This window comes from Quercus lobata, chromosome 8 (genome assembly GCF_001633185.2).
Source record: "Quercus lobata isolate SW786 chromosome 8, ValleyOak3.0 Primary Assembly, whole genome shotgun sequence".
Taxonomy (NCBI): Eukaryota; Viridiplantae; Streptophyta; class Magnoliopsida; order Fagales; family Fagaceae; genus Quercus; species Quercus lobata.
Window position 1 is genome coordinate 29,646,465 of NC_044911.1, and position 72,089 is coordinate 29,718,553.

The 72,089-nt window shown below is 33.6% G+C and overlaps 4 protein-coding genes across 11 annotated transcripts; 1 reads left to right on the top strand and 3 right to left on the bottom strand.

Moving 5' to 3' along the window:
- Positions 1-28,714: 28,714 nt before the first annotated feature.
- On the top strand, positions 28,715-33,802 carry LOC115956059 (TBC1 domain family member 2B). Of its 4 annotated transcripts, XM_031074520.1 has the most exons (8): positions 28,715-28,914; positions 29,180-29,992; positions 31,202-31,318; positions 31,772-31,950; positions 32,033-32,126; positions 32,244-32,321; positions 32,474-32,575; positions 33,407-33,802. In XM_031074520.1, the coding sequence occupies exons 2-8, from the start codon at positions 29,510-29,512 to the stop codon at positions 33,539-33,541; spliced, it is 1,188 nt and encodes a 395-aa protein (XP_030930380.1). In that variant the 5' UTR covers positions 28,715-28,914; positions 29,180-29,509; the 3' UTR covers positions 33,542-33,802. The 4 variants fall into 4 exon arrangements, with proteins under 4 accessions (XP_030930380.1, XP_030930379.1, XP_030930382.1 ...); XM_031074519.1 differs by lacking the exon at positions 28,715-28,914 and having other exon boundaries at positions 28,922-29,992; XM_031074522.1 differs by lacking the exons at positions 28,715-28,914; positions 33,407-33,802 and having other exon boundaries at positions 28,922-29,992; positions 32,427-32,502.
- LOC115956061 (tRNase Z TRZ2, chloroplastic) lies at positions 32,139-49,716 on the bottom strand. Of its 4 annotated transcripts, XR_004084251.1 has the most exons (9): positions 49,167-49,716; positions 48,412-48,574; positions 48,254-48,324; positions 47,581-47,676; positions 47,385-47,498; positions 46,504-46,572; positions 46,019-46,093; positions 44,979-45,122; positions 32,139-32,157 (listed from the first exon to the last, which is right to left on the bottom strand). XR_004084251.1 is itself a non-coding variant. In XM_031074523.1 (8 exons), exons 1-8 carry the CDS (start codon positions 49,584-49,586, stop codon positions 45,033-45,035), a joined length of 1,098 nt encoding a protein of 365 aa, XP_030930383.1. In that variant the 5' UTR covers positions 49,587-49,716; the 3' UTR covers positions 44,833-45,032. The 4 variants fall into 4 exon arrangements, 3 of the variants coding, with proteins under 3 accessions (XP_030930383.1, XP_030930385.1, XP_030930384.1); XM_031074523.1 differs by lacking the exon at positions 32,139-32,157 and having other exon boundaries at positions 44,833-45,122; XM_031074525.1 differs by lacking the exon at positions 32,139-32,157 and having other exon boundaries at positions 44,833-45,142.
- LOC115956058 (myosin heavy chain kinase B-like) lies at positions 38,928-43,380 on the bottom strand. 2 transcript variants are annotated; one of them, XM_031074518.1, is made up of 8 exons: positions 42,095-43,380; positions 41,568-42,004; positions 40,936-41,121; positions 40,709-40,810; positions 40,200-40,352; positions 39,795-39,974; positions 39,207-39,304; positions 38,928-39,104 (listed from the first exon to the last, which is right to left on the bottom strand). In XM_031074518.1, the coding sequence occupies exons 1-8, from the start codon at positions 42,810-42,812 to the stop codon at positions 38,957-38,959; spliced, it is 2,022 nt and encodes a 673-aa protein (XP_030930378.1). In that variant the 5' UTR covers positions 42,813-43,380; the 3' UTR covers positions 38,928-38,956. The 2 variants fall into 2 exon arrangements, with proteins under 2 accessions (XP_030930378.1, XP_030930377.1); XM_031074517.1 differs by having other exon boundaries at positions 41,568-43,380.
- An 8,479-nt stretch (positions 49,717-58,195) lies between the features above and the next one.
- Positions 58,196-64,651, bottom strand: LOC115956041 (putative BPI/LBP family protein At1g04970). The gene is made up of 6 exons (XM_031074498.1): positions 64,078-64,651; positions 62,446-62,585; positions 60,282-60,633; positions 59,816-60,064; positions 58,702-58,827; positions 58,196-58,616 (listed from the first exon to the last, which is right to left on the bottom strand). The coding sequence occupies exons 1-6, from the start codon at positions 64,519-64,521 to the stop codon at positions 58,392-58,394; spliced, it is 1,536 nt and encodes a 511-aa protein (XP_030930358.1). The 5' UTR covers positions 64,522-64,651; the 3' UTR covers positions 58,196-58,391.
- Positions 64,652-72,089: the final 7,438 nt, after the last annotated feature.

Sequence of the window (72,089 nt, forward strand, 5' to 3'; positions counted from 1 at the left end):
TATTTTTTTATAAATATGGATAATTTATATGATAATTTCTTAGCAATTTTTTAAGTAATATAGATGACTAAATAAAATTCAATATAAAAATTGAAAATAAATAAAACTAAATGGTTAAATTTATGTTTTTTTTTTTTTTTGGCAAGTCAATAGTTGGTGACTATGATCTGGTAGAGTATTTAGTTTTTCTTTGTGATATTATATATTTTTACTTGGAAAAATTATAATGATTTCATTTTAATCCAAACTTTAAATAATAAAATATAAGAATGAAAAGTTTTTAGACTAAATTGCGATAAAGTCAAACCAACCACGAAGGTACTTTAGCGGTAAGAAACTCTCCAACTCTTCGCTTTACTAGTCCAAGGTTGACGCCCTATTAATTGTGCGGCATTTTCCACGTCATTTGTGAGTAAGTTTCGAGTAGGTTGATAGAACAATGAACCCATTTGCAATCTCAATTCTTTTTTTTTTTTTTTGGTTTAAAAAAATTGTGATAAGTTGAAATATAAATTATAATTTTTTTTTCATCCTTTTCAAATACATGGATGAAATGTGAAAAGAATGAATGTCAACATTTATGTCATCATGATACTGTGATGATCGTATGAAGGGGACATTTCTCCCATATATTTTTCACTTTATCCCCTTTCACCAAAAATGTAATGTCAATGATAAAGCAGCATCCAAAAATCAAAACGTGTGCTTGACATCATGGTCAACAAAAATTTAACCACCACAGGGCAACATTAACATGCATCTCCCAATCTTTCAATTTTCAATTTTCAATTTTTTGACTCGTAGCCTCATTGACATTTCGTTTTTCGATATGCCATGTGCCCAAGGAACCAAGGTATATGGCTATGGTGTTGATAAATTTGATAGTTGATTTTCCAATGGTCTAACGAAAATGTAAATTGTAATTGATATAGCAAGAAAAATAACACGTATTGATATAGATAAGAGAGTCAGTCACTCAATCCGTCATTTGATCCTTCAAAGTTCAAATTAATTTTCCTTCATAAAATAAGGTTGAAAGGACTAAGAAAAAGAGATTATTAGCAGTTGCATAAAAAATAAAAACTCATCTTTATTTAGAAAAATGGAGGGTTTGAGCTAGACCAGTGATCAGAATTAAGAAGAATGATTATTATGTCATTTATCCAACAAAAAACATACACACACATGAAATCCTATAGCATCAAATTATTGATGCACATCATTGTGTCTTGTTATAATTTTCTGGTTTGTGATGTATGACATATTATAATATCACTTTTCTTTTTTCTTTTGCATGAGTACGGATTTGACTGCAGTCACATAAAAATTGTTAGCACAAATTATTACACAGTGTAATCACATGACATCGAGTAACTAACCACACTGTTTCATTCATCACTAAACAGCACAAAATGATGAGATTTTTAATCAAGGCTTCAATTCATCACAGGCCCCAGCTAATCATTGATTGTACAATTTTGCTGTTCCAACAATATGTCCTAAATTATTGGAATTTAATTCGATATGTTGGAGGACAGATTAGGACCCCCATACCATAAAAATAATAGAGAGGCATCAAATTTTGTCCAATATAAACACTAAATTCCAACTTCTAACGTCCAGAAAATTATATATAGCAGTTAATACTATATTATTATAATTAAAGTGATTAAGGTCTCCCATAAATTTAATTTGAGAAATGCTAATGAATGCCCTTAGGGCACTGGTTAAGAATCCAATTAAATAAAATTTTGACATCACTTTTATGGAAAATGAAAAAAGCTATCAAAACATTAATTGTTTTTTTTTTTCTTTTCCCATAAAAACTTTCTTCAACTAGATTCTTAACCAGTACTCTAAGGACACTCGTTAACATGACTATCTCGAAAACTTGGCCTCTACCAATGATGATAAATCCAAAGGCTTGTTTCTCAAAAACTTGGCCTCACATTGTTCCCAGAATAAAGGGTATAACTTATAAGGTAATAGTATTATTACTACCACTCTGTTAAGCAACCAAAAAAGAAAATGACCAAGAAACACGCATACAAAAAGTCATTTTGGTCAATTTATTGGGCCCTAAAATCATTGACTGTTGTTGTGGGGGAAGACAAAGAGAACACCCCCAACGTGTGAAACAAAAAGCCTTTGTGTTCTTTGGCCCACCCTTGACAAAGTTAAACCCCTCTTTAGAAAACAACAGTAACGGGAAATACTCGTCATCTTCTTGGGAATACCTTTCATCTTCCTAACTCTCTCTCTCTCTCTCTCTCTCTTACCCTTTTTATATTCTTCTTTTCTACTGAATCCTACACTCTCTTCTTCTATCTCTTTGAGTGTTTCTTTCTTCTCTTTGGTTTTGGAAGCAACCAGGAGCTGAAGACTGAAGTTATGAAGAAGAAGAAAAAACATGGTCTTGCTTACAAACAAACCTATTGTTGTTCATGTTACATCATCATTGGAGTTTCCTAAAAGATTTTTTGGAACCCATTTGTTGGTCTCTCTCGTTTACATCAGTATGGAATTTGCTTATGAGGAACTTGTTTCCGGTGAAGAATTCATCGGTCAGAAATTTGGCGGCGTACATGGGAAAGCCAGGCATTTTGTTCTTGTTCTTGTTCTTGTTCTAGTTCTTGTTCTTGTTTTCTTGCTATTTTTTTATGTTTTTTTTTTTTTTTTGCTTTTTAAATATGGAAAAGGGGATAGTCATGAGGAAATAGTTATAAAATTACATATGTAAACTGTTTAATGGAGATTGATATAAATGAAACAAGATTTGGCTGGTTTTTCCAGGTATATCTCTTTGTTTTTTCTTAATGGTTTTTAACTCTTTTAGCATCTTAAAATTCATGAGTTCTTGCTGCGAAATTAGGGGTTTACGTAGTCCCTCTTATCTGAGAGAGTGATTACCATGATTGAACACTGACATGGCATAAAAGGATCTACCTTATTTTCTGATAAACATGTCATGATTTTCATGTAAACTGAACCGGAGAAAAAGTTTTACATATATTGGAGTAATTACTAATTATACTTCTTCTTTTTTCCCTTAGATTTATATATATATAACGTTTGCATAACATAAGGATATGGTAATTTTTGTTTGAGAAGCATGTTGTTAGTGTTGGCAATCATGAATTAAAATGTATTTGCTAGAGGATAATATTGTGGTCAATAATTACCTAATTAATACCAAATTATGTTAAAAGCCTAAAACCATCTTCTTCTCTTCTTTAAAAAAAAAAAAAATTTGGTTGCTAGGTTATTCATCTAAACCCATTTCCAATGAAGTTATTAACTTATTTTGCCATTTTACTCCAAAATTGTCCTACATTATTGCACGGTTGGTAAAGTGGCATGTCAATTGAAAAACTTAAACTACATTTCATCAGCAGGTCGTTTTCATCATTTAGAACATTTTCCTACCGCCACAATTAAACATCTTAATATACTACTATAATTTTGGATGATTTATTAAGCATAAAATTCTATACCTTTCACCTTTTCAATTGATGGTGGGTAGGTACAAGCCCGTGAATTTGAAATAGGACCCATTGTACTACATTTTCGCTCGGTACATTTGGATTTGGTATTCTCAATATTCCACCAAGCCATAATAAGGTTCCTTCTAATTACATTTATTATTGAAACAAAGGGGGCTGCATCCAACACTTGATATTGACATCAAAATTATTATGCTATAATTGCAAAACCATTTTTGTGTGCCCATTGGACGCATCATTATGGCTGTACATTTAGAGTTGTCTCAAGTTTATTTGCACCTTTTTTTTTTTTTAATAACTATATTTGCACTTAAATATATACAGGCCATTTGCTCATGTTGCTATAATATTTCCGAATTGTTATTATTATTATTATTATTATTATTATTATAGCTACAGATTCAACCTATTATGAATATGAATGTGCTTGTAACAGCAACAACAAAAATCATATATACTACATAAGCAATGAAGACCATCTAAGCCCAACAAGATTCAAAATGTGGTAGGTGGATTTTTTGTTTCAAACAGTCTATTTTTCCATGAAATATGATATTATAATGTGAAGATCATTTGAGTCACGAAATTGAGGATGATGCAGGTGCACATTAGTCTTTTGGCTTTGCATTCAGCGTGTTATATACGCACCTTTTATGGGTTTAAGAAATTTATTTATATTCATATAGGTAGCTTAATTAAGGTTCGGGAAAACACGATTTGTTTTGTAAACCGTGTCAGGGAGAAAGGCCCTTTCAAAATTACACGGCTTGCATTGCGCCCAAGGGTGAGTTGTTGACTTTTAATAATGCTGCTTTATATTTATATTATTTATTTAGGAAAATGATAACGAATGGTATATTGGTTAATAATGTATTAAAAGAAAGTTTTTATAAAAAAAAGAAAAAAATAATTAATATTTTGATAATTTTTTCTATTTTCCATAAAAGTAATATCAAAATTTTTTTTAAATAAATTGTTAACTGATACCCTAAAAGCACTTGTTTTAACCCTTCTTTTTTAATATCTATTTTTTTTTTTTTAGTCATATTAACAAGTACCCTTAGTGCATTGGTTAACAATCAATTTTAGAAAAAATTTGATGCCACTTTTATGAAAAATGAAAAAAACCACCAAAATATTAATTGCTTTTTTTTCTTTTCTCATAAAAATTTTCTTTAAATAGATTATTAACTAATACCCTAATAACATTCATTAGTATTTTTTTTTTTTATTATCAAAGACGAAGTGGCTTACATAATCAAAAAAAGTAATGGTTCTTAACGAAAATGGACATTCACTTCAAGCAATTGGTTCCTGGCCTGTCCTATTTCTAAAAGATTTAATCAGCAAAGCTAGGCTATTAATTAGGCATCTTCTACCTACTCGTAGCTTTGCTTATCAAATTTTCTGTGGAATTTACGTCTTCAGTTGGAGAGAGCACCAATTTTTTGAGAAATCTTATTTAAAGATTTTGTGAGTATTTCTTTCTCTATTTAAATCATGAAACACACAAGCTGTTTTTACTTTTCTTTATATACAAGTTTTCTCTAAGACCCATAGAGAAGGTTGGGTACAAGTATACGTAATTTATTTTTCTTAATTAGTTTGGTTGAATGTTGATCAATTCATCTTTTGTAGGGAATGGGGTTGTTTGCTTTCACATTATATAGATAAGATACTTCAATGCGAATACGGTCGTGACTTGAGCATCCAAAAAAGACCTGGTACATGAATAAGTACAACTAGGACTTAAACTACCTCAGCTTTAGTAGATAAATAATCACATGCATGACAACATCCAAGAAATAAATGCTTGTTTGTTCCCACTTGCATGTGTGTACTATACTACTATTCACCTTGCTCGTCAAGGTTGTATTTTCAGAAATAATAAACAATTTTAGTTATGGGTCTTATAATAATCATTGATTATTATGTAACCATATATGCTTCTGTCTGCATATTGTTTAATAAACTCTTTTCACCTAGTCTCTATGATTATTGGGAATTTAAATCAGATACTTTGAATCTTCAACGACAAGAATGCCTTGGAGTTTTGTACTTGATCAACATTGCTTAGACAGGATATTGTTTATCTTTGACATGTTACAACTACTTATAACATCCCCTTCACATGGATCATGTCTCTCTCTCTTTTTCTCTCTCACTCACAGATTTATTGCTTCACAACCATAGCTAAGCTAATTACGTAGTATAAGTCAAGCTTGTTTTACTTTTTTAGGGCATGGGAATGGGATCAAGGTATGATTGAGTTCAGTACAGCTAGCTTCTTTGTAGTAGACTGACTCTGCAAAGCTTTTTAAATCTTTCCTTTTAATTATTGCTGTCTTGAATAATTTCACAAAAGTGAAAATTAGTTCTAGGATACCTCTGAATGTAATGAACAAAGAAGGGATAGCACAGTACGAGTATCCATTTAAAGTATAGGAGCAATGGTAAAAGTCAGGCCATGTGCAGCTGCAATTACAGAACTTGCAACTGAATAAATGCTTTTTAATTAGTTTAAACTAAACATGGTCCCAATAAATATTCTAACTCTTCCACCTATTCTCATTAAATGATCTCTTAACTCTAATTAAAGGTGACATAATTGTTATGAAACTTAGCACTCCTTCAACCACTAGTTTACATATATAAAATGAGATAGGTTCAAGTTACACCTGGTGTAACTTCATAATAGTTACACCTTTTTTGGTCTATTGATTTGTACTAGATCTAAGAGTGAAAAAGAAAGTCATGATCATGTCATTATTATTCCCTAGAAATTAGTAATTAAGTCATTAACTCTTTTTATTAAAAATAGAAAAATAAAATACAACATTAACTCTCTACTCTCCATCATCAGCTTCATCTTCTCTCCCTCTCTCACGCAGTCTTTGTGTAATAATTATTTATGATGAATTAACACAAAGACAATTGAAAGTTTCCCAACTACTGGGAATCATTCCTCATTCTCCAGCAACATCTTCTTGATTATCATACAATCTGAGTACACACCATCACATGTAGTTCAATAGAAAACATTTTATGTTGCTAATAGAAAACAAGTCCAATAGAGTGGAAAACGTATTCAATTTTTAGACTCTCTCTCTCTCTCTCTCTCTCTCTCTCTCCACACTATTTTTCTCACCATGGATTAATTGTTTATCGACTATTGACGAGTATTGATTGGCCATTGAGTTTTCTTTTTGTTCAAATTATTATTTTTACTTAAACCGATTTTTGTTACTTAATTTCTTGCACAAATTTTGAATAGAAACGAAATAAGCAAAAATTAGACTTATATTCTATAAATTAAACCAAGAAAACAAGTACTTCTTCTAATCAGAACAAACTTGGGTCAAAACGGATGATGATCGTACCCAACAGAAGAAATGCATGTCCCTTGTTTTTATTTGTGCTAAAGAGAAACGATCATTGTAGTTGTACTAGATACAGACCATGTGAGAGAGGGAGAGAAGAAGAAGATGATGATGGACGGAGAGTTGATGCTTTTTTTTTTTTCTATTTTTAATAAAAAGAGTTAATGACTTATTTACTAATTTCTAGGTAACAATAATGACATGACCATGACTTTTTTTTTCACTCTTAGATCTAATACAAATCAATGGTCCAAAAAAGATGTAACTCTTATGAAGTTTCACTAGGTGTAACTTGAACCCATCTCATATAAAATATCTTCAATTTTTTAAGTTGACAATCAATATAATTTTTATACATTTCAAATGGTTATAGTATGCAAGTTACACAATGGAGGTCTTCCTTCTTCAAATCTCACCTCTTCAATGGATTGGATCTTAACACTGCATTCCATATGCATTTGTCTCTTTTCTTTTCCTTTCTTTCTTTCTTTCTTTCTTTCTTTCTTTTTTCTGATGTCTTTTTTATTTGTTCAATACTTCTCATTTGTATAACCCAACCATATAGATATAGAACAAAGTTTGGCTATAAATTTGGTTAAAGCCTATGCTCCTATCATGTGTGTTACTAAAAACATATGCATTACACATGATAGAGACATGTCTTCTTCCCATTTTTATTATGAGTTTAAGTCTAAGGCTCCAAGCAAGTTTTAACCAAACTTTGTACATAGATTTTTAGATAGGCATATTTTGAGATTAAAAAAAAAAAAGGAACGCAAGCATCTAGTTGGAAAGTTGGCTAGGCTAGTGTTGGGAAATTGTCTCAAATTCCAATTGTTACTTAGAAAGTCAAATAGGTTTCTTAGTTGAAGAAAGAAATATTAATTTGGGTTTCTTTGTTATGGAAGGAAAGTGATACGAGATGTGGAAGTTTCAAAACACGTCTACTTCTAGAAATAAGAAACAAAATACATTTGCTTCAAAAAATTTACCTCAAATCCACGAGGGTTCCTTAAATCTACAAGGGTCCTTAAATCTACAAGGAGAAAGGGTTCTAGAATCCACCAGAGAAACAATAGACAAAAGTCTGAATTTTTATTAATATTAATAATACTGAAAAACGTTTACAAACTTAAGAGCCTATTTAAGGGTTTTGTAAAACTTGACAGACAAAAAAATATATTCTAAAATAATTCATAATTAATATAAGCATAACATAAACCAAATTTGACCTAAAATATATTAAAAGCGCCTAAAAATAAGGAAATAAATCACTTAAACCTAAAATAACGTTTTTTTACATAAAAATATCAAAATTTAATAATTACAAAAATTAAATTGTAGATTCTGTCCTACATCAAATCCCTCCACTTGAAACAAACTCGTCCTCGAGTTTATCTTTGAAATCTAAAATCTTCCACTCCAAATAAACAAATACTTTGAATGCTTAAGCCCCTTGATCTTCTTTCTATACTTGCAACTCATCAATAGAATAAGTAAATCAACTTGAATTTCTTTTTCCTTAGTTTTCATGTAATTGTAGAGATTTACTGAATAAGAACTAGCAATTGAATCAAATCTATCAACCCCAATAAAATCAATTAACTTTGGTGTATTGCTTACCACCAAAATAAAAGGATCTTGATATTGACAATCACCTGATTTAATTTTGTCGAACTCCTTAACAATTTCCTCTTCAATTTCTTCTTCAATTGTCTCTATCATCTCGACTTCAAGATATTTCTCTATAATAGGGTTTTATCAATCTCTTCCACAATCTTGCTTTCAAGTTCTTCTTCTATAATAAGGCTTTCATTAATTTCCTTAGAAATCTCTATATTTTCTTCTTTGACTTCTACATATTCTTCAAGAAAAATATTTTTTTCAACATGCAATTCTTCCCTTAATGGTGGAATATTTGGCTCTTCAAAATAATTCAAGTATGAATTTCTTGGCCAATGATAATAATATTGTTTTGTATACGACAAAAGTTCATCACAATTCAAATGATAAAATTTGATAGCAAACATCTTTTTCATCCTTAACTATGAACAAATTTTGTGTTGACCATGTTAGGTTTTATCAGATTGTACTCGTTCCCGCCAACGTAAGGCATACTTACTAAGTTTATAAAAAGTAATTCTAACTTTTCTCTCATAAGAAATATTCTCAAAGTCAAATAAATCCTTTAGACTAAGTAGTCAATCAAGAAAATCTTCTTTACAAAAATAACCATTAAAACTTGCAATTCTCTTATAAGGCCTATATGAAATTTGCTTACCAATAGGTTTCCAGTGAGTTATGTTTCCGCGGCAGTTGTCCCTATTGTTTCCATACTCCAACAATGCCATCGTTAGCCTCCAAATTAGGATAAGTCAAGACTCTGATACCAACTCATGCAAGATGTGGAAGCGTCAAGAAGCAAAACACATCTACTTCTAGAAAACAAGAAACAAAACATGTTTGATTCTGAAAATAGATTCAAAAATAACTCCTAATTAATACCTAAGCATAACAAGAACCAAATTTGACCTAAAAAACTTTAAAAGCACCTAAAAACAAGGAAATAAATCACCTTAACCTAAAATAATGTTTTTTACATAAAAATATCATAATTAAATAATTACAAAAATTAAATTGTAGATTCTGTCCTACATTAGAATGACTAATCCGTGGTGTGGAAAGAAAGTCTATTCCTTATTAAAGAATTAATGCATTCCTTATTCTAGAGGGAAATTTGAAAAGAGTCTTATAAATAGACAATTCTACAAAGAATTTGATAGGTTTGGCCCAAAGGTCCTCCCAATGGGAAAAGAGAAAGACAAAGAGAAAAAATCTAGAGAGGAAAGGGAAAAGTTTTGCCACCTTTGAGAAGATAGTCAAGGAAAGCCACATGGAAAAGAGAAAGAAAAAGAGAACAAAATTAGAGAAGAGAGAGCAAAGTCTTGCCGCCTTCGAGATAAATAATAATTAGTGTGTGAGAGAGTAAAGAAAAACAAAAAAAGGTTTTCTTTAACCGTGAGACACAGAGAGTGTATGTGAGAGCAAAGAAAACAATGAGATTTTTCTTTAGCCATGAGACACACGCAAAAGAATTTGTTATTGTATTTGGTGGATCTCAAGTTAGGCGTAAACTTAAGAATTATTATAACTAGTTTGGTAATAATGAAATTGATTCAGAGTTTGTCCCATACTTTTTTCTTCTAATGAGAAAGGGTTTTACATGTAAATTTTTTTTTTTTTGTATGTGATTGTTATTTGGAATTGGTCATATTAGTGATAATATTATTTTGGAACCCAACAACTAGGTCCCAACCCAAGTAGACCCTAAGAGTCCGTTTGGGAACAGCTTATTTAGTTGAAACTGAAAATTTTTTTACTGAAAGTACTGTAAATAAAGCTAAAAGGTGGCTGAAATAGCACAATGAGACCAATGAATAGACAATTCTATAAAGAATTTGATAGGTTTGGCCCAAAGGTCCTCCCAATGGGAAAAGAGAAAGACAAAGAGAAAAAATCTAGAGAGGAAAGAGAAAAGTTTTGCCACCTTCGAGAAGATAGTCAAGGAAAGCCACATGGAAAAGAGAAAGAAAAAGAGAACAAAATTAGAGAAGAGAGAGCAAAGTCTTGCCGCCTTCGAGATAAATAATAATTAGTGTGTGAGAGAGTAAAGAAAAACAAAAAAGGTTTTCTTTAATCGTGAGACAAAGAGAGTGTATGTGAGAGAAAAGAAAACAATGAGATTTTTCTTTAGCCATGAGACACACACAAAAGAATTTGTTATTGTATTTGGTGGATCTCAAGTTAGGCGTAAACTTAAGAATTATTATAACTGGTTTGGTAATAGTGAAATTGATTCAGAGTTTGTCCCATACTTTTTTCTTCTAATGAGAAAAGGTTTTACATGTAAATTTTTTTTTTTTTGTATGTGATTGTTATTTGGAATTGGTTATATTAGTGATAATATTATTTTGGAACCCAACAACTAGGTCCCAACCCAAGTAGACCCTAAGAGTCCGTTTGGGAACAGCTTATTTAGTTGAAACTGAAAATTTTTTTACTGAAAGTACTGTAAATAAAGCTAAAAGGTGGCTGAAATAGCACAATGAGACCAATAAATAGTACTAAAAAATAAAATGGGACCTATGAATAGTAGTAAAAATAAACCGAATAGTAAAAAAAAGCTGACTTTTTAAACCAATAACAAATGCAAGCTAAGAATAATACGATGCCACGAAAAGCATAGACAAAACCATCTAAAAGGTGAATAGTACTACTATGCTCCATTTGTTTTGATGGAAAACTTTATGTAAATATAGTTTTCCTTGTTTAGAGATTGTTTTCCATTAAATTTTTTTGAAAAACAACTCTATCTCACAGCAAGCTAAATAAGGGAAGTTAGAGGATTGTTTTTCAACTCATTTAAAGTTACTACCAAACATTGAAAAATGAGATAGTTTTATAAAAAATGTTTCTTTGAAACTGACTCATTTTTTAGAAAATATCATTGTTGAAACAAACAATGTGTAGACTTCTAGCATTATTGCAAACCGGCATAAATCTGCAAGTGGTCCCTCTAATTCGGCCCATTTTTTATTAAGGCAGATTGATTGGGTATTTTGATGGTCTATTTTACAATCAAATTCTATTTTAGCCCAATATGTAAACATTTTAAAAATCAGTCATAACTCATAAGACAGGCCCAAGTGATTTTTATTTTTCATGTCTTCGGCCCTACGCCATTTAATTGGAAACCCAGAGATACAGCACACATATGTCCTATATCTTATCCCCAATGCTACTGCGTCGCTGTACTGTACCTTACGAGTTACGTCTTGAGGTTAATTCGAAGACATCCAATAAAACTAGGACCAACTTGTTTTTTATTTATGTTTTAGATACATACATAGATAAAGAGATAGATAATGGGAAAGGGAATGTGTGGGTAAAAACCATAGGCTATCACTTTTAACCACAACTAAGACCAACAATTAATTGGTAAAATGGAAAAAGAAAAGAAGAATTATTATGTTCTATAAGGTCCTCTTTACTAAGAGCATTCATGTTTTTATTTTTCAAAATAATGTGAAAATAGTTTTCCAAAAAATTTTCAAAAAATGGATTCGAAAACTTTTTTCGAAAAACTCATTATGTAAAAATGTGTATTTGAAACTATTTTTCTAGGACAGTTTTTTTAAGAACTTACTTAAACACAAAATATGGTGTTTGGTAGGAGGATGAACTTTTTATGACACATTGTGGAGTCCACATTTTTCGAAATATTTACCCTAACAACATTGATACCTATTTTTAAAGTTATTAAAAAACTTGTTTTCACAATACATGTTTTTAACCTTGTATTTTGAAAAATATATTCTATGAACTCATACGGACCAAACACAATTTAAAAGTGAGAGCCACCATTTTCAAGTTTTGAAAACAGAAACCTGTATTTAAAATCTAATACCAAACATGCCCCAAGTATCTCAACCATGTTTTTTGTAAGGACACAATTTGAATTCTAGGCCCAAAAGTTAAAATGATCTAGGCCGAAAGAGTTCAATACAATGAATTTGTAAAAAGTGGTTTGGAAAACTAGGTTCTAATGAGTTAGGTAGCAATTATAGTAGATCCAAATGACAATAAAGTAAAAATAGACTGATTTTATTTAAAGAAAATCGTCCTCGGCACAGTCCGAGGAGATCCATTCTTGTATATATTTCTTGAAGTTGATTACAGGTACAGTTCTTATTGCTATAGTATTTCTTTCTCAATTCTCCGATCTCCTCTTCTTAGGATCTTCTCTTTGATTTATATCTTTTTCCTTCCTTCATCTCTACCTTTCATGTGTAGATTAGATTGCTAGTGTTGATCCTTGTCCCATTAGCACCTTCTTGAAATCTTTGAGGAGCTGCTGTAAGGCTGAAAATTACTGTTCAGGTATTACTTCCTCATTAACGCAGCCAGAGAGTTAGCTACAAAGCATTCAATGCGGTGGTAGCAGCTTTCTCTTAGATATTTCATAGTCCTCATTTGTCTCGTAACTTCTGGATGTGTATCCTTACTAGTAGAACCTCCTGGAATGTTGCCCTAGAAGGCAGATCACAACTTCGGACTTCAACTTCGATCAACCAAGGAGGCATCCCTCCTCGGATCACTTTCTTGGACTCTCATGACCATACCTCACCTCTTCATTCGTTAACACAAACTCCTTTGACAGTATTTCCCTGTCCTCAAACTACTTAATGTCCTCGGATTGGGCCCCCGACCCAATATATACATAGATAAGTACTTCTAGGCCCATTACCCCTACATTTTCAATATCGCAATAAAATTTTATCATAAATAATTGTCATAGGTGTGTTTAGACAGTGTTTAGTGTCGTTTTGTGGCCATTACATGTGTCGTATTTTGATAAGTTAATGATCAGACATAGGTTTTCTGGGATAGTCAAGTCTACTACTCATGCGATCATGCCAATGAATTGTTCATTGAAAGCTATCATTACATTTTCTTCTAGACAAAAAATAACATAATAAATGATGGAAATAACAAGAAATGAGACAAAATAGTTTCCTCATGTATAAATGATTTAAGCTAGAGGAAATATATTAGATAGACATGGCAAAATGAGCTGAAATTCGCTGTCCCGACCCAAACTCGCCCGAATCCAATTTTTTGGCCCGAATTAAATATGGGCCAACCTGTGGCCCACCCATTTTTTTGTGGACTAACCTGACTGGACCCACGACCATCCTATTTTTTAACTTTTTTTTCCATAAAAAAATATTCAAAAACTACATGGCAAGGTGTGATAGACTACTCCTAGGTACATAACTTTATTATAAAACGCACAATGAACTTGTGTGTTCTGCCCCCTATTTACTTAAAAAAAATAAAGAGTTAAATGAAAGGGAAAAAAATATACAAAAGGAATAGTAATATACTAATATCTATCTAATTATCTAACAACATGTCCAAGTTTTTTTTTTTTTTTTTAACCCAAGGTAAATTTGACAAATATTGGGATTGTTATAGTGTAATACTAGCTTGTGCTATTGTTCTTGATCCAAGGTATAAGTTAGATTTTGCGGACTTTACTTTCAAGAAGATAGAGCCAATTGAACACATTGCCAAAATGAAGGTGGAGCGAGCACATTTGTATAAGCTTTTTTCAGAATATGAATGTCCCAAGCCTATGGCTACTACAATTGCGTCGTATTGTGTTGGGAGTTCTAGCCATGGTGATATGGATGATCATGATGAATGGTGTAAGTATATTGAATTTTGTTTGGTATATGTTGTGGAATTTTTTTTTAATGAAATTATAATTGATGGTGATCAACAACAAGTAGTCTTCGTCCATAATGGTCATCCAAGACCAGTAACATCCAAAACAGCCTTCAAAAAGGAGAAATGAGAAATGAGAAATATGCACCCCAAACATAGAATACGGACGTACAAGAATATCACTAGTCGCCCATAGAGAATCTTATCGTCTAAAGAGAACCAGGTCTTCCAAACCACAACAAGGTATGGACGACCAATAAACACTTAGTAAATTTCTAAGTGTTTTCCACAATCTCAAATGGTTAGACCACTAACCCTCATCTTGAAACGTGGGGTGAGTTCCCCGAAATTCGCTCCACTCACCCCATTAAGTCCACACATCTCCCACGATGTTAGTAACATCTAACAAGTACACCCACTCCGAACTCTCTGTAAAAGGGATTAAGTCTCATCTAATCAAGGTGTGTACTACTATTCATATACTTACTACATTTGTGTTTTAGAGAGAAAACTGACTTAACCATTGGAGGGTCCTTGGCCGGTTCACCTCGATCACCTTCAATAACCTCTTTCTTCCTCTTCAGGTCATCTAACTATCATGGAAGCCCAAAACATTCAACGTACTGATTTTCGAGCATTATCAATTAGTGCCGTCTGTGGGAAAGATTCTAAGTGTTAGCCATTTTCCTTTTTAAGACAAAAGGCCGCATGGTTTGGACTAGGTCGATGGCCACAAGTCTAGAACACCCGGAGAGTGGAAATTCTTCCAGTCATCCAAACCGTGCACCAGCACTACCACTAGCGTTCGTCCAATAGTAGTTGCAGTCCATGGCAATTGTAATGGCGGACTTGACATAACAAAACCAGGAATTAACTAGAGAGGTTAATAGAAAGAAGCAACGTCGACACTGATGTGCAAAAGAGCTTGGGCAGAACTCAGAAAATGAAAAGGCGGAGAATAACGCTGAAGGAGGAGATTAGTCCAAAGGCACCGTCACTTGAAGGGTACCACACTTGGAGAAAGAGACGGACTAGATAGAGAAAGCCATGGAAGAGATGAGGAACTCCATGAGGAGGATGAATCATGTGGATGAACTCATCCACAAAACTGACTCTCTCTTTACTATGTCCATCATGAGTCATCCTTTACTCTCTAAGTTCAAAATGCCTACCTTGAACTCATATGATGGAATGCAAGATCCTTGTGATCACATTGCCATATTCAAGACGACAATGCACCTCTAAGATGTTGCAAATGAGATCATATGCAGAGTCTTCCCTACTACGCTAAAAGGCCTAGCCAGGGTATGGTTTGGCAAACTACCACCAAAGACTATAATTTCGTTCCAGGAGCTAAGCAAGTTGTTCGTCAACCAGCTTCGTCGGAGGCCAAAGGCATAAGCACTCCTCGTCCAACTTGCTAAACATAAAGCAAGGAGAGAATAAGAGTCTACAGATTTTCATCAGTTGTTTTAATAAGGAAGCCCTATTAGTAGACAAGATGGATGACAAAATCCTTTTGGCGGCCTTCTACAATGGAGTTACCTTTGATTTGTTCATTCATAAACTATATGACCAAGAGCCATAGACAATGGCCGAGCTGATACACTCAGCCCAAAGCTTCATGAATGCTAAAATCCATTTCCAGGAAGGGGATAGGGAGGTCTTGTGAGAGAGTGTACGCGGAATGGGTGCTAAACATGCCATTAGGAGAAGAGTCCCAGGTTGGGAGGTCTTCAAGGTCAGAGTGGAAGGGTTTGGGGGTGGTTTTTGTGGTATTAAAAATGTTCTGGGGGAAGACAAAGGATAAGTTGTCCAAAGCCCAATCTCCGTTGTGGTCCCAAGTTTCGTGTAACATGGTGGCAGCATCGTGACTATTGATAGGACCTTGGATGGCGCTGCGAATGGGGTCGTTGCCTGTCCAGTTGTCATGCCAGAAGTTTATTTTGGTGCCATTGCAAATGAGCCATCTTGTGCCCTCTTTCACATATGGGCTTAGTCTAGATTATGAAAATTTAGTAACATGGCCTCTGACTAAGAAAGTGGGCCCTTGGGCCTTGAGTGGTGCTAATTTTTGGTTGATCTCTCTAAGTAATCTTGATTTGGTTGTCCACGTCAGTGGATATTTTGGGTTGACTTCGTTGGGCTTAATTTAGTCAAACCCATATGTGTACGTTTTTGCTAAGCACGTGGGCTTCTTTGAATGGGCTAAATTCATGGGTTGTGTAGGCTTATTTGAATGGGCTTTGAACTGACATTGTGAGCTTTATCTGTAAGTATTTTTAAAGGCTTGTGGAAAAAAAAGCCCTTAACAAAAGAAACGTGAATGGATGTTCTTTTTGTTTGAATGTGTTTTTAAGTACAAGAGAAAAAAGATTTTGAGGAGATTTTGAGGAATAAAATACACATTTTAAAGCTTTTTTTTTTTTTTTTTTTTTGAGAAACTTGTTTCAGCTTATATCCTCAATTCCCTCATTTTTGGACAATACTAAATGAGAGGATGCTAGGTTAATCATTTTGCATTATTTACTTTCTTCTTTATGAACAATATTTAAGTGGGAACAACTTATTTAGCTGGCATTAAAATTTTTTTGTTGAAAGGAAGGTTTTACTGTATTGTTTCAGCTAGTTTTTGTTCAAAGTACTATAGATAAAGCTAAAAACTAGCTGAAACAATACAATAAAACCCATATATTATATAGTACCAAAAAATATAATAAAACACATAAATAGTAGCAAAATAAGTAAAATAGTAAAAAAGACTATTTTTTCAACTAATGTCAAACTAAACCATTATACCCCCAAATTTTTATTTGTTCACTGAAGTCCAAATAAGGTAACTTGGGATTAATTTGCAAACATGGGTCTCTAAGCTAGCAGGTACACATGTCTTCAAGTACATCACCATGGCATAAATTTTTGTAAAACCCATAATTTTTTAATTCGAAACCTGCAACTATGAAGTTTATTTTCCAAATTTTGGTCTTCATATGAAAATGTTAGCCTAGAAATGAAATCATGAGCATTTGAACGACTCTAATTAATATGCTTTAATGCAGAAAAGATAGATAGATTTTGTTACAGCTATGCCTGTGTAGTAGTTTATCATTCATTTCTCTTTCATTGTTTGACACAAATTAAATGAAAGTTTGGAATCTTCAATTTTCAAATGTCAATCCCTCTCATAGACCACATGGATTCAGCCAAAAAATTAAAAAGCCTCTCTTAGACCACACTGTCACGTACGTGGCTGTAGCTTGGAGCCCTCTGCTTGATGATTTCATATTTTTTATGTTTCTTTTATAACTTATGATTTCATATTTTATTATAATCTATTGCTCAACCACAAAGTCTTATTAATTAGGTGATGGAGTCGTGGGCTCACGTACCCCCAAAAAGGAAGATAGACTGTTTTGTTCTATTTCTATATCATCTAGGAAATATATGGCTGTCATGCACTTTGTCACATTCAGGTAGCACTCCTAAATTACCAATTGCCAAGTCATGATATTAAGGGGACAAAAAAGAAGAAGTCATGGGTAGTTTGTTATGATTGTTGTATGTTGAGGGTCATTTGTGAGAATCCAAGTAGAAAGAAGAAAAACCCAACAACAAGGGCAGCAATGAATTGGCAAACAGATGGCAAAACCATTAGGCCCAAGCGGTAAGAATAATGGATCACAAGCCCATGAAATAAATAAATGGGTCTTGAAGAGGCAAGTGGGCTTAAAGAAGCCCGGAAAGAGAGAAATAGCATACTCATGGGCAATATATGATGTAGAAAAGTGAGAAAGGGTCGTCGCAGGCCCAAAGTAATGCAAACAAAGAAAGTAAGGGGTTTATGGCAGGCCCATGAACCCCAAGGATGAGAATAAGGTAATTGGGTCAGGGAAGCCCAATGAAGTTAGTAAAAGCCCATGGGAATGCAGAGTTAGTAAAAGGACCAAGGAAACCCAAAGAAAGCAAGTGGGCCAAGGATGCCCAAGAGAAAGACAAAAGAGATACAGGAGCCTATAAGTAGGAAAACCAATGGTCATACCAAGTCATTGGGGGAAAGAGTAAACGGCTGGCCTAAAGAGGCCCAGCAGGATTGAGTCATTACAGCAGGAATAATAGAACAATATAGCAAGAAATGAGGGAAATCAAGAAGTGGGCCAAAGAAATACAAGGCCCATCATCAAATAAGGCCTAGCTCCTAAGAGGAGCGGGAAATCGAAAAGCAGCCCACATAAAAGGTCAAAGAAAAACGGACGGCAGGCTATGCAGGCAAGCCTCCAAACCACGACAGACGAATGGGTAACAGGCAGATTTTGGACACATATAGAAGGAAGGCATGCGTAAGGCCCAGGCACCACTAACCTGTACCCAACCAATATAGGGTATGGTGAGGTCAGGGATTAGAGATTCAGAGGGCACAGTTTGGTGGTGGGGAGAGGGGAAAAATCTATTTTTGAGGTTCTGGTTCAGGCTCTTTCGGGGAAGTGTCCTGTTATGATGACTTACTACCCAAAAGAAGTAAGCTAAGTTGGAACCACTAGGTGCATGCCACGAGGGATAGGAAGAGAGAAAGAATCTAGACCGTAGCAGGAAATGGTGCCACGACAAACAAACAAACAAAATATCCTTCTTTGTCTGGTGATGAGGGGGTGGCATACAGACAGATCAGTGGTGGTCGGCCAGTACACCCAGACCAGACAAAGGAGGTTAAGGGTTAAAACAGTAAAATTTGGTCACGGCAGGCACTATAAAAAGAGGATCTTGCCGTGAACAGAAAAACAGCGCAACAACGGGAACCATAACTAAGAAATAGGAATTTGAAAAAGAGACACCAAGAAATAGAAAAGAAACGAGTGGGAGGGAAAGAAAGAAAACAACTAGAAAGAAAGAAAAGTGAGAATTAGAACGGCAGGCATGCACCGGTAGATGAATTCCCTCTCTCCCTCGTGAAATCCTGCTCTTTGTTAAAACCAAAAAGGGTCTCTGTGCATAAACCATTCAAGTCCGTTTCTCTCAGGGCAGTTAATCTCCACAGCAGGACTCTTCCTGAGAGATTAATCGTGTTTAGAATGAACGTTCTTTCCTCTCTGGTTTTGTTCCTGTGGACCAAATTTTAGTTGATTTTTTAATCTTCCGATTGACCCATACATATTATTATTTGTCCCCCTTTTTTGTTATGTTCTTTTCCTTCTGTAAAAGTGATTATTATTATTGTAATTGTGTTTGAGGATTGTTTGGTTATTTCCTATTGAGTAGCTAGATATTTTATTTATTTTATTATTATTATGTCTGTTTGCTACAACTTGTCTGAAATAGCTCTGCCTGTCGCAAGCACGTTCCTGGCAAACCAGGCTTAGTTTGCGCACAAGCCGGACCAACTTGAGTTGCAGCTAGACCGGTCCCAACTCCCTTATCCAGAAAACTTGGGCCTAATGCAGCAGGAAGCAGCCCAACACCAATAGCACAGCCTACCACTTTACATTGTATAATAAAAATAATGTCAGTGATAGAATTATGTGAAAATAACATTTCTTTAATCACAAGTTATTCACAACTTATCATCTTAACAAATTCCACTAAAAGTAATGAAAGTTTTTTGTGTCTCTATAATTGCTTAATTTACAATGGTGTAATGACTGTTTGAATAATAATTGATCTCAGGGTTGCATAAAAAATTTTTGATATAAGGGGAAGTGTTAAAATAATGATTAAATATTTAAATTCATCATTTTATAACACCTAGAAACTTTTGAAATTAGTGTAAATAATTTACATTATGTGTTAAATAAATATTATGTAAATTTTTTAAATTGAAAATTTATAAACTATTTTAAAAAATTAAGTGCAAGAAACTTGAAACCCAACCCCCCTCCCAAATAAATAAATGGAAAAAATTGGTGAATTGTTCTAAAAACAATTTGGACATTTGTAAACATTTTGTTAAAATTTTGGGAAATCTTTTGCAATGTTCTTGGTATTTGCATAGCTTTATCATTAGAGAAATGTTTCATCCATAACATTTTCATAATAAATCTTAGGTGTTAAATTGTTATTGGTTCTAATTTGAACCCGCCACTACTGAAATTATTTTGTTATTAGTGGGCAAAAAAGTAATTTCAATAGTGAGTTTAAATTAGAATCAATAACAATTTACAGTTTAAGATTTATTATGAAAATATTATAGACATAGTAAAAAAGGATAAGTAAATTATTGTTGGCAACAAGAATGTCTTTTCCTGTTTGAATTATATACAAATTTCGTCCATGATTAAGCACGGCCAAATCAGTTTACTAAAGTGAAAATGTGGCAAGATAATGGAAAAAAAAAAATAGAAACTTTTTCATGATTTGAAGAAGAAAAAAAAATGCTATTTCAACAATTAAATTTAAAAGTATTGTTTCCAGTTTCCACGCCTTCTCTTTCATACGGTGGATCTTCTTTTCTTATGTGGAAACCCAGCACATGAGAAGCATACCAAAGTAAATAATAATAAATAAATAAATAAATAAAATTGCCTGATAAAAAAATAAATGGGGACTCATAGATGAGACAATCCACTTAAATTCTATTATGCATGACATAAGTAGGGGTGTAGCCAGAAATTTTTACTTGGGACCAAAATAAAACAATCATAATAATTTGTAATTCAAGAACACATTCAAAATATGACATTCATACATACATTAAATCCAATGTATAGTCTTAAATATATATATATATATATATATAAAGCTTAATTGAGAAATATAATGTGCTACACCTCATTTTTATGACTTTATCATATTAAGAAAATTGAATGACTAAAAAGTGGTAAAAGTGAGGGGTAAAACTGTAGTAAAGGACATGGTCTTAGGCTCTTAGCAAAATAAATAAATAAAGGATTTGCCTGTGACTGTGCTTTTAATGGAGAGTGGAAAAAACAGAATGAGTGAATTTTTATGGCTGAAAAGTTGGGATTTAAGGTGAGGGAAGGGGATTCTTATGGCTGATGATGTGTAGGAGGGGGGGCAAGCATTTTGTTTTTTTTTTTAATCTTGTGGGGGCCTGAGAACTAGTTTTACTTATAATTAGAGAGGACTTAAAAAAATTTGGTATTACTTAGCTCCACCATGGACGTGAGACAACCCAAGCACTAAATGAGACATACCAATACTAAAATTCATAATTTCAAACTCACAAGGCAATGAGCTGCAAGGATTTCTTACTATTAGGACACCTCATTGGGCGGTGAAAGTAAAATTTTCAAGTGGTGAAATTACTATGTAAGAGCATTAGCATTGGAAAATTTCAATTTTACTCTATTTTACCATTCCAAAAAGTTACTTTATCATTATACTATACCATTTTACAATACCTCCAGTATCTCAAAACTCTATTTTTATTAAAATATTATTTTTTAATATTTCTTTATTATTTCTTTCCAATCGTTTTTCAGTCACATTTTCCTGGCTTTCCAACAGTATTTTTTTCTCTCTCTTTCTCCCTCAACCTCTAGCACCGATTCAACACATAGAGCCCCCCACACACACACAGACCCATGATACACCGATCAACCTATCCAAATCCATCACCACACACACAGAGCCACACACACACACAAACACAAACAATCAACAGAGCCACACACACACACAAACCATCAAACCAGTTGGAGCCAACAACGACCACCACACCCACCACCCAAGCCACCGATCAGAAACCCACACCATCGATCAAAAAAATCATCACCGGAGCAAACTCATTCAAAAAAAAATCATCATCAGAGTAAACCCATTCAAAAAAAATCATCACTTCTGCAAACATCAACAACAATTCTTTGATCAAAACCCAAACACAAATACAAGCTGAATCCCTCTTTTTCTTGCAAAGAGAGAAAAGAAACACAAACACAAAAACTCTAATACATTGATCAAAACCCACCTTACAATCAGCACCAACACCGACGGAGCTTCGTTTTTGCAAAATCCTAATCCAAACCCAAAAACCCATGAGAATGGGTGAGGGTGAGGGTGAATCGGTGAATGGGTGAGGGCGAAGCTTCAGCGATGGAGATGGGTGAGGGTGAATGGGTGAGGGTGAATCGGGTGAGATGGGTGAGGGTGAATGGGTGAGGGTGAATCGAGTGAGATGGGTGAAGGTGAATGGGTGAGGGTGAATCGGGTGAGATGGGTGAGGGTGAATCGGTTGAGATGGGTAAGGGTGAATCGAGTGAGAAATTTCGGAGATGGAGATGGGTGAGAAATTTAGGAGATGGCGATGAAGCTTCAGAGATGAGAGAGCAGATGGAGAAACAGAGAAGGAAGAGAGATAAGAGACTGCGCAGAATGTGTTGATGAGAGAGAAGTTTCGGGGGAAAACATCATAAAATATTATTATTTTTTTTACAATACATGCTACAATGCAATTCTATGTTTAGAATTGCACTGTAGTAGTATTTCAAAAAAATTTGCAATACTGCTGTTTACAATTCTCTGATGCAAGAATTTCTGGGGCTGCAAATGTCAAATGACCCTTAGATTTGGCATTAGCATTCCCCAATGATAATGCTCTAAAAGTGTGTTAAGTTCCAGGCCAACCAATTGTGAACTGTGCGCGCTACTTCAACTTTATTGGTACACACAACTACAATTATATTCTTTTTAAAAGGAAAAAGTAATATTTATTAGAATACACGAACATGAAAATAATATATAGAATTTTTTAAACAAATTTATAATATATTATATTACTAGAGTATTGTTACGAAAAGACTTCATCTTTGTAGTAGTAGCGAGGGATTATATAGTATTACTACAAATACAATACTTGACACTGAAGTGAAGTGAGATTTTGCTTAAAAGCCACACGTACAGTTGTGCTCGAGGTATGGTCTTGGCTTTGTACTGAAGCATACAAGATGGTGAGAGAGCACGTGAACTGTAATGGTATCATTAAGTATTAACTATTAAAAGAGACGTGGATGATGATTGATGAGCCTCAACTAAGGACCCACCCCGTATGAGTATGACTATGAGGCTTCTTGTTTTATCTTTCCTCAACCCTTGCTCCTGAAGTCATCTCTCTGTATTATAAATTATAATTATTGGCTCTACAGCAAGTGGGAAACGAGGGCTTTGAATCTCTCTATATAAGCTAGGGAGACGTGTTTATTCTTGACGACTAGGTTTTTTTAAGTTAAAGAAAAATGATCCAAAGTCTGTAAATACTAAATATATATTCCTACCCAAATGGACTAGTTATTCCTGAATGGGTTTTTGGTTTTAAATGATGATCATGAAGGTGAAGATGGTTCCAGGCCATCAGACTCTCTCCTAATTGACTTTTGCTATCTATTTATGATAAATTAATGTATTGGTTAAAATTTATTATAAAAAAAAAAAAAAAAGCTAGAAAATATCTATTAGGATTGTAGGAGAAAATAGACATTTTCCGTAATTTACAAACTATACAGCAAAATGTCAATGTTTTGAAACTATTTAGTAAAATATTCCTATTTTTAAAACTCGATTTTAACAAAATTGAGTTACATGTGGAACTCAACATTAGCAATGTCGAGTTCTATACATATTTTGTCACTTAATTTTTTTTGAAAATTTAAGTAGAACTCGATATTGCTAATGTCGAGTTCCACTTAAAAATATACATAGAACTCGATTTTGAGAATATCGAGTTTTACACATAACTCGATTTTGTTAAAATTAAGTTCAAAAAAATGGACATTTTGCTAAATAATTATAAAACATGAGCATTTTGCTACATAGTTTATAAATTAAGGGCAAATACCCATTTTCCCCCTAGGATTGTAGTAGGGTGGTCTTACACTCTTACTCTTATATATACATATGTCAATTAAGGTATCAATTTAAAAAGTCTTCAGCTTATTTAAAGAACTAAACTCTAGAAGCTTTTAAGTTTTTGTTTCCTAGTAAAATAAAAAAGGGTCAACAACACCAAAAAATTTTGAAATTTTTTTCCAAGATAAGATACACTTATTATTATGCGTTGGTTGTATAACCAATCCATTAACCACTCCACTTTGAAAAGAATTGTCCATTATATATAGGGTAAACAAGGTGCATCTAGTATGAGGTGCCTAGCTATATCCCTATATCATAGCCAATATATGATTTATTTATAGGACATGCAAGTCATATATAGTTTCTTCTCCATTGATTTATTTTTATGGATCATGCTAACAAGTGTCCTTAGGGTATTGGTTAACAATTAATTTTAGGAAAATTTTAACATCACTTTTATGAAAAATGAAAAAAAACTGTCAAAACATTAATTGCTTTATTTTTTTTCCCCATAAAAACTTTTTTTAAATAAATTATTAGGGCATTCGTTAGCATTTCCCAATTTTTATTTAGGCAAAATTACAAATTATATATATATATATATATATATATATTTTGATTTGTTTATAGAAGGGTTATATTATAAACAAATACATTAGATGGTGTAATTTGTAAGTGAACTTTTTATTAATTAATGATATTAAGGAATGAGAAAAAAAAAAGATGGTGTTATTTACATATACAAAATAGGTGAATCCCACTTAATGGATTGATTGAAGTGAACCACATCCTAATTATGCAAAACAAAATAAGAGGCAATAATAATAGAGAGCTTGTCTGTTACTGTTGTTTAAACAATATTATACGTATTTTTATACATTTTTTCATTTTTTCATATTTCCAAAAAAAACAACAACATTACCAAAAAGGCTCTTAGTTTTAGATTAAGTATCTGTTTGGATCCACGTTTTGGGTTCACGTTTGCGTTTTCTGCTTTTTTTTTTTAGCGCGTATGAACAGTAACATCACATGGATTCACTATGCAGGAGACAAATTGCACTATTCATGCACTGTTCACGGGTCCCACGACACTATTCACACATTTAAAAATTATTTTGTTACAGTATTTTCAATTTTCAGTAAAAAAAGTTGTATCCAAACGGACCCTAAAAAACAAGTGGAGTGTTGATAAGCTCAATTTTTTTTTTGCTTGCTAAAGTGAGCGTTTGGCTTCAGCTGAAACCAACGTTCACGTTTTCATTTCACGTTTCCGTTCCTTTTTTTTTTTTTTTTTTCTTCAGCGTATGAACAGTGAATTTACTGTGTAGAGACAAAAATCACTGTTCATGCACTGTAAAAGTACTGTTCAAGTACTGTAGCAGTACTGTTCACGCATTAAAAATATTAAAAATAGGTCCCACAGTACTTTTCACACATTTAAAAATTATTTTATTACAGTATTTTCAATTTTCAATAAAATAAATTGTATCCAAATAGACCCTGAAATGCAAGCGGAGTGTTGATGAAAGGGCAGGAATGGAATGAAGTCCGTGTTAGTGTTAGTGTTTGAACAGAGTCCAGACTCAGAAATATAGGAGCGGTCGCATCGCATGTGATTATCTTCATCCCACCAGGTGGACCACACTATTCGCCAGCTCACCACAACTTCAGATAATAATTCTCATTCTGTCACTCTGATGAGTGTGGGGCGGCCAAAGAGAGCGTCCACATGCTACCTAAACTTACCAAAACATCCTACCCACATTGTCTGATTGTCAACCAAAACGTGTCACACTCACTTTTAATCTCAATTTTGCCCTTCTTCCTTTTTGTTTCACCAAATTCTCCTAAATATGTATATATATACATAATGTGAAGAATGTATTTCTAGTGTTGCAATTAGTGTTTTTAACTGGAGGTACATTGATCTTGAAGTTATTTTTCATTAGAAATAATCTCTTCTTTCCTAACATTTTCTATCCATAATTAACATATTATGAAATACTATAAGTTTAACAAATTAGGACATTCTATTACAAATTAATTAATAATTGATTTGCCAAGTTAAACAAATTGTGAACTTAGTTGGACTGTTTTATTTATGAGTAATTTTTTGTCATTTTAGACAAAAATATAAAAAATGACAACGTTAAAAGCATGCGCATTTTTTTTTTTCAAATACATCGATAATTAGACATGAGAGATTTGAATCATAAATGTCTTATTGGCCTGTCCATATAAACCGTGACTCGAAGTAACCTCATTGATTGACACATACCAAAACATTATCTACCCCACAACATTTGACTTTCTTCAACGCACTTACCAGCCATGTCCAACCCCTTTTTCTTCATCTTTTTTCAAGTTCTCTCTTCTCTCCTCCTCACTCTCTCTATCTCACTCCCATATTAAACTAAAATAACTTGATTAAAAATCTCACCTGGCAACAATAATTCAATTTGAGATTTGATTGTTCTTGGTCTTTGTTAAAGGTTACCATCCAAGTTATATATCGGCATGTTTTCTTTCCTTTTTCTTCTTCTTCTTTTTAAATGAAAAATTGAAGGATTTTCGTGGTAATAGTGTTTAATTCTCTAAAAAAAAAAAAAACATGGGAAAATTGAGCAATCAAGGGATTTGTGGAGGTTTTTTATGTTATTTTCTTTAAGCAATTCTAATTGTCAATCTGATTGAGATCCGACCATTCACCCGAAAGGAGAACGTGGACGGCTTCAATCATTTCAGCGATCAATTGCAGGTCTCAAGATCTGCTAGCTAACATGGTTGGGTCGAGTACGGGTTTACCCCAAAACTAAGTTTGACTGATTCGTGGACACCCTTAATGTCTCAATTTAAAATACTAAAAAATACCAATCTGTTAAACTATAAGACTCTAGAAAAAAAAAAAACATTTGCATTATTAGAATATGGTTGATATCAACAAAAAGTCAAATACTAAAGTTATCCTATGAAGTTATTAATCTAGATATTTGATATACAATTTGTAACAAATAAATAAAAGTATCATCACACACCATGTTGAAAATGTTGAATTAACACAATATATATTCAAATTTTTGAGTAAAAAGACAAATATACAGCACACCTATAGACAGCATGATCGACAAGAAGGACCTGCGGCCCAAGCTTGTAAAAGAAAGACAAAAAATTTTACTGCATTGCAGCAATTATATTAAAAGATAACACCAAAGGAATAAGCCAATAAAGACATACCACAACGTTAATAGCATAATAATGTAAAATTCTTTTAACTCTTTCAATGGATTATTAAAAACATACATATAAAATAAAGCACTTCCTTTTTTCTTTTCTTATTTTGCAAAAATATTAAACTGTTTCCATGGATCCATTGTATGAAAAAGGCCTCCAGGATCAAAGTTCTCAAGGTACGGCAGGATCAAATAGACTGATCATGTTACTATGTTAATAGATTAATAATATTATCTATATATATATAAATGTTACTATGTTAATAAAGCGGCTAAGTAGTTGAAAAAAAGGTTATACAAGAAGATCAAGGTAGATGAATAAGACTTAATTGAGGGTAGATAATTTGATTAATCTCCCAAATTCCCAATAATTATAATTTTACAAACTTCCTCTCTATTATTGAATTTTAAATAAAATAAAGATGTGATAGTTTCGAATAATAAAGGTTGGGATGTAGTTTGCATACAAACCTTGTGAAAAATCTATATAACCTTCCAAAATAACTTATCATAGAAACTCAAAGAATCTGCGTAAAAGAGATGAGGAAAAAAACCAATCTCATTCCCCCATTACAAACCCATCAAAAGTTATTCAAATGATTTCAAAACTAGAAGAGATATCCGTTTAGACACATTTGGAAATTTTTGTTTTTTTAGAAACAAGACATATTTGGATGTTTCATAAAGCTGAATTAGCCCATTATTAATATTTCTTAAAATTAGATATGTAGAAAGGAATTAATCCATCATATATTTTCCCATAATAACCACATTTCCATTTATGGTGAGCCAAGAATTTTATATGCTTGTAGCTCAATTAGTTAATACTTTCTAATCTTTCCAAAATGAGTTATTCAAAATTCAAATTATCCTCTCTCTTAATTATAAAATTATATAATAATAAAAAATCCATTTATGGTGAACAATTTGTGCATGACCAATTTATTTACTTAGAGATTAAACAAATAAAAGGAAGGATTTTAATAAATTAATTGACAGTAAATAAGCTGACCAAACACAAATTTAACCATTGTTTCAAGAAATTTGAAACAAAAACGCTAGAGGGAAAACAAACAACACTTTACACCACCCTAAAATTTTGTTATCAAGCCGAAAAGAGAGTTCCAAAAAGAAAAGGGTCACCTATTAAAAAAATAAATCAAAAATTGAAAGTCAACCATAAAGGGCAAATATGGACATCCACAAAAATAACCAAAGCCCATGTAAAAGGGTAGTATAGTGATTTTAAAAGTGCAAGATTTTTTTACCATCAATCATGCAATGATGGAAGATTAAAAACCTACCCAAAGTCCCAAACCAATCTTATCATCTCTCTCCAAATCATTTCTACCAAAAAAAAAAAAAAAAAATCTCTTTCCAAAACATCATCACCATCATCTTAAATCCACTTTAGTCCACTATAACGTTCCAAAATATTACTTAGGCAAAATTTTTTTTTTAAAAATAATAATAATAGAAACACAAATTTTACAAGCAGCCACATAAAGTAAATTGCTTTAACAATTCTGCACCATTTATTTCTTTTACCACTACCACCCAAGAAAAACCCACATCAGACAAGACAACCTATTTTCCCGTTAATTCTATCTACCCATAGTTTTAGGATTTCTAGATTCTTGCAACCCTCTTTCTTTTTATTTCTAATCTGCCCAAAAATAATTTAATTTTGTGTTCCTCAAACAAAACCCATTTCAGGTATCCCCTTTTCTCTCTCTCAGTTTTTGTAGGATCTGTTACTGGGTTTTGGGTTTTGGTTCTGTTTTTCTGTTTTCTGTTTTGTCCCTCACTTTCCCTTTTATTGGTCTCTGCTGCTGTTGTTGAATACCTACCATCTGCTATTCTAAAGCACACACTTGAAAAAGATAAAGAATACTATATATATATATAATTTTTTTTTTCTTTGGTTGTTTGATTCAATATAGTGGAAATATTCAAGCTTTTTTTATTTTTATTTTTTCAGTGGCACAAAAGGGGCTTTCGCGGCCTTGACAAATGTGAGGCATTGGTGACAATTCTTGTGCCTGACTCTTTATTCTTCATTAAAATCTGAAACACCCATTTGAAGAAAATCCAAAAAAATTCCGTCTTTCTCCCTAATCAAATTTCAACCTCTCGGCAGGCTCCAAAATAGACCGTTTCATTGTTTCAATCTTGTGGGGTTCTCTCATTTGACAAGGTCCTCTTGTTTCTTTAATCAAAGACACCATCTTTTTTTTCTTTCTTCTCTTTTAATCTCTATATCTATATCTCTTATAGTTTCTTTCTTGATCTACCCCTATAACCCCAAGAAATGTATGGAACACAAAGTAAGAGAGACCTTGCCTTAGAATTTCAATCCCAAATACCAATCTTGAGGCCTAGCATCCATGCTAGGAGGGCAAACCTAACTGTGAAGTTTCAAGACCTTTATGGTTTCACGGTAGAAGGGAATGTGGATGATGTGAATGTGTTGAATGAGGTGAGGGAGAAGGTGAGGCAGCAGGGCAGGGTTTGGTGGGCATTGGAGGCCAGCAAAGGAGCTAATTGGTATTTGCAGCCTTCTATCTCTGAAGGCCAATCCCTTAAGGCCTCCCTTAAGTTATCAGCTATGGCAAATGCCATTACTTTGAAAAGGCTCATTAGGAAGGGAATTCCACCAGTTCTACGCCCCAAGATCTGGTTTTCTTTATCTGGGGCTGCCAAGAAGAAGTCCACTGCGCCAGACAGCTATTACAATGACCTCACCAAGGCGGTCGAGGGGAAGGTCACTCCTGCCACCAGGCAGATTGATCATGTGAGTACATTGCAATCATGGTTGTAGAAATCGTAGAATTGGTCTTTTTATTTTTTATTTTTATTGATGTTTGTAGCATTTGTGGGATTGGTTCATGGACTTTCTGATTAGATTAATGGTATATCATCTTCTGGGGTTAGGTGTCTTTTGATAGATAAGTACTTTTGCAACATCTATTTTTGTACTGTTGACTTATATCCTAAATGCTCATTTAGATTTGAAGCTGATTTGGAGATCTTAGAGAATAACTGGGGAAATCTTATTTTGCAGCACTTTGTTGAAACAAATGACCCATTGTTTTATGCTTTAATGTTAGGAATTGCGTCTCTTATGATGTAATATTGTTTTATCATTTCATCATGTATGAATTCTGAGAGCCACCCCATAACGATGCTATAATAGCTGCATTCTAGTATTCTTAGATAGTTTTATAGCACCTTCGATGTCATTATTCAAGCCAAGATTGTCACAAATATTGTTCTGGAACTAAAAGGGATGATAACAATGCCCATTTATTTTCCCTGTCCAAATATGCAGCTTAAAGTTTGGTATTTGGTGGTAAGAGGTTTGCTAGATTTATGCAGTTTTTATTTTTATTTTTTAAAAGTAATCAAGATTAAGTAGCCTTATCTCTAGAAAACACATCAATTTTTCCTAAGATGAAGCTTTTGGATGAGGATTTTTGAAAACCAGTTTCTAAATAGATGCGACATTTTTTAAAATCATTTTTATTGTTATTCTTGGGGTGATAACCTTGCTGCTGTTACATTCCATGGACCATAAATGTATTGTAGTTTCTTTCTTGACGATTTAGAAGCTGATGTTTGTAAATGCTATGCATTTGTATGACCATTGGTCAATTAAGGTAATTAGTTTTGAGCTCTGACCTGGCATTCTTGTTTATTTATTGCCACAAATCTCAACTCATTGAATTTTGGAGATAGGGAGTAAGATCAAGACTTTAATCTTTTAATGCAGTGTCTTGATCTTAATTTGATGTTGATCATTTAATAATGCTGTGATGTTTGAGTAGCATGACTGAGGGAGTGAGATTGTGGAGTAAATTTCTATACATCTAGCGTTTTAGCCCCCACTTTAATTTTTTGAAGGTTGTATTATATATTTTCAAGGTTGACATATTTCAGTTTCTTTCAGAACAAATATAAGGCCTACTTTTCAAGAGACATTAACGAAATTATATACATGCAGGACCTACCACGAACCTTCCCTGGTCACTCATGGCTAGACACTCCAGAGGGTCATGCTACTCTCCGACGTGTTCTTGTTGGTTATTCTTTCCGTGATTCTGATGTTGGCTACTGTCAGGTGAGTCTGCTTTCTCCTAGACCTGTGCAGAAATATCTTTATGCCAGAATTGAATTTATTTAAGTTTAATGTAGTTTTGGGAGAGGTAATTGGTAGGCAGCCTTAACCCCAAAATTTTGTATTGTTTTTGTTTTTCTTTTGGAGAAGATGATTCTCAAACTCAAACGCGTAACCTGACACTTTTGTTACTCAAGAATAACAATCACAAAATAACTCAGGGAACTGGCTGTACTTTGATCTAATTTCTTTGGGTAGAATTCATTATTTATTGTATATCTTATTCTAGATAATGGATCTGGAGCACCAAAACTGGCTTCTCTTAAGTTTCTACTAGTAATTATTGAACTTCATTGCAAGACAAATTTAAGCTGTTCTGGATAATTGCTGAAATTCAATAGCTAATTTGGAATACTACTACTTTTTATCTAATATCTTGAGTTATTCCTGGTGCAGGGCTTAAATTATGTCGCAGCATTATTGTTGCTTGTGATGAAAACAGAGGAAGATGCATTTTGGATGCTAGCTGTCCTCTTGGAAAATGTATTAGTTAGTGACTGCTACACAACTAACTTATCGGGATGCCATGTTGAACAAAGAGTGTTCAAAGATCTTCTTGCTAAAAAGTGCCCAAGGTACTTTGCTTTCTGATGACTTTGCAGATGCGTCCTTTCTTTTTGGTCAGTACTTTTTAAAATTGGAAAAAGAAAAATGCAGGATAGCCACTCATTTGGAAGCTTTGGAATTTGATGTCTCCCTTGTTGCCACTGAGTGGTTCCTATGCCTCTTTTCTAAGAGCTTGCCTTCAGAGGTTAGAACAATGTTATCTCTCTCTCTCTCTCCCTAATATATGCTATAGTTCAAAAGCAGTTGAATAATTTAAGATTGTTTTATAACTGACAATTGTTCCCTTTGGCTCTTTTTCCAGACAACTCTGCGGGTGTGGGATGTTCTTTTCTATGAGGGGGCAAAGGTTCTGTTTCATGTGGCTTTAGCATTCTTTAAGGTGAAAACATTTTATCCTTTAGGTTCTTTGCATTTTATGTGTTGCCTACTTGATATTTATCAGATACTTGATTGTTGATTGTTAGAGCTATAATTCAAACATCAGACATTACTATGGGAGTAGGTTGTTGAAGTTGTGATTTACAAATGCAGATGAAAGAAGAGGAGTTGATTCACTCCCATCATGTTGGTGATGTAATTAACATTTTGCAGAAAACCACTCATCACCTCTTTGATCCTGATGAATTACTAACGGTGAAACAATTCTCTCTCCCTCTTTTCAGTTATAATATTTTTCTAAGTTCCTGCTGCTTATTTTTCCCATTCATAGGTTTCAATCAATAATCTGGAATAACTTAAATAGTCTCTTTTTTTGGTTTTTTTTTGGGGGGGAAGGGGGGGGGGTTGGTTTGGGAACGAATTACGCTTTATTTGGAGTAGTGCAAATAGAATAAAAGGGAAAAAAAAAAAAATGTTCCTTTCATCCCCAAGATATGGTTTTATATTTCATCCTTAAAATTCAAAAGTTATATTGTTGTCCCCGATAATTAAAATATTCCTCATTTCATCCTTCAGTCCATTTTTATTGAGTCTTTTGTCGGCATGTCTAACGAAATGCATATTTTAGGGATGAAAGTATAGTTTTTTTTTTTCTCCTTTTTTTGTCCTTGAAATATCATCCAGGTTCTATTTTTGTCCTCTCCGTCAAACATCAACAAAAAAACTTAATAAATGGACAAAAGGTTCAAAGGTAGAACATATTAAATTTTCAGGGATGGGAATAGAAATTTTAAAATTTTAAGTAAGAAAATAGAATCAAGGCTACATTTTATGGACAAAAATAATATTTTAACCTAGAATGAACATTGATAATGAAAGATTTGATTTGGCTTTGAAATATTTTTTGATTTGGTGTGCACACACATCAGCTTTGCACGTGGACTTCAACTTTTTCCCATTATCTTGGCTAAAGTTGATATATGGAATCAATCTCCTACTTCCTTGAGTATATCAGCTTATTACATTGAAGATTTTCTCAATCACCAAGTTAATGTTAATAAAGCTTTTAATAACTTGACCTTGCAGGTGGCATTTGATAAGATTGGTTCTATGACAACCAACACTATATCTAAGCAACGGAAAAAGCAAGAACCAGCAGTCATGGCAGAGCTTGATCAAAGACTAAGACGGCTAAATTCCCTTAAATTGGATGATAAATAACTTTTGTTGTTGTTGTTCTATGTGTAATATGTCAAGTCATCCTAGTGGGGGCCGGGGGCTCTGTTGCCCCCCTAGAGAAGAATATCAATTCATGCCTTTCTTTCCCAAGCGAAGAGAGTGCCTGTTGTTTTTTGAATGTTGTAGTTAACAAATGTAAATTTTGAATTGTTACATTATATACGATTAAGTATATCAAAATTCAGTCCTTGTAATTGTTAAATGAAAATTTAATTTAATTTCCTCTGAAAAGTTGTTTGATGACTCCTTCACCCTCCTGAACCAATTCCATTGCACCATTTCCATCCTGTGGCATAGTTCTTGAATTTGTTATCTCAATTCCTTTCAATGCTTGATCAACTCTAATGTGTAATGTAATGTAACTTGAACTTCCTGTTGTTTTGGCAGGCTTCTGATTTTCCTATTATAGGAATGGTCTGATGTTTGGTTTTAAGATTTCCCCCCTTCTGTCAACCAAAACAAGAACTGGAACTCAATTATAATAAACTTTAATACCTCTCAATGTTCATGTATGTGTTTAGCTGCTGGTCAGTGCAAATCTTTTTACATGGATCATCTTTATGAACATTGATAGAACTAATTAGTAATTAGCCAGTAAGTTGGGAGTACCTGAGAATTACTTGAATGAATTGAGTTGTGACGTTCTAGATTTGATCCTGAGACTTGGATTGAGTGTGATACTATGCAACATTGCTTCATTTGTAATAGCGGTTTATAAGTTTGATTTTGGTGGGATAATCCATTACTGAACAGATTAAATCAAGAACATTGTTTACTAATTAATTACCCAAATGGAAAAACCAATAAACTGCACAAAGCCAACGAACTAACCACAGTTGCTGCGACAGGCAATAGCCAAGCAATTAGGAAACCCATAAGGCCATAACCAACATTGAACAAATCAACCTTGGAAAAAGGGGTCTATTAAAATTTGGAGAAAGTTATTTTCACTCTCAGATTTATCCACTTCCATCCAAGATCAGCATGTCTCCATTTCCCTTCCCCTTTGGTCTATTTCTGAATGTTAATATACTTCAAAAATATAAAAATAAGAAAAAAAAAATGATGTAGAGGGATAAGAATTAAATTAGCTAAGCTGACGTAAGTGTTAGCCACATCTACATCTATGTCTACACTTCAAAAGGGATTACTCATCAATTTGCAATTGGAACTTCTCACAATCACCTATAAACTTAAGATCTACCTAGTAAACACTTTATGTGGGAGATAGCACATGTCCACGCTGCATAATATCAAACAATCTAATTTGGGGTATCACAAAGCATTATGTCACGCCCTAACCTGTCATTGGCATGATATTGTATTGTCCGCTTTGGTCACATAAACCGGTTTTAAAACACATCATACCAATTAAGGTTAACACAAACTCAAACATCAATGGACCCCCCAAAACTAAGATCTATGCTGAAAATGGAGTGGAAAAGGACTGTAGTCATGGAAAATAGAGCCCCAAAAATGGTCACTGCGGCTGATGCATATATATATACATATATGGGTCATGCTAACGAGTGCCCTTAGAACATTAATTAACAATCCATTTTAGAAAATTTTTGACACCACTTTTATGGGAAATGAAAAATGCTGTCAAAACATTAATTGCTTTTTTTTTCCCATAAAAATTTTCTTTAAATGGATTATTAACCAATGCTTTAAAGGTATTCATTAGCATTTCTTTATATATATAAAGGAAATGCTAACGAGTGCCCTTAAGGTACTGATTAAGAATCCAGTTAAAGAAAGTTTTTATAGCAAAAGAAAAAAAATTAATTAATATTTTGACAACTTTTTCAATTTCCCATAAAAGTGATGTCAAAACTTTCCTAAAATGGATTGTTAACAAGTGCCCTAAGGGCACTCGTTAACATGACCCTATATATAAATATGTGTGTGTGTGTGTGTGTTTGGAGCACATTATATTATTGATATTAATGTGCTTTAACTCCATTTTGTCGAAATATGTGTTAAATGCTCATATTTATATATTTTTGTAATGATGAAATGCATGTTGAAAGTCTGTAATGCTGCATGAAAGTTTTTGGCAAGATACAATGGCATGAAATTGAAAATTAAGTTTATATATTAAGTACATAGAAATGTTGTTTTTAGTGAGATTATGGTTGAGTAGAGACTGTTAAAAATGATATCGCACTACTTGTTTCATGAGAGATAATTATGAGTCGTAATAAATTTTTGATCTCGTGATTTGTAAGAAATTATGTGTGTGGTAAGGTTAACAACTTCTATCGTAGTGATAATAAGTTTGAATAACCTAGAAAGATTTGAAATAGCAGAGATTGTTTTGCAACCAAATTAAAGTGCTGCATAGACTTCTCGCTAAGCACTTATGAGAACCTATACAATGTCTTGTTACGAGCTTTTGAATACCACTTATTGCTGAAAATTAAAAACTGAAAACACTTTAACAAAATAATTTTTAAATGTATGAATAGTGCCGTGGGACCTAGTTTTAAAGTTATATTTGTTAAATTCCGTACTTGTGGGTCTCGCGAACAGTGCATGGAACCCACAGAAATGAAACGCAAACGTGCAATGCCAGGGGAAAAACACTATCCAAATACTAAATGAGTGCAAACAAGCAAATGAACAATAATTTTTTGCGTGAACAGTAACCAAATTTTTTTTTTATTGTTTTTAGTTTTCAGTTTTCAAATTTCAACAAAATAAGCGGTATCTAAACACACCATAAATATAAGTATGTCTTAAACCATCGCAACTTGAAAACCTTAAGAAATGGAGAGGAAAATTCTGTGTATTTTGGTTGTAGACACTATGTTTTCTTTAAGATAATGATAAATTGACCGAAATGTGTATAATCTATATATCTATATATATAATAATATATGAAACTGAGAGAAACTCAAATTAGAATTCTAATTTTGCGCCATATGTACTAAATTATTTATTCTTAAAGAGTTTTATTTCTTAATTTTAGAATCAAATGTGGGACCGCATTATAAATATTCATTCAAATGAGTTATTAAGTATAAAAACCAAAGAGTTTAGAATAAATGAATTGTAAAAAAAAAAAAAAAAAAGATGCTTCACAATAATTTTTTTTTTAAATGGACAATTTATATTTTATACCTAATAATATTTTTACAGAATTTTTTAAAGAGTTAACAAAATATAAAAATGACTATCAATAGTATTTAAATTATATATATGAATTTTATTATGCATCTTATTGTATATCTTTAAGTATATCTATGTATATGCATAGAGTTATAAGTTAGTACATTATAATTTTGCCTTACGAAGTTTATGGGCAGTAAGTTACACGTTTTTGCAACACTAATTGAAATTATGCTTTTTGTCCCGATTGAAATAAAATAAAATAAAATAAAATAAAGTAATTATTATTTATTTTTGGGGCTTGCTTTCGTAATCATTATAGTTGAACATGAATTCGCAGCAACCAAAAAAAAAAAAAAAAGAACATTAAAATACAAAACAACTTTAAGAAAAATTAGACCCTTAAGTTTGTTGCTTACTCTATACTCTATACAAAATGCGTAAATGCGTTTATGTGTGGCGATTATGATTGTGTAACAAGAATGATTAGAATTTTTAGTTTGCACAATTTTTAAGAAAATTAATGAAGTGCTTTTTTTTTTTTTTTTTGTGGAGATATACTAAAAAAAAATCTATTTTGACATATACAAAATTACTTTATCTATTTTAACACATTATTTTACAATACACCCTATATCACATATTTTATTTTTTTACCACTTTATTTAAATATTCTTTCTTTCTTTTTGGTTCCCAAGTCCCGGTCATATAAGAGAGAGAGAGAGAGAGAGTAATGCCCAACAGTCACAGAACTAACAAAAGAGAGAAAAAGTAGGAATAAAAAATATACAAAATATTAATAGCACACTTGCTTGTACACTACTATTATTAGAACGTTATTGTAGTAAATACTAAATAAATTTGTCATTTTACACCTCTCATGAAGGTGATTTTTTTTTTTTTTTTTTGGTATTTGGTGTGTTAAATACTAAAAATTTAGCATTTAACACCTTATGCTATTTGGAACAGTACTATTCACCCATGTTATAAGTTTTAGAATTTGAAACCTGTGATGTGGAAGCTTTTTTTGATGTTTGGTATGCCAAATGTCAAATATTTGGCATTTTGACACACCTATGCTAGTGCTAAGCACCACTAATATAACTCAAATCTTATTTTTGTTGGATGTTCAGGTACAAGTAAAAAAATGTGAGAAGTTGATCCTGTCTAATAAATACGGCTGAGAGTAATGCAATATAGACCTCCCCAATAAAAGCAATTGATCTACCTTGGATGTGGCCTAAATCTTAAATCCTAATGCAGAACTTGTTTTTGAGCAGATAAGCCAACGATCCTAGTCTTGCAGCATTTGAGTTAATGAACGAACCTATTGCCTAAGGTGCCCCTCTAGATAACAATGAAAACTACTATAAAGCCTGTTATGATGCCATGTACACTTCAAGTGCTGATGTGATCCACTCAAACCGCCTGGGGCAACCTAAATCGTGTTGCCATTGACCTGCATTACTACAACCTCCATTCGGGGGAGGAAAAATAAAACATCTACAATTAGCAAGTCTACAGAACTCAGCAGTCAGCACTTTGAACACTTCCAATGTACCACCTCATTTTTGTTGGTGAGTCCAATTTACTTGTTTTACGCATTACTTTTCTTTTTCTTTTTTTTTTCAGTCCCCTTAGAATCTTTATTTTAAATTCATCCTAAAGTAGCTTAAAACTGAATCTTTGTCTTAAACTCACACGATAAGCCTTGTGTCAATAACTTGAAAATGCGTCATCTGCATCATGGTGGGTAATTTTTAGGATAATCACCGCAATACTTGAGTCCTCATTAAGTTTTTTCAAACACAATCGAAGTGCAAGGATAACAATTGTGTCTACTCATAACCAATGCCCAAAGCAGAAAAAATAGATACAGATACCCACAAAAAAAAAAATAAAAAATAAAAAAACCCCATAACAAGTGTCGATATCATGGATGTTCAATTCCACATATTGAACCCACACCCCCAAGATAATGCTCTTGTCACTGAGCTAATCTCTATCAGAACAAGAGTATAGGGTACAGTACTTGAACAATACTCCTTTATTCAGTAAGGTTAAAAGATTTTTTTTTTTTTTTTTTTTTTTGGGAGAGAGAGAGAGAGAGAGCGCATTATTAGGAAAAAGTTATATATACAGCAACATTACAAAAAAAGAGAGAATGGATTACTAAGTGAATTGTTCCACAAATTATATAGACATTTACACATGTACACAATTTTTTCCGTCTCAGTTTCAACCGGCTACTCTCCTAGTTTTGGGGTCTGAGGGTCTCGGCTGCTACTTTCTGTTTTGGAGTTCTTCTAGCCATTTCCACACTGTTACCAAACCAGTCTCATCGCCTGTGAAAAAGAGTCCGAGTCCAGAGGGACCTATTTGGATTTCTTTAACTTCTTGTTTTGCAAATAATCTGCCCCTGTCAGTGAATCTATAACAGTAATAATAAATAATTAGTCACGGCTAGCAAGTAAAGAAGAAAGCTCATTCATAAAAAAGAGATTTAGATCATTAAAAAGGGAAGTGTACTTACGATGGCAGTTCATATAGTTGGACAGAGTTGTCATTATAAGAGCAAAACAAGATATGCTTATTATCTGCAAGAGTCATCCCAGAAAGTGCTAGAACACCCTGTCACATGGAAAATATTGTACCATCAAGTTATAGTTAACCTTAGAATAGTGCTAATCCATATAACTTGTATAGATCTAAAAATAATGTACAACAGGATTTCTACAAAATCTATGCAAAGATTTGATGAAAGTGTTCAAAAGCTAAGACCATGATATCATCTACATTGCACTGCAAAATGAGCTTCAAATTACCACACACAGAACTTCAGACATAACATCAGGGCCGTTAATGTAATACTAACATTCAGTTGGGAATAGAACCAAATATACACACATTCCTTGATATCAACATGGCAAAGATGGTATGTAGCATAATCCTTAACTATTTACTACTTCCAAGTTCACTAGGACTAAGGCAGCCTAATATGTGTAGTACACTTCAACCACCATCAGAAACCAATATCAACAAGAAAAAAAGGGTCAAGAAAAATAACAAAGGAATAAAAGCAAAAATACAGAGAAAGGATTGCAGTGGTTCAATAACTTACATGTTCTTCAGCACGTGTATATACTACTTCCAAGTTGCCTTCTTTACCAAGAGCCCAGACCTTTATTGTGCGGTCCAACGAAGAAGACAACAAATAATTATTGCAACAGATAAGAGCCGTCACTATATCAGTATGCCCACTCAGTGTCTCAATACATTGAAAAGTTTCATTGTCCCAAACCTGGCAAGAAGTGTAATGAAAGGAACAGTCAAGCAACAGAAATAAAAGGTCAGCACTAAGTTCACTCAATTAGAAATGAATTCAATAACTATGCTTGCAGAATGCAGAAATAATCAAAGTTGTTTAGTTTCCATCAAGCACACAGGAGAAATAAAATAGAGTACCATCAATCAATACTAACAAAATAGATAACAACAGGTAACAATCTTATAGGCACAAACTTACCCTTATTGTATGGTCCTTGGAACTTGAGTACAGTCTCTTGTTGTTGCATCCAACAACTAAAGATAACACTGCACCTGTGTGGCCTTTAAGAGATGCAACCAGATGGAAAGCGGGATTGTCATAACTGCCTTTCCACGCCTTAATAACACCATCCTGTGATTAGAAGTAACAATTAATTCATTTTAGGTCGTCATAATATGAATATGAACGTGACTAAGAACAATGGTGTTAAAAGCATGTAAACAATAAACACCATTGCAATCCTGTATGATTCTAAGGACAACAACATAATAGATAAAACACCGAACCCAGAAAATTCTAGAGACATCTCCAAGCATCATCAGGGATTTCAACAGAAATATGAAATTACATTACAACAAGAGAGAAGCTATTGCTCAAACTTACTAAATAGAAATAAAAATAAAAACAAAAAATTTAGTTAAAACCAATGAAAGAATTAAAGTTGGCTGAAAATTTTGAGGAAGCAATAATGTTACCAAAATAGTTACCTGGCCCCCAGCAAACAGTACATCATCAGTTGTTTCCAAGGCATAGACTTGGCCAACAGGTCCATCAAGATTGTATTCCACACCAGACTCAGTATTCCATGCCTGCAACATATCAACGTACCAAATTGGGCAGGAAGTTGAGTAAACTAATATTAATGGCAACACAACAGTGGCAACAACAAAAGGAAAAGAAAACAAAAATAAAATGTACTCAGCTTAGAGCTTACCTTAACAACATTTGTCATGCCAACAAAGACCCATATGCCCCTACAAATAAGGGATCCAACCTCTGTACCAAGGTCATTGACACGAACACACAGCCCTGTATCACAGTCCCAAACCCGAAATGTTCCATCTCTACTGCCTGAGTAGAGCTTGTTGCTGTTTTCAGGAAGTGCAATCCCCGTGACAGCCTGTTATCAGAAAACTCATGTGTATCGGTTGTCCCAATTAAGTATCAAATAATATTTATATCTAAGAACTCTGTTTACAGAGATAGAACAAAGGTCTTTATTGTTATAGGTAGACAGACAGCTCTCCACTTGTTTACTGGCTAAACTTGTTGCTGTGAAAGAGCCGCCCACACTCTTTGTGATCTTTTAATTTTTTTAAGGGTTAGTACTAGTGGGACAAGGAGAAATATTTCCATACCATGAATAAACATGCTTTCCAATGAATTGCTTGTTGCGTTATTACAAAAATCATAATTTCAGAATTCTCTAGTAATATAACCTTGGACATATAAGTTAGATACTGCAGATTATAAGTTAGGAAAGCTTTAAAGCCTTTGATATAGAAGTGAGCAATCAAAGGATAATGTCAATGTAAAACAACAAAGAGAAGAGAAGAGAAGAGGCACCTTGTTGTGGCCTTGGAGGTTTGCCAAGATCCCTAACCCATCTGCGCGAAACCATGAATGCAGGTACTGGCACTGATCCCCTTGTGCACAATTGCCATGAACCCAGAACTGACAAACAGTTTCAAGTGGCTTGCTGGGAGTAACAATTTCATCTTTGGAAGTGCTGTTGTTGTTAGCAACAGTCGGCAATAAATTGTTAGGCTCAACAAAAATTTCCAGGGACTTGCTGGGAGTAATATCTTCCTCTTCAGAAGAGCTGTTGTTGCTGTTGTTGTTAGCAACAGTTGGCAATGAATTGTTAGCCTCAACAAAAGTTCTTAGGGACTTGCTGGGAGTAACATCTTCATCTTCAGAAGAGGGGTTATTAGCAAAAGTGGGCAATGAGTTGTTAGGCTCAACAAAAGTTCCCAGGGACTTGCTGGGAGTAACATCTTCATCTTCAGAAGAGGGATTATTAGCAACAGTTGGCAATGAATTGTTAGGCTCAACAAAAGTTCCCAGGGACTTGCTGGGAGTAACATCTTCATCTTCAGAAGAGGGGTTATTAGCAACAGTTGGCGATGGATTGTTAGGAACATCGTTTTCCTCCTTAGACTTGGCAGCAACAAGATTTTGAAGTTCATCTTCAGACTTGTTATGATCTGGAACTTGGGGCTTCTTTCTAGGGCGTGGACAATCTTCATGATCTGGGACTGGGGACTTGCTCAAAACCAAAGTGTTTTCAGTAACAACACAGTGAGGCCTCTTTCTAGGGGGGAAGAGGTGTTCAGAATCAGAAGCGACTACTTCTACTTCATCTTCGACAACTGGGTACTTGCTCAAAACCGAAGTCTTGTCGGTAACAACACAGTGAGGCCTCTTTCTAGGGCAGTAGAGATGTTCAGATTCCGAAGCAACTACTTCTACTACATTTTTGACAATTGGGTACTTGCTCAAAACCCAAGTGTTGTTGGCAAGTTTCTTTCTAGGGCATGGGTTGCGTTCAGATCCATTACGAACACCTTCTATTTGAATTTGAACACTGCCAGAACCATAGTTTACAGGCCTTTTTGCTTCAGTTTCATTCTCACTGACACTGTGAAGGAACCTACACGGGTTCTTGCGGCATCTCCCATTACGCCAAAAGATGCAAACAACACTGTTTCTGTTTCTGTTTCTGTTTCTGTTTGTGTCTCTGTTGTTTGGTGTTCCAAGACGATCAAAAACTGAGCATCCCGACCCTCTTCTTGCTATCTTTAACTCCATACCTAGTTGTTGTATCTACTATTTATACATATATAACCAAAAAGAACACACCGATTCACACAACTAATTCACACAGATTCAGATTCAGGTTCAGATTCATTGTTTGAAGTTGCAACTAAATAAACCACCCATATAGATTAAAGATATTAATTAATGAAACCAAACCCTAAATCCTCCTCATTATTTGATTTAGGGTTTGATTTCTTTAATGAATATCAATCAAAATCAATCGGCAATCCACTAATGGGGGGGAAGAAAACCAAAGGCCATGACCATTAGGGTTTGATTTCTCAAGGGGAAAAAATCAGAGGAATGGCGAAGAAAAACCCTAAGGAGTGGGAGATTCGCGGAAATCCAATATAAGTTGGGAATAGGCAAGTATAAAGGAAACCCTAAGCGAAAAACAAAACCCTAGAAATAGCAATAACAATTCCATCGAGAAGCAAAGCAAACCTGAGACTGAGAGAAAGACCGCAGATCAATTTGCCACCGACATTCAGAATAATAATACTAATAGCAAGTTCGTTCAAAAATTCAGAGAGAGAGAGAGAGAGAGAGATCAAAGAAAGAGTTGCTTTTGTGTTTTTTTTAACGCCCCTCTGGACCTATTTATATCTTAAACCATAACGGTCACTATTTTGCCCTACCAAAATTTGCCGTACTTTGTTTTTGAGTTTACACAATTTTTTTTTTTAAAAAAAAAAAATATATATATATATATATATATATATTCCTCTGTTGATATATCTCTTTTAGATGACCAAATTTAATTTTAAAAATCATTTATTATTATATTTTAAGTTTAAAATTTATTTAAGATAAATAAGGACAAATTTTTTTTAAAGTGAAGATTTTGATTGAATAAAAATAATACTACAAATTTGCTTTAATTGCGTTTTACCCAATAAAAAACTAGTCTTGTTAAAGCGCGTTTCTAGGATTGGAACTCTAACAGCAATAGAGCCCACCAATCTTCCATTTAATGCTATGGAAATTTGGGATTGTGATACTAGCACCAAATTAACAAAGTTGATTGGAACTTTAATGGCAGTAAGCATAGTTATTAAACCCAGACCAAACATTGACCCAGTCTATGAACTGGGTCATTGGTTCAACAAGTGGATCATTGGTCGAACCATAAGACCAAATATAATTTAAAAAAAAAATTTAATATATATAAAATTAAGTTTGAGAAATCATTATCTGAATATGTAAATAAAAAGAAAAAAGAAAAAGAATATGCTTAAATTAAACCCTCTATTACAATTCAAAATCAATGTTTTATAAACAATAGCATTAGAAATTATATAAAATTCACAAGGAAAATAAACAAATGTCATAAGATTGTAACAAAGTCTTTGCTAAATAAAATCTTGTTACATGTTTTAAAATTATGTATATTAAATAAATAAAAAGTAAAATCTCAAACTTTTGTTTAAATTACCATATTATCGCACATTTAAATAATAAAATAGTCAATAAAATAAACTTATTAATGTAATTTTACACAATTCACGAACCCAAGTGTCGGGTTAATAAAACCCACTCGGGTCACACAGGTTGCTTAAAATTCACCGGGTTACACTAGTTTTGACCGGTTCATTAAATAAATAAAAAGTAAAATCTCAAACTTTTGTTTAAATTACCATATTATCGCACATTTAAATAATAAAATAGTCAATAAAATAAACTTATTAATGTAATTTTACACAATTCACGAACCCAAGTGTCGGGTTAATAAAACCCACTCGGGTCACACAGGTTGCTTAAAATTCACCGGGTTACACTAGTTTTGACCGGTTCATTTACTGTTCTGATCCAATTGATCACCAAGCCCAATCTATGCACTGGGTCATCGAGTCATCAATTTGACTAGCCAGGCTAGGTCAGGCCGGATTTAATAACACTGGCAGTAAGACAGCTTATAATAAATTCTAATTCATTGAAACATAAGCTTCATCAAGTTTATTTTGATAGCATAACAGGCTTGAGAAGCTTCCCTTAGGTAATAGGCCACTCATTGTCAGTTAGAAAGAACTAATTATTGGCATTAACAAGGCACATTATGAACAGATTCTTGCTAGCAACATGATCATTTCAACAAAGACAAGAATAAGTGACAAAATGATACATCTCAACTAAATCATCAATATATTACAAACTGACTCTCTCTCTCTGAATACATTTGATTTGCTACATAAATTGAACCCTGGAATCTAACTAAGAGTACATTGATTTGAATCCTTCTGTAAGAGGAACCACTTTTGCTGACACTTTGGACTGCAACTTTGATACAGCTTGACGAATGTCCTGCAATTGACAGACAGACACTCATAACATGATTTGTGAAGGAGAAGAACGAAGGGTCATCCCTAAGAAATGAAACGCTTCCTGATGTTAATGTATGTGCTGCTCATGCAATTGGGTTTCAAGTTGCCATCTGTATTAAAACCCTTACTCTGCAACATTCTTGTGAGCAGTGGAAGATAATGCCCAAAAAATAGAAATTAATATTTACCCTCAGTGTGTAAACGTTACAAGTAAAATCTTAACACAATAATACACTCAGACTCAAAAGAATTATATGGTAAAAGACCATGATCATCAAATGATTCAGGACCATCTCATTTTACCCTATTCCTTTAAGTGGCTAATTTTTTTGTGTAAATAAGTAATCAATGCCATTAAAATTATAACATTAATAGAACTAGTAAAAGATTACATGTCAATTAAGAAAGTAACGGAGTGTATTGACTTCGAATAAAATAGAATGGCAAGAAAGAATACATGTGGTTGACCCTGACAAGTCTATTGAGGATCCTAGTTGATTCCAAAATTTTGATACTAAGGCCTGATTGTTGTTACTATAAGTGATGCCATTAAAAGAGCCCCCAAAATGGACGCAATCCCAGTATGCAGGGAGTATAAAAGGAAAAACCCAAAAAAATAAAAAGTGAAAAAAAGGAAAAAAGATGACAAAAGCATTATCTAAAATTCTATTCTAATGTTTTTCAAAAGGAGGAACTGATTTCAGCACAGACATTCTAATGCCCGAGGCATATTATTGTCAATGTCTTTCTTATAGGCAGGAAACCCATGGTGTTTTACATATTGGAAATTCCACAATTAAATGCTGATAGAGGTATTACATATAGCTATTACTACTGAACACTGAAACAGACAATTTAGTCCAAATAAATAATTACCTCTATACTGTAGCGAGAAGAGAAATGAGTCAAAACAACTGCTTTATTTCGAATCCACTGAGCATGTTCAATGATCTGCAGTTTCAAAAGAACACTACCTCAGTAAAAAAAATTAATCCGATAAAAGATTCAGTAGTCATACTTAAATATCAAAAAAAAAAGTTATTTAGACAAAAATGGGGAGAATGACGAGGAGTTGGTGTTTCAGGTGGACTGGATTCATATCTTAGTTATAGAGCCGCAAAGCTAATACAAGTCAAACAATGCATTGGGTCATATCACCATCCAATTTTTACTTGGGTCATTCCATAAATTATGCATGCTAATGGAAGTGTAAAAAAAGTTGCTAAGTTTATTTCTTTCTGATCTTTGTTCTCACCAATTAACACCTCACTCTTTCCTTGGCCCCAATATAAGTGACAATAGTTATGAAGTTCCAGGGGAAGACAAAATGAAAACAAAATTCCTCTCTAAGCTTGACATACCTCAAATAAATGTGTATGACCATGTTGTCGTGCTTGCTCAATGCTGATCCCTTCATCCAGGAAAGTTGCCTGTTAATAAAACTTCATCGATCAGATATGATATTTAACTGGAATCTCAATGAATGATGCAAAATCAAGATTATTTTACGTTCCAGAACACTAATTTAAGTCCAGCATCGAATCACTGCAACATAAGATGGAGCATATTCTGATTTGAAAATTTGAAAATTTCCATTTTTTCATATTAGGTGAGACAGAAAATACAGTGTCTAGAAAATGATCACTTAGACTACCACAGATATCAGATACAAAATACTGAACAAGAACATCAAGAGAGCCAGTAGAAACAATTTATTAATAGATGAGTTTGTACACACATGGGATTAAATAAACTGAGGTCCTTTTACCAATGTGTGGTCAGCAATAAGAATGGCAGCCATGCAAAGGCTAGGATCTGACCATTCGTTTCAATAGCATATGTAACCATGAAGGAAAATTATATACAACATCTTATAGCACTTTTTAATTACCGAATAGGTAGCATGAAAAGAATTCCGATTTTCAGGAGTACAAAGGCCTATCTTTAGTGATTTAAAGTCCAATTCTACTGAAAAAATAAAGATCAGAAAAGAAATTCATGGCTTATTACACAGTCTGCTGTACAGTAGAATTTCTTGAAGTATTACAGTTTATCATACATCTGGTTTTGGAGTTTTATATTCACAAGTTAACAAATTGTTGCCAACAAAATTTAGAGCATGTAAATTTAGCTTTTAAAAGTCAGTAAGGTTCTGTCCTCTCCACATGAAGACAACATCAAACAAACTTCCTTTATGTAAATGGTAACAAGCGACTTCACAAGGAGTCTATCTACTGCATACCTCAGTTATAAGAACTTTGGCCCTCAATGCATCAGCATTATGTGGATCAAGCATATAATCTGAAGTTGTGTCGCCAGTAAAGGCTACCTCTGGAGACAATATAGTATTTGTAATCTTTAAAAAAGCAGAATTCAAGTCAGATATATGTAGATTCAACAGAAGATTAGAGCAAAACTATATTGCAGAAATCACAAACCTCAACACCGGACTTCTTCAATTTCTCAATTTGTCTGCCTTTCATGTTAATGTACTTCATCTTCAGCTTTTTCCTAACTGAGTAGATGACATAACCCTAAACAAAACCAAGTAATAACATATTACACACTCTGAATCCTATGTTGCAAACTCTTGATATGATAGCACATAAGCATCAATAATCATCTATAACAAGGTCTCAACCCAGGTCCAAAGTTCTCTAGCCCTAGCACAGAAATTGAACACAAGGCATGTGTTCAGTGCTGCATAATCTGCTCATAAGTCCAAAAATAGACCTCATTAGGAAGACCAACTATTAAAAATCACAATAGAACAATTTAGAATCATTCAATTTCTTGGCATCTCTTTAGAATAATTTATCCAGTCTCAATTAATGCCAAAAACATTAGACCAATATTTGAATCCTAATAGTTCAACATAGTGTTGAAACAAGAATTTACAAGCCATTTATTGTTGGATCAGCTCTTCTTTGTCTTCTCTACGTCGTTCCAATTTTATCCAATGTCCTGAGGGAAATAGTTAAGCGCTTCTTTGAGGAAGTATTGTCTCTGAAACTGAGCTACTTCCAACAGTCTCAGTACTTTTAACTAATACTTTTCCTTTTAGTAAATTATACATAATGATAACATGAAGAACCATTAGATGAAGATCACCTGACTGGGTATGACATGTTGAGTTTTGAATGCTCGGACGACAAGGTTATTCCGCATTTCATATGTTTCTCCTGAAGGCAAACTTGACAAATCAGTTGCAGAAAAAAGTGATACAAACTCTTAACACAAAGACAAACAAGTAGACTAGAGCTGCATACCTACATCCAATGCAACCAAATCAAGGTTCAGTTCTACTTGGCCCATGGACCTGTGAATTTCAAAAAGCTTCTCAACATCATCTTTGATGCAAGGAGGCACAAATACCGTTGGAGGTTTCAAGTTGTATAAACCACGGCTGGCTACATACATTGGCAGCCCACCCTGAGTTGGTAAATACGGGTTATAAGCAAATTGAAGGAAATAACTCTGAGCATAAGGAAAATAAGACCAACCAACAGATGGGAAGTACAACAAAAACAACAAAGCCATAGTCCCAAATTTTTTTGGGTTGATTATGGATCCTCAAAAGATTAGTCAAGGTTGGCCACATATATTCTTTTCCTCCATTCTATACTCATAACCGTTTTGATCGATTCAACACGTCATTCACTATTATTTCAGTAACTGACAAGTGCTGTAGATATAAAAAAATCAAATTGAACTTGAAAAAACAATCATACTTTTAATCTTTATACCGAAACTCACCCTCGACATCAACTTAAATTTGGTTCCAACTTCCAAGACAAGAAAAATTGAACTAATTTCCAACTACATATCAAATGCTAATGTCCACCACCTAAAATGAAATCATGGATTCACCACATACATTAATATTAATATTTATCCTTTATGCTTAAAAACCAATGTTCACAAAGAGACCGAAAGTCAACACTGAACACACTTTTGATGTTACCACAGCCAAATTATGAACAAATGAGGCAAAAGCAAAAGAGGAAATAGGAGGAGGTCATACAATGTGATCAAGATGAGCATGAGTGATAAAGACAAAGCTTTGTTGAATGGCACGTGAGGGGCAGCGGCCGATATCGAAAGCACACTTGAAGTCAGGAATGATAACACAAGTCTCATGGCCACCAACGGAGAGTCCCTCGATTGAAATGCCTTCCAAGTCAAGTCCTTTGCGGAGAACTTCGGCACGTGCTCTGCGGTATTCCTCTTCTTCTTTGATAGCTTGGCTTATAGTCGATATATAGCCCGACCCTTTGAAGGAATTCACAGGACTGGCATGGGTTTGGGTTTGTTTTTGGGAAAAGGTGTGGTGTTGATATGGTTGTGGTGAAGAAGGTAGAGGCTTTGGTGAAATGGGGTTGTGGTGGTGGATTGGGAAAATTAAGGGGGTTTTGAAGGGTAGAAGGGTCAGAGATGTTTGCATTTTTGGGCAGTAAGAGTGAGAGTGAAGCACATCAGAGAGAAAGAGAGAGAAGATGGGTTTTTGAGAGGTTTTTCAGTTTCACTGCCACTGGAGAGGGGGAAGATATTTGGAGGGACACAGTCACAGTCACACTTACCCACCAGAGATATCTATCTATTTATTCTTTAAGCCATTTGGGCCATTTTTGTTAAAAAAATAAATAAAAAAAATAAAAAAACGATTACCTTGTTGCACGCAGACTTAGAAACTGAACTATTTTCTTATGCGGGAGAAAATAGGTAACTAACATTAATTTCCTAACTATCTAGTTAATAGGTTCAGTTTTGAAAGTAATTGGTTTTCTAACATCTCGAGTCTCAAAGACTCGATTTAGGGCCTATAAATCGAGTTTTTGAGACTCGATTTTCGTCGATTGATCACGTCCGATGTGGATTTTTTTCCACGTAGAGTCTAGCTGGAAATCGAGTCTTAGAGACTCGATTTCTAACTCAAAAATATTTTTAAAAACTTGAACTCTCATAAATAACCCAAAATACCAAAAAAACAAATTTAAGAATCAATCCCAAAGCTCAGATCAGAGCTTAGAGGCAGATTAGAGGGAGAGAAAGAGCTGGGTCGTGCGAGCCCAGGCAGCGCCATCCCAAAGGCTCAGATCAGAGCTTAGAGGCAGATCAGAGGGAGAGAAAAAGCTGGGTCTCGCAAGCCTAGGCGAGACCCAGGCCGCGCGCTGCCTGGGTCTCGCCTGGGCTTGCGAGACCCAAGCCGCGCGCGGCGCCTGGGTCTCGCCGATCTCTCTTTCTATTTCTGGTTTTTTTTTTTTTTTTTTTGCTTCTCTGCTTTCTTCCCTGACGTTGTGGTTCCTCACTGAGTTGGTTGTATATATAACACTTAGAAATCGAGTCTTAGAGACTCGATTCCTGTGTTCCCACGTGGCAAAGTTTGCCATGTCGGCAGTAATCAGAGCATAGAAATCGAGCGTTTGATGGTCGATTTATTGGCCAAAATCGAGTTTAAAAGACTCGAGATGCTAGAAAAAAAATTAGTTTTGAAACCTTAACTACTAACTAAATTGTTAGTTTTTTAGTGCTAGTTACCTATTTTCTCCTCTTATGCGTGTTTAGAGGTTATTTTATTTTATTTTTTTAAGGTTAATAATTTTTATTTATTATAATTTGAAGTTACTATATTTTTCAATTTCAAAGTACGCAGGGGTGTGATGAGATTTTTATACAAAAATTTTATTTCACCCATAAAGACATAAATCTTTTCACACTCTTAGATATTTTGTGATGGAAGAATGCAACAACCCCGAATTATAATAAATGAAAATTATGAACTTTGAGAAAAAATAGAAGAGTCTCTAAACATACACGTGAGCGCGTGTTTAGAGGCTAGTATTCCGTAATTATAATATTATTTTTTACAATTCTTTTGAGATTTACATGTTTATCTAATAATGTTACTCATTTGCAAAAAGCTAGCTCCAAAAAATGAACACAAAAATAGCATTGAAATAATATGGTCATGTGTAGATTTATTCATTTTTTGCCAAGTAAAATAACTGATAACGAAAAACTACAGAATTTGAACAAAGATTTTGAATATTAATTAAACTTGCAGAAGTTAGATATACTTAACTAATGATTTTTTAAATTATAAATTAAAAAACGAACAAATTATAGCAAATGAGAGATTTATTCAATAACTCATAAATTTTAAACTTTAGTACCACCTTCAAATTTACACACACACACACACACACATATATATATATATATATATGATTTTACTCATTGGGGTGGGGATATCACTTTTGATGTCGCCTATTGAATCACAACATGAAACTAATACACATGCAAAAAAATCATATAAATCTTTCACATTCAATCTTATAATTTTTTTTTTTTTGACATCAATCTGAAAAATTATTTACGATGTGAAAGCTTTGTAATCAATGTTTTCAACAATACTACACATATAACAACATCAACCCATCACCACCGCACACCCTTGGTGCGATGGTCACTCCACAAGTATGAGTATTTGTGGGGTATGGGGGGGTAAGGGCCGATGTTCAAGTCTCCAAGAGAGAGTTTTCACACACAAATACACTTAGATTAGGCTAGAGTAGAATTTCTATCTTGTAAAAAAAAAAAAAAAATTGCATAAGATAAAAAATTTTAAACAGAATTATGGGAAGATAAAACTAACCCATAGTTGGTACAAAATTAATTCAAAAAAATGACATAAAATGAAATTATTCTCGCACTTCACCTGAAATATGACCATCAACACCCAATGCAACGGACTTTAGCATCAATTAGAACCAATAAATCATTCATCCAAGTAAGTTAATTTTTGTTAACCATAAATATCAATTGGAATGATATTGCCAACAAATACAAATATAATCCCAAAGATATTGAGAATGAGAATTTTATCTTGTACATGAACCAAAAAAAAGTAAAAGAAAGAGGGTGTGTGAGAGAGAGAAAAATGCGTGATACTAGTTGCGAACTGTTGTCTTTGATCACAGCCTTTCCACCAAATCAAATGAAATTATAGCCTCATCACTGAGAAAACCAATGGGGTGTGTGAAACGGAGTGTATGGAATTCCTTCCATGTGTTAAGCAACGTGTCATGTTTTACTTATGTAGAACCTTTGGAGAATTTCTTGTAGAATTTATCAAGTATAATTTTATCGTCCATGTGTATGGCCGTCTAAATAAATTCATCCATGAAAGACTCCCTTCATCGTATCACTTGGTTATCAATGGATGTGTATGTTCTCGTTTCAAATGACTTGGTACGAGCATGGTTGAACTCTAGACGACAACACAAGGACAAGTAATACTTGTGTTGATTCCCATCAGCTATCCCCTTGTCCTTGTGTTGTCCATCAATACTACTCTTGTGCCTCTTATATATATATATATATATATATATATATATTGACATGTGGTACAATCCTGAGGTTGATCCATCATGTCATTTTGTCCTTCAAGAAATGTACCACATGGTTTCTTCTGGTTGGTTGCGTCATTTCAGTTGACCAAGCCTGTTGCCTATAAATAGTAGAATTCCTCTCCTACCCCTTCACATTTCTCAAATTTTCTTCTCTGACCTCTGTCGTCCAACGCCTCTTCTAGCAATTCTCCTCCATCTTTGGGTCTCCTTCATTTAGAGCCAAGAACCCTCTCCATCTCGTCTTTAGGTTTTCCTTTAGTTTTTCACAATGTTTGAAATCGTAGTATTCTCGTCTAGTAATAGTGACGATAGGGAAATAGACAAGTATCATGATACTTCTAGTAGAAGATCTAGTAATAGTAGTAGTAGTGATAGTAGTAGTGGAGGAAATACGACAAACAAGCAATACACATCTGGAGTTCCTGGGGTCCCATTAGAGGTACTCTAGGAGGAGTTAAGGACGAGAATGGCTTCTAGGTCACAAACTGGCACGTCTGCAAATGCCCCTTCGTCCTCTTCTTCTAGTGAGGAGGAGGCCGTGTTTAGTTGTGCAATTGAGGTCTCCTCTAAAACTAATGAAAAAAAAAAAAACACTTATATCACTTAGGAATTGGTACCAAATCCTAGATTGGCCGTCCGTGATGAATGGTGTTGTGAACCTCGTTTTGGAATAGGTATTTACGAGGCTTACCTTTTGGGGGGACTTAGGTTACCTCTCAATGCCTTCATTAGAGAGTTACTCACTAGGTTAGGTTTAGGAGTTTGTCAGCTTAACCCCAATGCATGGAGGCTCATCGTCTCTATGCAAGTTTTGTGGAGGGAAGTATTTGAGGAAGATTGTCCTTTTACTGTGGACGAGTTCCTCTATAACTACAAGCCTTCTAAAATTAGTCAATCCTTGGGCTTTTATCAATTCTCAGCTAGGGGTACAGATTGTAGATTGATTAAGTCCCTCCTCACATCTAATAGGAACTGGAAGACGGAGTTCTTCTTCGTCTCTGGTTTTTGGGCTGGGAACCCTGTTGAGGTAGGCAGGAATCCATTTCCTCCCTATACTGGCGAGGTGGGGAACCTTCATCCAGAAGGTATGCTTCTTTTCTACTCAACATTTTCTATCTTTTATTGTATTCGTCTAACCTCCTTTTTTTTTTCTTTTTTTATAGCTGTAAGATGACATTCTTTGAGCAGATTTTATCTTGAGCACGTCCAACAGGCTTGTCTATTCACTGATAGAAGCTTCCATTCTTTAGTCACTCTTCAACATCTTGCCACTTGGGGACTTAGGCCTGGACCGTTTGTTGAAGCCTTAGCTCACAAATTCAACACAAGTATTACTTGTCCTTGTGTCGTCGTCCAGAGTTCAACCGTGCCCGTACCAAGTCATCTAAGAACGAGAACATACACATCCGTTGATAATCAAGTAATATGATGAAGGGAGTCTTTCATGGAGGAGTTTATTTAGACGACCATACACATGGACAATAAAATTATACTTGATAAATTCTCCAAAGGTTCTACATAAGTAAAACATAATACATTGCTTAACACGTGGAAGGAATTCCATACACTCCGTCCCACGTGCCCCATTTTCTTTATCAACCACCAACATCACCCACGATGGTGATAGGTCCCAAACAAGTAGACCCACGTAAAAATCTCTATAAAAGTGAACAGGCCTCATCTACCAAAGGTAAGTTCTAACCATTTACTATTTCTCATCCTTATGTTCTAGAGAGAAAACTGACTCAACTGTCGGAGGGTCCTTGGCCGGGTCATACCGATTACCTTTGATAGTTCTTTTTTTTCTTTTCAGGATTTACAGCCATCATCATAGTTTGAAACATTCCAATCTATTGATTTTCGTGCATCATCAAATTACATTAAAAAAAAAATTAGAAAATTACCAACTTGGATCAGAGATATAAGCTTTGGAAGTTTCTATATAGGCTATTCCTTCTAGAGAGAGAGAGAAATAGGTGTCCATAAAAATAAATAAATAAACCAAAAAAATAAAAAGAAGAGAAATAGATGAATGCGTGCGGTTGGTGACTTTTTAATGGTATAAGTGATAAGTTTTCAATTTGTGGAAGTTATATTTGAGTAGTTGTGGCTAATTTTAAATTTTAAATAAGAGTGGTGAGACATGTGATGATAGAGGAAAATAGATAAGTAGATTAGTGGGAAGCAAGAGAGGAAAACAGAAAGAGTTGGGTTTTTTTTTTTTTTTTTTTGAGTAATTTTATTTGTGTAGTTGGTAAATTGCTCAACCGTAAGATATTTTAGAGAGTTGGAACTAAAATTTAGGACCAAATAGTTTGTAAATTGTTTTTTTTTAAATTTAGCTAAAATTTAGGAGTTTTTAAATTAGCAATTTTACATATATAACCCTATTATTTAAGCTTTACGAACAAGTGAATTTGAAGGTATTTTGAGTATCAAAATTAAAAATCCCAAATAGGGAAAACTCCTTAAATAGTAGTATAGAATATAGATAATAATACTAGACGATGAAACTGAACCTAATCTTTAGTAAATACCATCATTTGTTAATTTTTTCTTTACAAAATATTAAGATTTTTTTTAGTTAAATACTATTCTTTAGTGAGAGTAGTATGTTCCCAAAATAAATAAATAAAGACTGCAAGTGTAAATGTTTATACTTTATAGCATTCTAAATTAATTTTTTTTTTAAATTTATAAAAGAAGTAAAAGTAGTTGAAACCCATAAAAATGTTCATTGAAAAAAAACCCATAAAAATGGTTTTTTTAATAGATAATGCTGAACAAAAACTCCTTCACCTGGTTATGCATTTTATAAAAATTTTACAATTTGCTATAGTGCTTATGGAAATAGCATTGTATAAAACTTTTTTTTTATTTGGTATATTATAATCCCTTCTTCTCTCCTTCCATTCTCCCTTATCTCTCACTTTTGATTATTTAGTGCGGTATATTGTAAAAGGTCCAGATAACGAATGTCTATAGGATATTTATTAATGAACCATTTTAAATAAGTTTTGATATTTTCATGAGAAATATAAAAAATATATATAATTTTTTTTCCCAAAAATTTCTAAAAATATTTCATAAACCAATGTCCTTTGACTTTTCCCTGTTGTAAAATGAAGAATCAAATGTAGGGTTTATTGTTAGTGGTTATGTAAAAGTAAAAAAAAAAAAAAAAAAAAAAAAAAAAAAAAAAAAAAAAAGAAAAGAAAAAGGAAAAAAGACTTTTCATGATGCAAAATGAAAGAATTTTGCATAAGTTTATGAAGATTCTCTTAGACGTTAATATAATTTTTACACAAATAGCTAGCTCCTTCAAATTTGAGAGAGAATTGTAGCATTTTTTTTTGTAAAATTTGAGTAGTAATAAAAAGCTGGATGTAGAGACTTTTTAAGAATAATATTGTTTGAAGTGTTCTTTATGTTGGTTTTTTTAGGCATTGAAGTATCAAATGTGAATTCTCTAATACAAGAGTATGATAGCTTTTGTATAAGATTAATACACCTTTCTCCATTATATTAATCTCTCTTCTTGTATCAAAAAAAAAAAAACTCATCTTCTACATCACTCTGTACTCTGTCTCTCTCTCTGTCTCTCTCCTAATCCTGAGGAAGAAAACTCATCACAAATCTCTTTGTTCTCTCTCTCTCTCTCTCTAAAAAACTGCATGTAAATGCTCTAATTCAAGAGTACGATAGTAGTGTTTGTATAATATTAAAACAACTTTTAATGTCATTCCTGTCTCTTCCAAAAAAAAAAAAAAAAAACTCTTCTGCTTTTGTACTGTCTCTCTCTCTCTCTCTCCCTATATATATATATATATATATATATATATAATCACAACTCTTGCATCTCTCTGTATTATGTATCTATCTCACACTCTCTTTAACTCTTATGACCTGTTTGGAAGTTTATAGAGGGAGGAGAATAGAGAGGAGTAGAGGGAAGGAGAGTAGAGAGGAATAATTATCCTCCACCTTGTTTGGATGTTTTTAAAATTAGTAAGGGAAAAGGGAGTAATTAGTCATTCCTCTTATTTGGATGTTTTAAAAATTAGGAGGGAGATGAGAGAAAATTATTTAAATAGACAAATTTACCCCTATTTAAAAATGGACTTGCAACATTAGTCTATTATTAATTTGTTAGATTAAATAATTATGACTATACATGCAATATTTCTTTTGATAATTTTTTTTTTCTAATGTGAATTAAATAATCAACATTGGTCTATGATTAAATATTTTTTCTGCTTTTTTATTATACTAAAAAAAAAACCATCCTTAATTGATACTAATTAAAATAAGAAAAAAATGTTTGGTTTGTTTGTTTACTGAAAAAATCAACAAAATATTAAATTTTGAGTGTTTCTTTGATTTATTATTATTATTATTATTAATATTTTTATATAAAATACTCAGCCACCATTATAACAAAAGACATCAAAAAGGAAAAAGAAAACACGCACGGACCCATTAGCAGAAACAAAATCAAGATCCATAAGATCCTTTGAAGTAAGGCCTTCAAACCATATATTGCTCTCTGGGATGTTGATGGATTTTTTAGATCCAAGCTTAGTACCTTTTGGACCAGCATGAGTGATTGAGACAATAATCTCTGAGAGACTAGCTCCTTGAACTACTCCCCAAATCTTTCCATCATCAAAAGCAATGGAATCTCCTAGTTTGACAGAATCAAATAGAAGGCCAGAAGAACAAGCTATTGTAGGAGCAGAACTAGTGGGTCCAGGCAATTCATCTTGTTCACACAAACGATCTCGTGATATAATTAACAAGTCTCCAACTCTCAATCTTATAAATGGCTCTATGGAAGGTACCCTTTTTGAGGTTTATAATCTGTTTGGTTGTTGAGAAAATTGAGAGGAAAATATTAGGATTATATTTTGGATGATCATGTTTGATGCTGTTTGGTGCTTGAAGAAGTTGTGTGAGAGAGTTTGTAATTTTGTTAATTTAAAAAGGGTAAATTAGGAAATTCTTTTGGTCAATAATTTATCTACTTTACTCTCCCTCCAAATCTCTCCAATTTGGAAGAATTAAAAATAAGGGGTTAAAGGTAGTTAAAACCCCTCCCTCTCCTTCCTTAAAAAACTTCCAAACAAGGTAATTGAATTACTCTCCCTCCCTCGACTCTACTTTCCCTCCCTTTTTAAACATCCAAACAGGCCATTAAGGTACCTCTCACACTGGATCAAGTCGGCAGCTTATGGGCATGGGTGGGCATTGAGGGTGAGTGGTCAAATTGGCACAGTGGTTGAATGAGCCCCGGTCATCTTCTTTGGAGTTCAGTGAAGCAATTTCCTCGACATTTCAGTGAAAATAGCACAAACGGCATATAATCAAGGCACTCAATTTCCAACACTCAACCAATGTGCATCTTCAATGAAAATAGGTCATATTCAAGAAAAAGAATCATTAGGGGAGTTATTCATGCGGCATTTTTAAAAGAATGTATGGGACTGATTTTAGAATCAGGTTTAGCACATGCTCTTGGGAATTTTTTTTGATGATAGGTTATGCTCTTAGGAATATTCATGCTTAAAATATGTGTAAAATTATGCAAAAGCATTAGCACAAATGGCATATAATTTTGTGACTCAAAAAATAAAATAAAAAATAAAAAAATGATATGAACATACCTGTTGTAATCACAATGTACACTCAAATTTTCTGTTCAAAGAGTTTTATCTCAATGCACACATCCAAATGGTGAAAGGTTCAATCTAGACCATATATACATGTTAAACATGTACAAGTACAAGAAGGGGAAACTGATTCTTGATTCCCCTTCCTATAAACATTTCCAAGACATTTCAGAAGAGTAGCCTATATTTATCTACCCAAATGGACAAAAGCTGACTAAGATTGTTTGTTTCTGTATATATTACATCGCTGCAAACCATAATTCTTGAACCTGAGCAGATAATGTTAGCATTGTGAAGGGTGAAACCATGAATGACGGGCAAAGGAAAACCTCGTACAAGGTGTGAGTTTGCATATGGCAAGAAAACCGTTTGAATAACTGTCCACATCACAGGCTGCAACAGGACGATATTGAAACTTTTTATTAATAAACATGCAAAATAAAATTTTATTTTGAGTAATTGCTATGTTTAAAAGTACCTGAACTAGATATAACCGCAGATTACCAATATTGCTCCACTTTAATGACATTGTGAAGTCATTTAATTTCACACTTCCAGCAAGGTTATTCCCTGCAACTTTAACTAAACCTGAGGCCCGAATTACCTGCACCAATTGAAAGCAATAGGGCAATTCCACTCATGAAAATGAATATTAAAAAATAATGAAAGAGCATCACATTCTTCATATTTACCGTTTAAGAGACCCAAAAAAAAAAAAACAAAAAAAGAGAGGAGGGGAATGGGGTGGAGGCAAACACTTTTCAAGTTGCACAAATTTGGAAAAGGAACTACAAAAAGATACACATGAACAAGAAAAAAGCCCATATATTACAAATGTAACTTGCGATTTAACATGCATAAACTATGCATCTCACAACAGTGTGCAAACCATATAATTGAAAATCCTTATAGCTTCAACTGATCATGTTTGACAGAAACCAACAGGTGCTCCTTTCTATGTTGTAATTTTACATAGGACTTAGAAGTTACAGAGAAAGACTGGGATTAATCCAGTTTCCAAATGTACAAAGGTGAAAGGATTGCATCTTGGTGTAGTGCTCGTTAATGCCTGATTTCAATGCGTCAAGGTTCTATCGTTTTGTCAAAAAAGAAAAAAAGGTGATGAACTAAGTTTATGGTGTCCACGCTTAGCAAGGGGCAACTTCTTCAGTTTAATTTTTCCCATAGGTGAATATGCTGAATGTTAATGACCAACTGCTACTTATATCTCATAAGATAGAAACATATTGCCTAAGATGAATTATAAAATTTTCATACTGTTGATAACGTAATTTAAAGAGACATATGCAGATGTCCCTCAACAATCCTCTCAGCAGTGCCCTTCATGTCAAAAACCAGTCCCAACCTCATGTCCATGACCAAATCAGCCACTTGATCTCATCACATTACCATTGATAATGATTATGCAAAATTCAAGCATTTCAGAATGATGGAGATGAGAGAAGGATTTGAGAAACGATTAGAGTATCAATCAGCAACAAGATAGGAAAACAGAAGCAAATAAAAGAACATAATACAAAAACAACGAAGACAAAGATCAAAATTGTTATTTCATCCATCAAAAAGCTTACCAATGAGATGCACGCAACCGGCACTACTTCGTCTGCTTCCAAAACATCTATTATCAAGTCTACATTAATGGTTGCATCAATATTTTTCTCTGAAATAATTACAAGTGGAGGAGAAGATAAAGAAATATTCAAAGTCATATCATCATTGGGATATTTCTTGTACAGTTGGGGAACAATGAATCTCCATCCGGCAGTGTTCAAAAGAGACTGATCCGGCACTTTGTCCACAATCCATTGCATAAATGTTGCCTAAACAGAGAAAACATGTTTATTTAACAAGAGAATATACATCAGAAACAACAACTATAAGTAATAGCAATATAATGCTGTTACAATTAATGTTTAATAGATATAATAAAGAAGGATATTACAAAAGAGCACATGCTTACTCATTTCAACAATATAAGCAAGAATCTTTAAGATGGATCATGCAGAAATATAATCTTTGCAGAAGTTCCAGACTTACATTATAGTACAAAGCTGACGCAGAGTTAAAGACAGCCTCATCTAATGAAATTCCAACCATTTTAGATGAATCTGGGCAGAAAACTGATGTTTTTGAATTTTCACGATGGTATCCAAGGACTGGATCTCTTTTTCTTTCTGTGAACAACCCATTGATCTCAAATCCAACAGAAGCATTACTCAACAAAGGGTCATTTACAAAAGTTACATTCAGAGAAGCATTATCATCCACTGGGATTTCTTTTGGAAGAGCTTGCAGAAAGGTATCAAGCTTCAAAATCCCTTCTTTAAGTTTCTTAGTAATAGCACTTTCCACCGCAGACCCTATTTGCTCTTCAAAAGCGTCAATCATCCTGCCAGATTACAAGAAAAAAAGTGTTAAAGAACGGTGAGTAAGCAGACAACCCTCGTTTTTGTCTGAAATGTATGCAAAGCAAATTCATCCGCAAAGTATGTACTGAGTTCTTTCATTTTTTGTGAGTGAGTCACTCCGAGGGAAAAAAGGGTAGGTAAGGGGGGAATCAAACTAGTGACCCCAGCTCAAGAGGCCAAAGGACAATTGGAATTTAAAGGAGTAATAACATCCACAATGCAGCCACAATAATAATGCACATCATACAGAGAAATAAAATAAAGGGGGGAAAAAAAAGCAATCTAAAATTGCTTGTATGGAGAAGCAAGGCACCCAGCATTACTTTAGTTTTACCTACCCATACAAAACAAAAAGATTTTTTTTTGGTTGTTGCTAACAAGGGTGTCTAGAGCTATTCAAGCATCTGACTATTCTCCCAGAAATGTGAAGACTAGTCCTCCTGTCCTATACACGCCAGGTAATTACCCGGAGGAATCCCTTGGGGTTGGCCCCAAGATGCTATCTAAAAAAACGAAAATATTTAAAACCACAGGAAAAATATAATGGGGAAAAAGGGGAGAGAGAGAGAGAGAGAGAGCAATCTGTTCTCCATTATCATTAAAGCCGTAAGAAGGCAATTGTTTTCAAACTATAGCTTTTTGTAGTATTAAGGGGGAGTGGAGCGTTGCTTGTGAACAAAATGCTAATCTTCCTTCTAGATGTTTGCATGAGGAAGCAGTATTTTCAACATCAAACCTGACTGACAGTTTTGACATCTGGAACTATCAAGTTAGCTCATTAGCTTTCCAAATTATAGAGTACTGATTTCAGGGACAAACCTCATTGTATAGTTTTTTTTTTTAGGAATCATTGTATGGTAAAGTTTGCAAAAGAAGAGATTCAATGGAGAGACCAAATAAGAATACATAGTACTAATGTATAGCAGGCAGTAACACCAGGGGAAGGCTGGAAGGTATGGTAGTCTAGATGATTTAACCATTATGATTCAGCCACCCAAAAAAAAGATTTAATCATGAATGAAGACCAATGATTACAAAAATAATAAGAAAGGTACAGCAGGAAACAAAGGAAGTTTGAAAAGAAAAATGAAAATATTGGTCAATGCAACGAGAATAGAAGGCCATACCCAATGCACAAAACTCCCACTTTTGTAGGGTTTGGGAGAGGTCATAGTAGGCAGCCTCACCCCCAATTTTTGGGAGAGGCTGCTTCCCGGACTTGAACCTGATCTGTCACTTTGATGGAAGGCACTTGCCATTGATAAATAATAATTTTTTTCTAAAGGGGAGAGATATCAAATGTACAATGCATGCATTTGAACCACTCCTAAAGAATTACAAACTAGGGTTCAAAAATCTATTAAATCAAGATTAGGCGATGAAATGATGCTACCCAAATCATGGCCCTGAAAGTCGGAAGGAAAAAAAGAGATTTTGTACTTAAGCAGTAGTAGTTAAATCTTAAATGACAGTTTGTCTTTCATATTTAGCTTTCTAGTCACTCATCAGAAAGGCCAAAAGCTGAACCATAAATACTATTTGAAGGGTATGTGCGAGTGCACACACACTTATCACTTTAATGAGAGGAAGTGCTAGAATATGCACACACAAAAAAGGAATTTAAACATTAATACTAGATCATTGGAAAGAAAAACTGCCAGATTCTAGTACACTATGAGCAAAATTCCCATCTTTTTTTTCCCTGATAATTAAACGAAATTCAAAAAAACTAGGATAAATATGATACACCAATGCCTAATAAACAAATTGAGTTACAAGAAAAAATTACATACCCTTGATAGAGCCAGGACGCTCCTCCATCCAATTTAATTGAAATATCTTTAACATAACAACCACAGTCCAAAAGGGAAAGCTTCAGAGTCCCTTCCTGGTTGCCCAAGCCTAAAGTAAGCCCCACTTCCAAGCCTTCAACCTTACCCAGGAGCAGCACCCATCAAATTCCCTTTGTTAATGGGCACATGAGAAATGAGCAAATAAATACAAAAGACAAACCAAACAGGCTAAGAGTCCTATGAAGCACTTTTTTTTTGTTATAATTTCACAAACCAGTCCTAGATTAAGGAGGGTTGTGGTAGGTTGACTGTCAAACATGAACCCAAAGATAAACTCCCTAAGATAACCGAATTCAGAGAAAAAGAAAGAAAGTACATTGATGTCAATATCTTTCAAATTCATAAGACAACTTTTTTTTTATTATAGGTAGATAGTAGGGAAAGGGGAGGTGGGGTTCAAACCACATACATGGGGTGCCACGAAGGACATCATTACTGCAGGGAAAACTCAGATAATTTTTATAACCCAAAATTCAAGGGGAAACTTTCAAATTCATAGACATAAAGGGCATGTCCTATGTCTAGAGTAAACTCAATGAGAACCAGCCAATTACTCTAGGAACAACAATTCATCCTCAGATTCCAGGTAATTGCCACACAATAAAAAGGGTAACTACCTAATGCTGGTAAGTGGCATTATTGTCGCAATGATAACCAATTTGAAAGTTCCCAATAATTCCAACTATATAACACACAATAAAGAAACTAAGTTTCCTTCCAAGAACATTTAATGAATTAAACCATATGTCATGTTCTAAAAGATTTGCATGAATCAGGAAAAAAAGATCTGATAAATCCAAGCCAACTAATAAACAAGAAAAAACCAGCTAAACAACTACCGTATGCCAAATGAGATGCACAACCTACTGATAGAAATCATGCCCTAATTGAATATAGTCTCCCAAACAATTCTGAATTTTCTAAGTTTAAGAGACCAATCATGCCAATATATATATATATATATATAATAATAATAATAATAATAATAATAATAATAATAATAATAATAGGTGAAGCTGAGGAAACTCAAATTACAATTTCAATTTCAAATTAGAGTTCCAATTTTGCGCCATGTGTCCTAAATTATTTATTTTTAAAGAGTTTTATTTCTTAATTTTAGAATCAAATGTGGAACATATTATAAATATTTATCCCATTAAATTATTAAGTACAAAATCTATAGAGTCTAAAATAAATGAACCAAAAAAAAAAAGTGTTTCACAATAATTAAAAAAATGGACAATTTACTTTTTATACCTAATAATATCATTACAATTTTTTTTTAAGATTTAACAAAATATAAAAATACAATCAATCTTATATATATATATATATATATATATATATTATATTATATTATGCAAAGTGAATCCATGTATATGATACATGCCTAATTAACATTCAAACGCACCTAACAAATGAAACCCAGATGCAAATCTCAATATTTGCATCAAATTTAGCTACAATTAATTCCAACAATGATACAAAGCACTGTAAAGCCACCAATTTCCCATTCAAACTCACCCAACGAACAAATCCCAATTCCTCAAAACTCTAAAACTTGAGCAATACCTGAACAGAAGCAGTCCCTCTATCCGAAATCTCAACCGGCACAAGCCACGTACTATAAGAATAATACCAATTCATACTCAAATTACAAGTAGCCCCTGACACAATAATCGAAACCCCTGCATCACCAAGCTTCGCATACGACTCGGAAACATTGATTTGGTATATTGTAGTATCTGAGAGGACCATTTGAACGCTACCCACAAACGGGATCTTTATAGATTTCTCAATCTTGGGCAGTTGGAGTGGGACTATTGAAGAAACAGCCTTTTCTATGAGCAAGTCTTTGACAAAATCAAGGCCTCGTTGGGATATGACTATGGAGGTGAAGGCTTCGTCGGTATTAGGTTGGAGATGGGATTGGGATTGTGTGGGACTGGGAATGAAGAGAGAGGCTATGCCTATGAGGATGTACAGAATGGTAGTGGGTGCCATTGTTTTTTTCATATTTGAGATTGAGACACAGAGGTGTCAAAACTGTTGTGGATTTGGGTTTTTGTGGGTTGAAAGGAAGACTTCTAATTCAAGACACCTCTTTCTCTGTGTAGTACAAGTATCAAACTCCTTTTATCAAATGTCAGGAATGCCCATATAATATATGTTGTACAGTATATAATATAATACTATGTTCTAGACTTCTAGTACACTTTATTCATTCAAAATCACTCTATATATTGGAAAGACATGAGTTTTAATCCACAAACGTGTGTCATTCCGTTTGACTGTTCAGTTTTATATTTTTAATCCTCTCTACTTTTCCCTATTTGATTTTCGTGTAGATCATTATTCTATTTAGTATTTATAGATTCATAAAAGTAACATAAAATAAAGGAAAAAAAAAAAAATTAACCTTTAGAACTTTCACATTAGTATGTGTATAACAGAAAATTGTATCTAATTTCCACAATTTTACTTAAAAAATACTCACATCAATCTGTGTATAATTGTGTAAATTTACAAGTTTACTATAGTAACCATTTAAATTTTTCACTATTCATTTTGTATTTAGTTGATTATTATTTTTTTATGTATCTTGGAGATGAAGGAAAAGAATAAATGGTAGTTGTTGTGTGTGAAGAAAAATAAACAATTTAAAAAATCAAGAAAAATTGATTTAATAAAATGTAGTGTAAAATAAATAATTTGATGTGAGATGTTAAAAATAAGAATGTAAAATAGAAAAAGTAGGTTTTTATATTAAAATAGACAGAAATTTGTGCATGAATTGATGTAAATGTTCTAACAAATTTTTCTAACGAAACTTATTATAGATAGTGTATTCATCCCAAGATAATTTCGGGTTTGTCTTTGCTTGCTATCCACTCGGAGCCAATGAACCCACTAAATTGGCCCAATATATATATATACATATATATATGTATGTATGTACATATGTATGTATATATAAAATATGTTTTACTCTTCTTCTTTTTTTACCCCCTAAAATAAATAAAAAATTGAACACTCTGGCCCTTTTTTTTTTTTTTTTTTAAATCCAATTGAAATAAATTTGAATATGATATTTTTAACAATATCTTGATCTTTTTAAACAGTACACAAAAAAAGCTCAATAAAAAACCAATTTAATATAAAATCTAGAAAAAAAAAAAAATTACTAAGCCTAAAAACAAAATTAGAGATTTGTTAATCTTAAACCTTACAAAAAATCCATTTAGATCTTAATAAATTTGAAATAAATCAATCAAATGGGAGACCAATGGATGGATGTTTGCTTGGTTATGTAGTATGTATATTGAAAGAGATGTAACCCATATAATTGATAATAAAGATATTATACAATGATTTTAAAATATGAAACATCGTAGAAAATAATTATAAAATTTTATGTATTTTAGTTTTTTTATTAAAATTTTTTCATTGTGTTTATGATGTTGGTATATTCAAGGTTTCTTTTATTTTAAATTTTGTATAATTTATATTTCTTATTAAAACCCTAAAAACTAATCCTGGAGGCTACCATACAAAGACTTTTGTTTTTTAATTTGTTTTGGGTAGGTTGGTCAATGGTCAATATGCTTTGGCATCTTCCATCAAAAAAAAAAAAAATGCTTTGGCATCACTGCGTCAACATCAGTAAAATTGTTATTCAGACCAAAAAACAAAAACAGATGAAAAACCTTCCAAGGCCTCATAAATCATAATCATAAATAATAAATCCCTCCGAGATGAATCCCCAGGGAAAATGGCGTTACAGGCTAGGATTTCAATTTCCAAGATTCTCGTCCTTGCCGGAGCAGGTCACTTTTTTTTGGTTGTTTTCTTTCATTATTGGCTTTAGGGTTCAGTTCAATCTTCCATTTGGCTTGAGAAATGAAAAAAAAATTGAGAGAATAGAAAATAGGGAAGTGATAAAAAAGTAGAAAGATATTAAAAAAAAAAAAAAAGATTTTTCTCAAATGTATTTGATTGGGAGAATGAAAAAAAGGAGAGACGAAACAGACATTTGTTTGGTTGAGAAGAAAAATAAGATGATAGAAAATAGAGTTTAAATTTATTATTGTGCCCTTATTAGATAAAATAAAAAGTTACCCACTATATTTTTATTAAAAAAATTGTGTACAAATGGAGACTTCATTTAAAAAAAGAGGGGGTAAATTACAAAATACACCCCTAATGTTTGGGGTTGCTTAGATTTTATATCTTAAAGTTTGAAAAATTAGATTTTACACCCTGAAGTTTACTTCCGTTAGCAAAATCAGTCCCTCCATTAGTGGGTTGCTAACTTGTTCATTAAGTGCCACATAAATTGATGAAGTGTGTCAGGGTTCTTTTTACATTTTTTGTACCTTAGACACGTGTCTTGATGTTATTGGACAACGCTTAGTCTAGGCTTTTTCTAAGAAGGAAGTTGGGTCCAGCATTCCGCGGAATGGGCTCGAAAGTACCATTCTGCCGCTGCCAATTTGTGCGCAAACGTGGAGTCCAAGTCCAAGGGAAGACGCTACAAAGTGAGCTTATCCTCTGTTTCTGCCGCGGAAGGAACTTTTCTCCAATTTCTATCACAGGACTTACTTTTTTGTTGTGCAGTAAAACTTTCTGCTGTGAAATAAAATCTTCTGTTGCGCAGTAAAACTTTCTGCTGTGCAATAAAACTTTCTGCTGTGCAATAAAACCTTCTACTGTGTAGTAAAATTTTCTGCTGTGTAACACCTTTTGCTGTGCAGTAAAACTTTCTGCACTTTTCTGCAACGCGAATGACTACTCTTCTTTTTTTTTTTTTTACTACAAAAATACTTTTATACTTCTTACACATAAACAAATCTAAAACCCAAAGAAAATACCCATCAAACAAATGTTAGTTTAAATGGGTTAGCATATTCTCAAATATATATATACAAACACATGTATATATATACTTATACGTATTCACATATACATATATAAAATATATGACAGAACATAACCTACAATGTATATGTATATATACTTATGGCAGGCTAATGATTAGTTCGTGTCAAAAGTAAAACACGTAATAACAAAGAAATGGGAAAGTTTCAGTAGAAAAGGTTTAGCTAGTATAAGAGCTAACATAGTAAATATAATAAAAATATATTACAGCAGAATAACTAGTACAGCAAGTAAAGATACCACAGCAGGACAACTAATGCAGCAAACGTGATAAAAACATGTTACAGCAGAATGACTAAATACAGCAGATATAAGTTTTAACGAGTGAAATCAAATATGTTTGCAATCAAAATTAAGTATTGAATCTTCCCATAAGATAAGTAAACCAAGAAAGAACCCAAACCCCAACTTGAACAACCTTGTCATAGACTTTTGCCATCAAAGTTGTGCATTTTGAAGAATAGGCCTAAATGGCTACTAGCTATTACTTTTGGGGATTTCAAAGTGTGGGTTTGCTAAGAGAGAGGGAAAAGATGGTCTATTGATGCATGCCCCTATTCTTGCCATGTTTTTTCTCTTCTTCTTACCACTTTCTTTCTTTCTTTCTCTCTGTTCATTTTACTCACTTGCCGTCGGTTGTTCCCCTTTTGGTCTTTCTTTTTCTTGGGTCCCTCTCTCTAGGTGCCTCTCTCTCTCTAAGTGCCTCCCTTAGGTGCCTACTGCTCTCTTACCATGGGTTCCTCCCCTTAGGTGCTTCCTCCCTTTTCATCCATGGCTACCTCTTCCTTTTATAGCAAACTGATTCAATGAGATTTCTTCCTTTTACCCCTAAGACTTCACCAACTGTTTTTGGGTTGTTGTGGGCATTCCTTCAAGACTGCCTACCAACCCATTGTTTGTTCAGCCATTACCTCTGCTCAGAATACGTTTGTTGCATCATTACTCATTTCGTGACAAAATTTCATTTTGTTTGTTTTTGCTGTATACCTCTACCTTCGGGTTCAAATGGATAAGGATTGGGTTACCTCACTACCTAGCTCTATGGCATACATCAGATGGTTCCAACCATCTATTACAACTTTTGGGTAAGATACAAACCCAACAAGGTATATTCCCAAAAAAAGTTACTGCTGAAAACCAAATATAAACCCCATTTTCCCCCCCACCACTAAATCACACCCTCTGAATCCCCTTGACCGTGAGCCTACCTCCCTTGTATTGGTTAGGTACAAGTTGGTGGTGCTCCGGCCCCTGTGTGCTTGCTCCACTATCCGGCCCCTGTGTGCTTGCTCCACTATCTTCTGTTTTTGTTTTCTTTCATTCCCACGCCGTTTCCACTATAGCAGATTAGTTTTGTTTTGTTCTGCTGCGTGTCTCTATCTTATTTCTTCATGCATTTCCTGTTGTGTTTGTCATTTCCTTTAGTTTGACTTTTCTTTCATTCACGCAATTCCTACTACTAACACTGCCTACTGTTCTGTTTATTTTCATCATGCTTCTTCATATTAGTTTTCAAACCTATCTTTCATACAAAAGGATTTGGGCCTTTGTGGGCCAAATAATGTTAACTGGATCAAAAGGGTCTTGGGCCCAATTTGCCTTGATCTGTCAAAGCCATTCTGTCGAAGAATTGTATTCTGCAGTAGATCTGTATTCTGCTGCAGATTTGTAATATGCCGTAGATCTGCATTTTGTTGTAAATCGCTTTCCCTTGGACTTCTTTCTTTGGACCTTTCTTGCTCTTTGGTCTTCTTAGTGGGTCTTTGGGCCTTGCTTTTCATTCGGCTTTCCTCCTTATGGGCTTTTGGGTACGGATTCAAAAAATGGGCATTAACAAAGTGTACTAGTTGATTCAATTAAAATATGACATATGGATATAATAAATCCACATCAGATAAATAACTTAAAAACTTTACACCCCAATAAACGTTACCCGTCCTTAATGGATGTTCAAAAATGTTTAAACCCACATCCGCGAATACCCTTCTCACCCATCCTTAATGGATGATTTTTACCTGCCCCGTATAACAAATGGGATGGGGATGGAAGTTAACATTTTCTCCCACACCCACCCTATTTATATTTGAATAATTAAAAAAATATTTTTATAGGTTTTTTTTTTTTTATAAGTTATACATATGTGTTTTTAGAATTCTAACTTTAAATTTATGATTTTTTTTATATTGTATTATTGAATTTATACTTTTATGTTTTAATATTTATGTTTTATATTTTTTTTTAATTGTTGAATTGCTATGTTTGAATTGTTTTAGTATTTCTTATTACTTTTATTGTTGTATTGTTATGTTTTGTAATGTTAGAACTTGTTTTTTTTTAATGATTTATGAGTTTTAATTGAATGCATTTAAAATCAGTTTTAATAAATTATATATATATATATATATATATATTTATATAAATTGGGTGTAGTGGGATGGGTACCCGCAGGCACCCATTAGAATGAGGCAGGAAAAAAAAAACCCACCCCGAAGTGGAAGTGGAATAAGGACGGGGAATAGGAAACCCACCTCGTTGCCATTCCTAGACTTGGGGGGTAATTTTGTCCAAAAATGTAAAACTTGTTTTCCACTCGATTTTCTCCCAATTTGGGGAGAGAGTGTTTTAGCGGCTTAGGGAGAAAATTGTCAACTCCCATCAATTTCTTCCCCAATTTCCTCTCCCAACCAAACACACATATCTCAATTTTCTCTCCCCCATTTTCAATCCTCCCTATTTCACTCCAACCAAATGGAAATGGGGAGATGATGAATGGGAGGATAGAAGATATTTTAATTTTCCTCATTTGTATTTGGTTAGAGAAGCGAAAAAGTAGAAGGATGAAAAACTTTTGTATTTGGCTAAGAAAAAAAATGAGAGGATAGAAAATGTAGTTTGTATAAATTTACAATCATGTCCCTATTAGATAAAACAAAAAATAACATTTTTTTTATATTTTATTATACACACACACACATATATATACATACATACACACACACACACACACACATACATATATAGGCACTTCATTAAAGAAATGGGGAAGAAAAGAAACAAATAACACCTAGAAACACAAAAAACCAAAATTGATGAAAAGAAAAAAGAGCAAACACGTTGTCGGTGGGGAAATTGAGTTTTGGTGTACCCGGAGAGAAAACAATCGGACCCCCATCATTTTTCTAACCCTCTCCACTTCCCACCCATTTTCTTTCCTATTTTCCACTCCCCTTTTTTTCATCACAACCAAACATACCCTTATTTTAGACAATATAATGTTATTTACCTTTGTTTTGTCTTTGTCGGTTATAATTCAATTTCCAGGTTTTCATCATCATCAATATTATTATCATTGTTATTATTATTCATATTATAAGTCTATAATTACGTTCCTTGTCATTGGATTTCATTGTTGAATTTTACACCTATTGTTTTGTGACCCATTAGCATTAGCTTTAGCATTAAGGGCATGCATTAGTAAAATTACTCAAATCCTAGCATTAATCATTGAAAAATTTAGTGGAACCTTGCTGTCACATACACGTGGATAGTACGTGTACAAGGAAACAAGTTAACAAACCTTTTACACTAAAGCCCTATATAAACAAACAAAAGTTGTTAGCTACCAAACAATGGATCGTTGCAAATATATATAACAGTGTATTGTTTTTGTAATAGTGGTGCACTTTTGCTGTTTCTCACTCTTTCGATCAAGTTTCTTATCTTGTCATGGCTTCACTTCACTTCTTTCTTATTAGGTAGTTTAGAAAGATTGGATGAAAGGAATGGAGGAGAGTAGAGGAGAGTTGGATGAAAATTGGGTTCCAATCAGACCTTATGGCAGGATTGGATGAAGGGGAGAGAAAGAGAGTACAAAATAGAGAGTAGAGAGTAGATAGTAGAGTAGAGTTTAGTGCTAAAATTCTTGCAACTCCCCTGCCTAAAACTAATGGTGGACACAAGATAGGTTTTTAAGGATGCACTCTACTTCAGGAGAGTACCAAGTCAAGCAAGCTTATGATCTTTTGTCTAGGAATAGTTTACAAGGTAACCATTAGGAGAACAGGAATTTAGACATTCTAGCAGAAGTCTGGAGTTTGATTTGGAAAGTGTAGTTACCTACCAAAATCATTACATTGGTATGAAGGATTCTACATGAATGCCTCCCTGATAGAGGAATCCAAGCTACCGACATTTGTCCTCTTTGCTCAATGGAGGATGAATGAATCCATCTCACATCTCTTTTTTCACTCATTAGCCAGAGCTATTGGGATCTACTCTTTCAATAAGAGCCTCGAATTTTAACCATTACTCATTAAGGATTTGACTAGCTAATTTTATATTTAGAAACAAAGATTTAGGATAAAGTAATGTGTGTTGATGATGCACGAAAATCAGTAAGCTGAAATGCTTCAGGTTGTGGTAATGGCTACAAGTCCTAAAAAGAAAGAAAGAACAGTCAAGGGTGACCGATTTAACTCAGTCAAGTACCCTCCGACGGTTAAGTCAGTTTTCTCCCTAGAACACAAGGAAATGAAAATAGTAAAATGGTAGGACTTACCTTGGGTGAATAGAACTTGTTCCTTTTATAGAGAGTTAGAAGTGGGCGTACTTGTTCAAATCCACCACCATCGTGGGTGATGTGAGTA

Bases quoted from the DNA above. Each gene is read 5' to 3' on its own strand.
- LOC115956061 (XM_031074525.1), bottom strand. From the start codon at position 49,586: ATGCAAACATCTCTGACCCTTCTACCCTTCAAAACCCCCTTAATTTTC. The intron at 48,575-49,166 runs GTATGACCTCCT...TTACCAACTCAG, and splicing joins ATGCTCATCTTGATCACATT to GGTGGGCTGCCAATGTATGT. The intron at 47,677-48,253 runs GTGATCTTCATC...GGTTTTGTTTAG, and splicing joins AACATGTCATACCCAGTCAG to GGTTATGTCATCTACTCAGT.
- LOC115956059 (XM_031074520.1), top strand. From the start codon at position 29,510: ATGTATGGAACACAAAGTAAGAGAGACCTTGCCTTAGAATTTCAATCC. The intron at 29,993-31,201 runs GTGAGTACATTG...ATATACATGCAG, and splicing joins CCACCAGGCAGATTGATCAT to GACCTACCACGAACCTTCCC. The intron at 31,951-32,032 runs GTACTTTGCTTT...AGAAAAATGCAG, and splicing joins CTTGCTAAAAAGTGCCCAAG to GATAGCCACTCATTTGGAAG.
- LOC115956058 (XM_031074517.1), bottom strand. From the start codon at position 42,812: ATGGAGTTAAAGATAGCAAGAAGAGGGTCGGGATGCTCAGTTTTTGAT. The intron at 39,975-40,199 runs GTAAGTTTGTGC...ACTTCTTGCCAG, and splicing joins CCAAGGACCATACAATAAGG to GTTTGGGACAATGAAACTTT. The intron at 39,305-39,794 runs GTAAGTTATTGA...TCCATGTGACAG, and splicing joins ATACACGTGCTGAAGAACAT to GGTGTTCTAGCACTTTCTGG.
- LOC115956041 (XM_031074498.1), bottom strand. From the start codon at position 64,521: ATGAAAAAAACAATGGCACCCACTACCATTCTGTACATCCTCATAGGC. The intron at 60,065-60,281 runs GTAAGTCTGGAA...TTCTCTGTTTAG, and splicing joins CGTCAGCTTTGTACTATAAT to GCAACATTTATGCAATGGAT. The intron at 58,828-59,815 runs GTAAGCTTTTTG...CAATTGGTGCAG, and splicing joins CGGTTGCGTGCATCTCATTG to GTAATTCGGGCCTCAGGTTT.